Raw genomic sequence first — 72,089 nt, forward strand, 5'->3', positions numbered from 1 at the left:
CTTTTTTTTTTTTTTTTTACTTTATTACCTTGTCCCAGGTGGGACATCACTGTCCTGTGACAGATCGCTGATCTGTCACATCACAGATCACTGTGACAGATCAGCGATCTGTCACAGGCACTGCTGCAGACTTCCTCATGCCTGCGCTTTGCAGGCACTGAGGAAGCCAGCTTCCTCAGGCCCCCGAAGGCCCCCGTCGCCATCTTGGATTCGGGGGCCTGGAGGAAGGGAGTCCCCCGCAGCAGCGCTGCACATTGCGCTGCCGTGGGGGGCTCAGGGAAGCACGGAGGGAGCCCCCTCCCTGCCGATGCTTCCCTTTAACCCCCGGTACACCGCGATCGCGTTTGATCGCGGTGTGCAAGGGGTTAACGTGTCGGGGGCGGTCCGTGACCGCCCCTGACACATTGTGCCGGGTGTCAGCTATGATAATTAGCTGACACTCGGCTGCGATCAGCGGCGCTCACCACGTGGGCGCCGCTGATCGCGATGACGTAATATTCCGTCCATGGTAATTAGGTCCATGGTCACATGGACGGAATATTACGTCAATTGTAGGTAAGGGGTTAATGACCAGGCCAATTTTTACAATTCTGACCACTGTCCCTTTATGAGGCAATAACTCTGGAACGGTTCAACGGATCCGGCTGATTCTGAGATTTTTTTTAATGACATATTGTACTTCATGATAGTGGCAAAATTTCTTCAATATGACTTGCGTTTATTTAAGAAAAAAATGGAAATATGGTGAACATTTTTATAATTTTGCAATTTTCAAACTTTTAATATTTATGTCCTTAAATCAGAGGGATATGTCACACAAAATACTCAATAAATAACATTTCGCACATGTCTACTTTACATCAGCACAATTTTGGAAGCAAAATATTTTTTGTCAGGAACTTATAAAGGTTACATTTGACCAGGGATTTCTCATTTTTACAACAAAATTTACAAAACCATTTTTTATAGGGACCACATCACATTTAAAGTCACTTTGAGGAGTGTACATGACAGAAAATACCCAAAATTGACACCATTCTAATAACTGCATCCCTCAAGGTGCTCAAAATCACATTCAAGAAGTTTATTAACCCTTTATGTGCTTCACAGGAACTGAAGCAATGTGGAAGGAAAAAAATAACATTTAACTTTTTTAAAAAAACATTTTACTTCAGAACCAATGATTTTATTTTAACAAGTGTAAAAAGAGACAAAGAACCAAAAAATTTGTTGTGCAATTTCTCCTGCATACACCAATACCCCACATGTGTGGGTAAACCACTGTTTGGGTGCACGGCAGAGCTTGGAAGGGAAGGAGCACCGTTTGACTTTTTCAATGAATTGGCTGGAATTGAGAAAGAACTTACCAAGATGTGTGGTGAGCACTTTGAACCCCCAAGTGCTTCATAGAAGTTTTCAATGTAGAGTCGTGAAAATAAAAAATCATATTTTTCCCACAAAAATTTTCTTTTCACCCCCAAATTTTTATTTTCACAAGGGTAACAGGAGAAATTAGACCCAAAAGTTGTTGTCCAGTTTGTCCTGAGTATGCTGGTACCCCATATGTGGGGGGGGAACCACTGTTTGGGCACAAGTTGGGATCGGAAGGGAAGTAGTGACGTTTTGAAATGCAGACTTTAATGGAATGGTCTGCGAGAGTCATGTTGCATTTGCAGAGCCCCTGATGTCCCTGAACAGTAGAACCCCCCCACAAGTGACCCAATTTTGGAAACTAGACCACCCAAGAAGCTTATCTAGATGTGTGGTGAGCACTTTGAATCCCCAAATGCTTCACAGAAGTTTATAACACAGAGATGTGAAAATAAAAAATCATTTTTTTCCACAAAAATGATTTTTTAGCCCCCAATTTTTTATTTTCCCAAGTGTAACAGGAAAAATTAGACCCCAAAAGTTGTGGTGCAATTTGTCCTGAGTATGCTGATGCCCCATATGTGGGAGTAAACCACTGTTTGGGTGCACGGCAGAGCTCAGGAGGGAGGGAGCACCGCTTGACTTTTTTAAGACAAAATTGGCCGGAATCAATGGTGGCGCCATGTCACGCTTGGAGACCCCTTGATGTACCTATACAGTGGAAACCCCCCAATTTTTACTTGAACCCTAACCCCAACACACCCCTAACCCTAATCTCAACCCTAACCTTATCCCTAACCTTGACCCTATCTGTTATGATTGGGTGACCGAGGAGGAAAGCAAGACCAAGCTAAGTCACAGAAAACCAGAGAGGTTGGTAACTAAGTGGATTGCAGCCAGTATTTCCCATGGCGTCACCTCCTGACCCTGTATTGGTTAAAGGCAATGTGGAATATGAGGTAGAGAAAATATTGGATTCTCGTTTGGCTAGCCGGAGACTCCAGTACTTGGTCAAATAGAAGGGTTATGGCCAGGAGGATAATTCTTGGGTCTCTACTTCTGACATTCATGTCGATGGTTCATGCTTTTCACCGGGCCCATCCTGATCGGCCTGGTGGTGTGGATGAGGGTTCGATGAGACAAAATGAAAACACAAACGCAGGTAGGAAAATAGACTGAGAAAACGATGGGGCCCACACTAACTAGACAGGACAGGAAAGGAAAGACTCTGTCTGCAATCACGCAAAAAACCCTGCAAAAGATGCCCAACATGTCTGATAGAAAAATACTGAAGTCACTAGACTTCGCCCACTATATCAGCACTCTGGTATATTCTGAAGCAGAGCAAAAAGAGGCCAATCTAATAAGGGACAAAAACAAACTGGCACAAGCAGAAACATAAGGATGGAAATTCAGCACAGCCCCAGCCGGAGCTGGCTGACCACACAAAACTGAAATAGACAAAACCAGATCAAATGTGAACAATAGCAAAAGACCACTTAGCTGAGCATGCAGGGACTGAGCAGGAAACTAAGACCTCAGGAGGCAGGAAAAAAATCACCAGCAGGGATAGAGGGAGTCGGCTGTCTTAAATCCAGTCAGAAACTCCAGATCTCCAGACATCCTCCTCATTATCAGGTGGCAGGCCTCTGTTAATTAGATCAGCTCCATTACCTCCAGTAACCACCAGAGGGAGCCCAGAAAGAGAACTCGCGACCCCTCTGTCAATACAACCAGCTCCACTACCTTCACTAGTAATCAGAGGTAAGCCAGAAAGTGAATTCACAGCACCTATCCCCAACACACCCCTAACCCTAGTCTCAATCATAACCCTAACCACAACCCTAACCCTAATCCCTACCTTAACCATTACTCTAACCACAAGCCTAACCCCAACACACTCCTAACCCTAATCCCAATCCTAACCCTAATCCCAACCCTAACCCTAACCCTAATCCCAATCCTAATCCTAACTGTCATGGAACCGCTCCTCAGCACGTGACTTGGTTTTGTGCCTGCAAGAGTTAATCTATCTCCTCTCACTCAGTCCAGCATTCAACCACTGAGTTGGGGCTACGCCTGCAAGGGATTTTTCAAACCCCCGAAGGAAAGTATCTAAGTCCGTATCCTTCTTCATCACAGGGAAGTTTTCCAGACGTGGTTTCCTTGGATTTATGTCCTGGAAGGGGTTCAGCTGCGGACTGTTACTCCTTTCTATTTGAGCCATCTGAAGCTTGAAAGCTGTCTACTCCCGGCGTTCTGCAGCCTCTCTCTTGACACAGTCCTGGTGTTCTGTAGCGGCAGCCTCTCAATCGGCCTGGCATTCTGCAGCAGCAGCCTGTCGGTACTGTAGAATAAGCTGCATTCGCAGATTGGGATCACTTGTTTCCAGCTGTTGTAAGTCCATTTGCGCAGCTTGGGATCACTTGTTCTCAGCTGTTGTAAGTCCAATTGTAAAGTAACGTCCATAGGCTCCTCAGCACTGCCATTACTGGCACTTCCAGAAGGTGTCTCTGGTGCAAGAGCTGGCATCGCTGGGTCTCTCTGAGGTGGACTCTGTTTGCTCAGATGCATCAGTATTTTGCTCTATGTCCTGCACAACCAAGGAGCGTATCAGCAATTCCTTGGATTTGTCGGCTGTCTGTTTTCCTCTCTGCTCACAGAGGTTGGTCAGAGCCTCTTTGCTCTGCTTCTTGTACTGGGCTACTTGTACCTATCGATGAACAGCCCTTGACAAATAAAAGATAGAAAAGAAAAATGGGGAAGGGAAACTGTTTGCAAGTATGTCTAAGTAAGCACTGAGTTGAACCTTGTAGAACTGGTGCACTCCTCACAAGAATACCAATGCTTTAGTATAGGGTGTAATTGCTTACAAGAAAAAAATATATTTCCAGCTCACCCGCCAATGTATTTCATAAACCTCGGGAGCACAGATCCGCTGTGTCCAAGCGTGTATAGTCCATGAGAAGAAAGATGCCCAGCTCAACCGATTCCGTGAAGATAAAATTTCTTTATTCACAAAACTTGTAACATGGAGGATACAATCTTCAGCACAATACTAAATGGGTATGAATCTCAACACGTTTCTGGAGACTAAGCTCCCTTAATCATGATTTGGTATTGTACTGATGATTTTATCCTCCATGTTACAAGTTTTGTGAATAAAGAAATTTTATCTTCACGGAATCGGTTGAGCTGGACATCTTTCTTCTTATAGTAATTGCTTACACCATGCACTAATGCTCTAGTAGAAATAAATTCTATCCCACCGCTGCCACCAATTTGTCACGTACCTGCTTCTCAGCATGTGACTTGAAGTTGTGCCTGCAAGGGTTAATCTATCTCCTCTCACTCAGTCCAGCATTCAACCTCTGCCCTATACTGCAATGGGAGCATAAATCACACCCCGACACAGACCACGCAACCCGCTCATACACGCTACAACCACTCAATGAACACATAGGCGATGAATCCCAGAAATATTACTACTACTGTCAGCCAATCACCGGGATCACACACTTTAAGGCTATGGATTCTTTAGAGCATACAAGGTTCAAATTTATTAACGTTTGAAGCTTTAATAGAAAGGGTACAGTGCTTACAATAAAAGGATATAAAGATTTGGAAATAAAAAGTGACATACAAATATGCAAAAACAGTGATAAAATAAAAGGGAGAAAGCGTACAGAAATATCGAACTTTGCAGTCTGGTATTCTGTCCCTGATGGGGGGGGAAATATGAATTGGAACACACCTTGGCTGCCTTCACTGTGAACAGGTTTCTATGTGTAAAGGCCTAATTTATAGATTTAGCCTGAAATCAGATTTCTAGACTAGCCTCTCATGTTAATATTTTAATCATTGGTTTGTGACTGGATCCTGGCTATTTTACCAATGAATGCATTATTTTTCTCTGAACACTATTTGTGTGACCTTTCTCATAGTAAATAGTATCAGGCTGTAATTAGCGCCTCTCTTCAAAAGAGTCAAAAGGTGTGAAATGTTTTCAATTCTGTGTGCTCTCAGGATGCCCCCTGGAGAGACTGGAGACAGAAGACTACCTTTCTCAGAATAACATATTTTGTGACCTGTGTGAAGAGCTGCAGTCTAAAGCTCCCGTTACACACTGCGATATCGCTAGCAACATCGCTGTAAAGTCACCGATTTTGTGACGTTGCAGCGATATTGCTAGCGATATCGCTGCATGTGATACTTACCTCCGACCGGCTCCCCCGCTGGTTATCGCTGATTGCGCGAGAAGCTGCTGGACCATTTCTCGTCGTCTGCTTCCTGCGGCGCTTCCTGCTGTGATGACGAGTGACGCGTGGACGCGGGCGGGAGGACGCAGGATCACCGCGTCTGACAGGTAAGTAGCGATCCCCATACCCAGCGATGCCGCTGGTGAGATCTGCCTGAGTGGCAGCTCACTAGCGACCACCCAGCGATGCACCAGCGATCCTGACTGCGTCATATCGCTGGTCGGGATCGCTGGTGCATCGCTAGGTGTAACGGTACCCTAAGGACAGATGTTAATCCACTGCCGGTCATACTTCCATGCATATACATAATTCACTACACTAACCCTAATCCCAACCTTAACCCTAATCTTAAATCCTAACCTTAATCCTAACCCTAATCCTAACCCTAATCCTAATCCTAACCCTAACTTTAGTCCAACTCACTTTAGACTAACTCAAACCCTAATGGAAAAATGGAAATAATTTTTTTTTATTTAATTATTTTTCCCTAACTAAGGGGGTGATAAAAGGGGGGTTATTTACTATTTTTTTTATTTTGATCACTGTGATACGGTCTATCACAGTGACCAAAATGAACCAATAGGAAAAATCTTCCTATTGTTGCTGGGTTCCTGCAGATCTCGTGGGCGCACTGAGAAATGAAATGGCATGGCAGACTTTTTTTTACGGTCGCCAGTATACAGTTAATACCAGTGATCACAAAACAGGGGTCGGTAAAAACCGACCCGAATCATGTTCTCTGGGGTCTTGGCTACCCCCAGCAGCCAAGACCCCAGAGAAAATCCGACTCTGGGGGGCGCTATATACTTTTTGGTTAAAGTACCCTTAACTACCACCATTAAAAGGCGGTCATAAAGGGGTTAATGCTCTCCTCATTGTTTTCAATCCAAAAAAGTGCAGAGTATTTCAAGGCCTGCATACAGAGAGAACGTGGACAGCAGATTATTTCACTGGCTGTTTTCAGAGTACCCAAAACAACAAAAAAAAACACAAAATCAGTGTTGGCCAGTTGGCTACTTCCTCCTATACCATTTCCACCTACAGTTCCACCTCAATCTCCTCCTCCACTTGAGTCTCTGCCTCCTGGTTCTAGATTGTTGTTTTATTGTATTTTTGCCATTGCCTAGCATCGGTTTTAACACCTACTGCACGGTGGACCCCAGGTGGCGAACGCACTTTCTATTATTTAATATTTAGTGCGTTCCGCCGTCCCTAACACATGCCATACCGGACCATCAGTATGGCATCTGATTTTTAAGGATGCATTACAGTTCTGCAGCATAGAAAACTGCAAATGCTCCTGTAAAAGTTTAATAGCAGATGAGTAAAAAAAATAGATTGCATAAGGAAAACAATGAGAGAAATTCATTCCACTCTCATAGATGAGAATGGATGAGAATGGGACCCATTTTGTATAGGTACGCTAGTGTGAGCGAACTCTATAGGTGATGAAACACTTACATAGAACCTGTCAGCACTATTTTGTAATGTAAAGTGAAGACAAGTTTGTAATGGCGCTGTGATACCACTTTGTTGCTCTTCTTTAATCACCATTTGACATTTTTTTCTAATTGGATTGCAATGCACAGGGGCGGAGCAGTGCACTGGGTCTTCTCTTCCCTGTCTGTGATTCCCCGACCCTTCCGCATGCCTCTTTGAATAACAGGTCTTTGAATAGGAAGTCAATGCTTTTCCAGTGATCTGCCTCCTCTTAATTTCTCCCCATCAATCAGAGAAGTTAGGTAGAGGGGCGGGGAATTACAGACAGGGAGGAGAAGACCCAGTGTACAATCTGGCCCCCGAGGACCGGAATCTTATTAGCAGACAACTTCAAATGTTGTTTAAAGCAGAACAAGAAAGCAGATCTCTTTACCAAAGGTATTAATGTTGCCAGTATTACAGTGCCATTAAAGCCATGTCTTTACTTTATATTACAAATTAGTGCTGACAGGTTCTCTTTAAGAAAAGCTGAATTGAGTTAATTCAACTGACAGCGATTCCTATCAATCCACCATAAACATGTATGTCTCACCTGAATGCTTTTTTTTTAGCTACTGCAATCTTACCTTCCAAAGGATTAAATATTCAATTTCACCATGACCTATCCTTTTTTCTACAATTAAAAAAATTCCCCACATTGGAAGCTATCACCTATTCACAGAACAATGATGACTTGCTGAGTCCAAACTCTGGGATCCACCAATAATCCATAGATTGAGGTTCGAAAATTCTCCATGAAAGCTTATGTCTTGTCAATGGAACAGCTGGTAAAATCTAAGTGCTGTACTTAGGAATCTCTGGCAGTTCCACTGTCAATGAATAAAGCTGTGGTGCTCTTGTTCAGCCATCATGTGTCATTTCAGAGCCCCATTTTTAGGATTGATGGAGTAGTCTAGATTTTGGGAGTAACCCTACACTCAAGTGGGAAATACTACCATACATAGGTGAACAATCCTACAAATATAGTTATTTGGGTATATTTATCTAGGAGCCATTTTTCAGCAAGACAATACCAGGCCACATGTTACTTGTGCTACTATGAGCCACCTGCTTGGCCTAATTGTGCTACCATGGTGTGCAGCATCTCTGGACTTACAGTGATGTGAAAAAGTGTTTGTCTCCTTCCCAATTTCCTACTCTTTTGCATATTTGTCACAAAAAGATCATCAAACAAATTTAAATATTAGACAAAGATAACACAAGTAAACACAAAATGCAGTTTTTAAAGGGAACCTGTCACCTGCTTTGGCTGCTATAAGATGTGGCCACCGCCTTTCATGGCTTATCTACAGCATTGCTTCATGGTTCCCTGGCATCACGCTCCTGTACAGGCATACTTATCTGTCCTGTTGAGGGCAGCGCAAAGTACAGCATTGCGCAGGCGCTGGGCCTCTCTGACCTTTCTCGGCACCTGCGCACTGCAGTACTTTGCTCTGCCCTCAACAGGGCAGATAAGTAAGCCTGCATAGGAGCGTGATGCCAGGGAACCATGAAGCAAGCAGGAGGGCAGTGATCATAAGTAGATGGGAGGCGCCGGACCTGGACCTACGACACCCATCGGACCACACCACCCCCGGGTGAGTATAATAAAACTTATTTTTCTTATCTTGCAGGTCAGACTGGGGGCTTATATACAGCAATATAGAATGCTGTAGATAAGACCTGAAAGGCGGTGGCCGCATCTTATAGCTGCCAAAACAGGTGACAGGTTCCCTTTAAATTAAGGGGTTTTATTTTTAAGGAAAAAAGAAGTTCAAACCTACAAGGCCCTGTATGAAAAAGTGATTGACCCTCCACCCTCCCCAAAACAGAAATTAACAATCACATCTTTGGGAATCTGAGTTCAAATTCACTAGCCGCACCCAGGCCTGATTTACTACCACACCTGTTCTCAATCAAGAAATCACTTAAATAGAAATCAAGAAATCACTTAAATCCTGCCTGACAAAGTGAAGTAGACCAAAATATCCACATAAGCTAGACTTCATGTCATGATCCAAAGAAATTCAGTAACAAATGAGAAACAAAGTAATTGGTCTCTATTAGACTGATAAAGGTTATAAAACCATTTAAAAAACTTTGGGACTCCAGTGAACCATAGTGAGAGCCATCCACAAATGATGAAAACATGGAACAGTGTTGAACCTTCCCAGGAGTGGCTGATCGACCAAAATACCCCAAGAACACAATAACAACTCATCCAAGAGGTCACAAAAGACTCCACAACAACATCCAAAGAATTACAGGCCTCACTTGCCTCAGTTAAGGTCAGTGTTCATGACTGTACCATAAGAAAGAGACTGGGCAAAAATGGCCTGCATGGCAGAGTTCCAAGATGAAAACCACAGCTGAGTAATAAGAACATAAAAGCTTGCCTCAGTTTTGCCAGAAAACATCTTGATGAACTCCAAAACTTTTAGGAGAATACTCTGTGAACTGACAAGACAAGCATTGAACTTTTTGGAAGGTGTATGTCTCATTACATCGGTCATAGAAGTAACACAGCATTTCAGAAAAGCATCATCATACCAACAGTAAAATATGGTGGTGGTAGTGTGAGGGTCTGGGACTGTTTTGCTGATTCAGGATCTGGGGGACTTGGTGTGGTAAATGGAGCCATAAATTCTTCTGTCTAACAAAAAATCCTGAAGGAGAATGCCTGGCCATCTATTCATGACCTCAAGCTGAAGAAAGCGTGGGTTAGGCTGGTTTCACACTAGCGTTTTTTTGTGCTGCATTTTTGTGCATACATGCGCATGCGTCCTTTCCCCTATCTTTAACATGGGTGTGCATGGTCTAGCGTTTGCACGCGCTCTTACGCGTTTTACGTGCGCATGCGTTTTTTTGTAGTGTGCGCCGGACGCTACCTGTTGCATTTTTGGTCCGTCCGACCAGTCTCAAAAAATGCATGAGCAAGTAATGTGCAAAAAAACACATTACAGTCTACGGGAACACAGATATGTGCATGGACATGTGCACATCTGCGTTTAAAAATGCATGCGCTTTAAGAGTAAAAATGGCTAAAAAATGGTTAAAACACATGCGCAAAAAAGCAGCAAACGCATACAAAACGCATGAGGCATTTTTGTATGCGTTTGCACTGCGCAAAAACGCAGCGTAAAAAAACGCTAGTGTGAAACTAGCCTTATGCAGCAGGACAATGATCCAAAACACCCCAGCAAATCCACCTCTGTATGGCTTAAGGAAAACACAATTAAGACTTTTGCATGACCTAGTCAAAGTCTGCTGTGGCATGACCTTAAAAAGGCGGTTCATGCTCGGAAACCCTCCAATGTGGCTGAATTATAACAATTCCACAAAGATGAATGGAACAATATTCCTCAGAGCGTTGTAAATGACTCATTGCCAATTATCGAAATGTTTGATTGCAGTTGTTGCTGCTAAGGGTGACCCAACCAGTTATTACGTTTAGGGGCAATCACTTTTTCACACAGGGCCCTGAAGGCTTGGATTTATTTTTCCCCTAATCGTAATGGCCTTAATTTATAAACTGCATTTTATGTTTACTTGTGTTATCATTGTCTAACATATAAATTTGTTTGGTGATCTGAAACATTTAAGTGTGTCAAACATGCAAAAGAATAGGAAATCAGGAAGGGGCAAACCCTTTTTTACACCACTGCATCTACCATGAAACGCATCTGTGTCATCACTAGTCGCCACTGAAAAGGGAACTGCCAGCAGTGGATCTTGATGATTTGCCCAAATGCATTCAGAGTGGCAGAAAATTCCTCAGATATTCATTAATAACCCTGATGATAGCATGACAAGGTGTGGAAGTGTGGAGATTTCAGGGCATGGCGACACTGAATAAATTTAAATGTTTTGAAATCTTTGTTTCCAAATGTTTATCACTTATATATTATTAACATGTTTATTGATCCACAATTACATCTTTTATTGCAATTTCAATATTGAGGGGTGTATTTGCTAGAAGGAACTCTAGTGGCTCTGCCATATAACCTTCTAAGCCAAGAGATGATGCTCCTATCGGCAAAATAACTATTTAATAGAAAGTCATTTTGACTGAGTAAAATATGATTTCATTAATTATTTCACATTTGTATAAAAAATAGCAGACAAGAAAAAGTATAATACGCTACAGACAATAAAGAGATCTGTTGGAATTCTAGGATATAATATGGATTATATTCCTTATCCGGAAATGTATTCTGCTCACACATGATCATTATAGCACAATGTATGACAATTCCCTAGATACTTGTAACAAAGAAGAGAAAGATACATCCTAATCATTACCCATTCACAACGATGTTGTGTGAAAAAATGTAATCTGCTGGAAACACTTACTGCTTATCATATGGCGCACTCAACAGATTTAATTAACTAGCGGCAGATATACTTGACAGCATATGGTATGCTGCTGTCTGGATGTCAGATGTTAAAAAACACGGCTTGTGATCCAAGTTAATCTGTGAATCAGCTTTGTGTACGGCTCCTGCTGCTGTATGTTCAGGATACATGTGATCATCTCCGTAGTGCGGCTTGTTGTAGATCTTTTCTGCTTCGCAAATGGAGATGACAATGGAGAAGTGTCGGAGAATGGAGCAGCCAATTATTCTTCAAGCTGAGTGCTCCGTTAGAGTGACGTAAACATATTCAGTGCTCTGCTTGCAAGTGATAAGATAAGAATTTGAAGAAAGTTTTTTTTTTATTTTTATTTTTCTTCATTCTAATTTACCTCTTCCTGTAGAAAACTGACTCCATACCTTAGGCTGGTTTCACACTTGCATTTTTTTGCGCTGTATTTTAGCGCTATAAAACGCATGCGCTTTTTTCCCTATATTTTGCATGGGATGCGCTTATGTGCGCATACACATGCGTTTGTATGCGTTTTTACGCGCATGCGTTTTTTTGTGGTGTGCGCTCGGGCGCACAAAATGCATCCTGTTGCATTTTTTGGGCGTCCAACTTGCCTCAAAAGAACGCATGCGCGAGCAATGCGTTTTTTTTACAGCAAGACACCCATTATAAGTCTATGGGTGCGCATATGTGTGCATTGGCATGCTCATGTATGCGTTTTTTTGTGCATGCGTTTTTTTGTTGACCATTGGTTAGACAATGGAAATTAGGGGTTTGGGTTAGAGTTAGGGTTAGTTAAGGGGGTTTAGGGTTAAGGTTAGGGTTTGGGTTAGGGTTAGTATGGTTTGGTTAAGGGTTAGGGTTTAGGGTTAGTTAGGGTTAGGGTTAGGGTTTGGGTTAGGGTTAGTAGGGTTTGGTTAAGGGTTAGGGTTAGTATGGTTTGGTTAAGGGTTAATATGGTTTGGTTAAGGGTTAGGGTTAGGGTTAGTAAAGTCATGGTTTGGGTTAGTGTGAGGCCAACTAATGTTGGAAAAAACCGCAAACGCGGTAAAAACGCACTAAAACGCATACAAACGCATAAAAACGCTGCATTTTTTTCATGCATGCGCATAAAATTGCTTGAAAAAAATGCAGCATTTGTATGCGTTTGTATGCATTTTTTCCATGCGTTTTTTTGCGGGAAAAACGCGCTGCAAAAAAAAGCAAGTGTGAAAGTAGCCTTACTTAAGAAAAAAATAGAAGTGTTAAAAACCTTAAAGGCAACCAGCAACCCTGTCCATGAATTGGTAGGTTGTGAGTGGTTGTCTCATCTGTATTTTGTGCCTGTGTTGCCTCCATCGTTATTAAATGGGTTTAGTTTTACTGGTTTGCTGCTTTAATTTCTGTGACCTGGGCAGGTAAATACTATTGCTCTTTTTCGCTAAGCACAGACAAACATATAAAAAAAATATTCACCTGATTGACTCTTAAGGACAGATAGACCATGGACTTAGGACTTTAAAACAAACCTGTCACCAGATTTGGCCGATATAAGGAGCGGCCACGCTTTTCAGGGCTTATCTGCAGCATTCTATAATGCTGTAAAGTATATCTACCCCCTATCCGACCTGAAAGATAAGAAAAATAAGTTTTATTATACTCACCCGGGGGCAATACGGTCTGATGGGTGTCGCAGGTGTGGGTCCGGCACCTCCCATCTTCTTATGATTGCTGCCCTCCTGCTTGCTTCATGGTTCCCTGGCATTGGGTTCCTGCACAGGCGTACTTATCTGCCCTTTTTAGGGCAGCGCAAAGTACTGCAGTGCACAGGCGCTGGGCCTCTCTGACCTTTCTCGGCACCTGTACAATGCAGTACTTTGCTCTGCCCTCAACAGGGCAGATAAGTACACCTGTGCAGGAACCCAATGCCAGGGAACCATGAAGCAAGCAAGAGGGCAGCGATCATAAGAAGATGGGAGGCGCGGGACCCGGACCTACGACACCTATTGGACCAGACCATCCCTGGGTGAGTATAATAAAGATTATTTTTCTTATCTTTCAGGTCGGATTGGGGCTTATCTACAGCATTATAGAATGCTGTAGATAAGCCCTGAAAGGCGGTGGCCGTATCGTATATCGGCCAAACCTGGTGACAGGTTCGCTTTAAGTTTAAATCAAGACAGACATAATACATTTTTTCCCAGAAAACTATATTAGTTTATCTCCTTCTCTTCCATACCATGCTACGCAAAGGTAAGACTGTATGTACAATATAGCAGGTTCCTTTTAAAGAAATAAAGTGACATATTGGGAGATGTCCAACAATTTCAGCTGTTACCTTGCAAAACTAAGGATCTAAGTTTGAATCTGAGAAGAGGTCAATTCAGGATGGAGTTTCTATGTTCTAAGACTCCCAATGATTCTTAAAACTAAGAGGTAAGAAGTGCTCAGTTGAATGCTGCTCTCCAATAATTCATCATCAAAGGTTTTTCGACATTTTTCTGAACAGTCACAATTTTTGGCTGGTTCACACCATTCTCGCCCCAGCTCCAACAAATTGGGCAGATGTGGAAGGTGACAGGGCTGGGACAGGGCAACCTCCACTTTTCAAATTCATGCTATTGCTATTCCACAAATTTTACTGCACCAGGAGTGAGCCAACACACCACAATTAGGTAAGAGTGGTACACTCATGTCTACCTGACCTACACACTTCTTGGGGGTGTTTTTGAGCGATTTGTGGGGACTCAGGATCCAGAGCTCCAGTGATCTGTAGGCAATTTAAAGAGGGCCTACAACCAAGTCAATGTGGCCAGTTTTGCTTTTATTTTATTCTATCTGCCCATTGAGTAATCCATTGTGTGTTTGTTTTTTTGTTTAAGTCCCCAATTCAGTTCTAGCGATAGGGGCCTTTTTATTTAGCATTAATTTTTATAGTCATTTCCTAGGTGATGCTGCTCACAGAGTACTCTAGTGCCATGTCTTTAGGCCAGAGGTGTAGTTAAGGGTTCAGCTCAAGGGGGGTGAAACATCTGAGTGGGCCTCACAAATACAGAGGTGCACCATAACTGTGGGTAGAGGGTAGTGCTGTTACTCACTATACAAAGACCAACACTGATATTACTGTCATTTGGTAACCATATAGTGGTACAACATATAAGAGACCACAGTTATAAATGGTGACATACATTTGACATTCTTTCTGATAGATTTGCTCATTTTTCTGTCACCCCAATTCTGAGGCACTTCAGCCGTATGTATCCCTATTACTGCACTTGTTTAACACAATAACAGTGCTCCTCTTACTTCCCTGCATAATAATACCCACCACTGTGCCCTTACAAAGTAAAATGCCTCTTTTGTGCCCCCCTAGAGAATATTAAAGCCCTTTGCAAGTGCCCAGAAAATATTGCCCACATTTTGCCCCTAGAATGTAATAATGCCCCATGTGCACTTCTGATGGTCACAGTAACATGTACGCCCTTATAACAATGATACTTCTTAAATTCCAACTTAACATTTAATAAAATTAAAATCGTTTTATACTAGATGCCTCCCAGCTATTGTCTGGAAGATATCTAGCAGATGTTCACACTAAATGAACGCTCTCAGATGTCAGCTGGGGGGCATTTTACCATGCGCTCATTGCCCTTTTAAAAGCAGGGGAGCATGTGCACGCACATACTATTCATGTGTCGCCAAGAACTGCGGTGCCCACACAGACTAGGAAGTATGAAGCAGGAGCACGCCGAAGGCTGTTGCAGTTAGTAAGCCGGCGTCCCTGCATGGAAGAAGGAGGGGTCACCAAGGAGGGGTGCCGGCAGCAGCGCAACACCAATTACAGTTCTCCATTGAACTTTTGGAGCTCAAATTCTTATCTCAGTAATGGAAAAATCAGCCCTTGCTGAAGACCGATTTTACCTGTGAGTTTTTGAGAATGAAAGATCAGTTCAGGAGGAAAATCAAGCAGATTTATCAGATAAGATATGTTATAAAATTTCAGATTTTCACTTGTGCTATTGATTGTAAAAAAAAATGGTGGTTATTCTTTAATTCTAATGTGTTGATTTAAATATTTTAATCCACGTTCCAGCGCAATCACCGTAATTACTTGGGTATTGGGTATACCTGTACTGTAGGTCTGGGGCTGGAAATCTCAGACGGGAAGAACATGGATAACAGTATATCAGTAGACCTGTAGGACAGCGACTGGAAATCGGATCTCTCGGTGACAGAAGGCAGATCACACTCTATGGTGGTGATTTTTTTTTTGTAGTCGCCTGATAAACATGTGAACTGTTGCTATGTAACAGAACATGCAAATTATTTCAGATTGAGTATTATAAAAAAAAACACAGAAGAAACATTGTGATTTCGGGTTGATCCAAATCAGGATTCATTGTGTGTATATTGTTGGTTCTATTAAAAAAGTAAATTAATTTAATAATGAACATAATAATAATTTATTATATAAATATAAAAAAATCTATTTGGTTGAGTCCTTTGTTACTATTGAGCCCAGTGCGAGACTTCAGCTTCATATCCCATTGTGCTCAGCTGGCTCTGCATATAATTCAAGAATTATTAATAGGATCTATGTCATGTTTGACCAGGCATTGACCTGTGTCTGCACCTGCCCATCAACAAAGGGATTCTGGGAATTGTATCTAAATGTTGGCAACAGTAGTTAGACATTAGGTATTCATTATTCACTGGCGGAATAACTTGTAGCATAATGTAATATTATCCTATCACAATCATAGAAATGTGAAGAACATCAAGGGGGAGCAATGTCATTTCACCGGCTGTACAGTACTACAAGGTTTCAGGTTCTTTTCACATCAGAATCACCCTGACAGATTCATCCCTCTTAATAATAGAACCGCCAGGTGAAGAAAAGCCAGACAATCTCTGGTGGCCGAGTACGATGTGTGCAATGTGTTATGCAATGTGCTTCAACTCATGTGCTGCTGAGAGCGTCCCGTATATCTGAATGGAGCCTTCAAAAATTAATACACCTGCTGCAGAAATAACCCCAGCCAGATGCATGGAACAGATTCTTCAGTCATAAAAGTTTGCCGATTATGAACGTATCGAAAGGGTTCATATGAGTTTATTATATAGCTATGCTAATCTTTACAGAAAAAAAGTCCTTTTTTATCTCACTATATCCATCTTTAACCCATTCCCTTAAAAGGGCATCATGGGAAATGGTCCTCACATGTTGAGAGAGCTCAGGAGCTGAGCTCTCTCCACGCGCTGCAGATCAGATACCAACTAAATTATATTGCAGGTATCTGTCTGAAATAACCACAGCTGACCATGGCTGTTAACCATTTAATTGCTGCAGTCAATCTCTGACAGAGGCATTTAAATGAAATGATCTCCAGTGCTCACCCGTTTCGGCTACCATTGGCTCGATGTCAAGTGATTGTAAGGCCTGTTTCACACTTCAGTTTTTTCTGTCAGTATAAATCTGCCAAAATAGCGGAAAAAGGATCCGCAGGCGGACTGACAGAAACGGGGGACAGCCGATCGGCAGATGTACGGATCCACCGATGGTAAAAATTTAAAGGAACCGCGGTAGGAGAAAAAAAAAAAAAATACCGGTCATCTCGCGCGATGATGAGGCTGGAGATCGCGCGATGATGAGGCTGGTGATCGCGCGATGATGAGGCTGGTGATCGCGCAATGATGAGGCTGGTGATCACGCAATGATGAGGCTGGTGATCGCGCGAGTACTGGAGGTTGTGGGTAAGGAGAGAGAGAGAATGAATTTTCAACCAGCAGTGACTCTTGATTCAGGATTAAAAGGCAAAAATGCGGATCCGGGCTGCAAAAAAACATTGCATGGTCCGTTCGGTGATCTCTGCGGACACCAGAATTTTGGTGGATCCGCAAAAATACGGGTGCAACGGACAGTCATCAGTCAAAATCCGCCGATAATGAAAGTCAATGGGGAAAAAAACGGATCCGCAAGGAAAATTGTCGGATCCGTTTTTTTAACAAAACGGCGGATCTTGACTGATTGTGAAAAACTGATGTATGAAACAGGCCTAAGGGAGCTGTATTTTTGCATTCCGTGCAAGCCGGGGTGTGGCCTCCATCTCCTGAGCTGGAAATTGTATGTAAAAGGCTTCCCCAGACTGGTGTTCACTGGTTGAGACCCAGTTCTTTTGTGTGCCCTTATTCACACATTGAGGTCAACTCTGACACATGGTAAAATTTTTAATATTAGACATTATAGGACTGTCCCGATCAGAGTCACCTTGTCGACGGTAGTACGGCTTTTTTTGCTATTTTTGATCAAAAACAGTATTACCAAGAACTCTGTGTTATTTAAATGCATTATTGCTTTTTACTTATTTAGTTACAGCAGAGATTTTCCTCATTTTGTCTCTTGTAGGTTTTGTTTGCAAGGGGACTGATAGCAATGTCAGTTGTCACTGTCATCTCAGCCCTCCTCTGAAGCTCAGCTGTAGTATGAGCTCTATAGGAGATCAAGGTTTTCACTATTCTCTGTAACACTGTGATACTATAATATAAGTGAACAAGAGTTTTAAAAAATATATAAAAATATAAAATTCTAAAAATATAAAAAATATATAAAAAAATAAAAGCTACATATACAAAAATTTAGAAAGAGAAAACATATTTGACATTTCTGCATTTGGAAATATACGATCTATTAAAGTGAGGAATTAATTAACCCAATCAGTAAAAACTGTAAACAGAAGAGAAAACAAAACAGTCGATTTATGTTTTTTGGTCACCTCATCTTCCTAGAAAAACTAGTAATAAGCAATAAAAGTTTTGCATGTACAAATAACACTGCGCAACAAATTTCAGGGAAGTTCTTGTCCCCTGAGAAAATTTTGTTGTATCTTATAGATTTTGATATGCTGAATACGAATATGTGCTCCAAAAGTCTGTATCACGTAAGGTTTTTAACCCCTTCATGACCGGAGCATTTTTTCAATTTTTCATTTCCGTTTTTCGCTCCCTTTCTTTCCAGAGCTATAACTTTTTTAATTTTCTGTCAATATGGTCGAGTGAGGTCTTATTTTTTGCGGGAAGAGTTGTACTTTTGAAGGACACCATTGGTTTTACCATGTCATGTACTCGAAAATAGGAATACAATTCTAAGTGCGGTGAAATTGCAAAAAAAGTGCAATCCCACACTTGCTTTTTGCTTGGCTTTTTGCTAGGTTCACTAAATGCTAAAACTGACCTGCCATTATGATTCTCCAGGTCATTACGAGTTCATACACACCAAACATGTCTAGGTTCTCTTTTATCTAAGTGGTGAAAAAAAATTCCACAGTTTGCTAAAAAAAAAATTGTGCCATTTTCCGAGACCCGTAGTGTCTCCATCTTTCGTGATCTCGGGTTGGAGGTCTAATTTTTTGCGTGCTGAGCTGACGTTTTTAATTATACCACTTTTGTGCAGATACGTTCTTTTGATCGCCCATTATTGCATTTTAATGCAATTCGCTGTGATCAAAAAAACGTAATTCTGGTGTTTTGATTTTTTCTCGCTACGCCGTTTAGCGATCAGGTCAATCCTTTTTTTAATTGATAGATCAGGCGATTCTGAATGAGGCGATACCAAATATATGTATGTTTGATTTTTTTTATTGTTTTATTTTGAACTTTTATTTATTTTTATTTTTTTTATATTTTTAAATACTTTTTTTATACTTTTGGCATGCTTCAATAGCCTCCAGAGGTGGCTAGAAGCTGCCATAGCGCGATCGCCTCTGCTATATTGAGGTGATGCTCAGATAACCTCTATGCAGCAGAATTACAGGCTTGCTATGAGCACCGACCACCTGTAGATGCAATAGAAATGATGACGTTTTGGGGCCTGGTTCTTCACATGGGGCTAATGAAGAATCCAAAACTTCAGCAATATTGGAGTGTTGACCTTTTGTATAATACTCCAGTATTCCGAATGGCCATGACCTGTAAACATTTTGAGGCTATTCAAAAATTCTTGCATTGTAATGAAATTCATGGGGTGCTTCCTGAGGTGACCCCAACTTTGCCTTTTCTTTTCACAGTTCGGCCGGTCATTGAGCACTTCAGCAACAAGTTTGCTGAGGCGTACGTGCCCCAAAGGGACATCTGCATGGATGAGTCCCCAATACTTTTCAAAGGGATGCTCAAATTCCAGCAATACCTGCCCTGCAAGAGCACTAGGTATGGAATTAAGCTGTAAAAACTGTGTGATAATACCTCAGGGTACACCAACAAGTTTAGGGTTTATGAAGGAAAGAACTCCCAAAATGAACTCCCTGATTTCCCCCTGTCCTGAGAGTGAGCGTAAAAATTTTGTGCGATTTGGTGCACCCACTGCTGGTTCAAGGTTATCACCTCTGTGTAGATAACTTTTATACCACCATCCCACTGTTCAAGTCCCTCTCTGCCCGAGCTACCACAGCCTACGGTACTATCCGCAAAAGTCAGAGAGGCCTCCTGAAAACGCTAATTGGGTAACTGCTCAGAAAAGGTGAAAGTAGAGCCCACTGTAGCAACAACATGCTGGTGGTCAAGTACAAGGACAAGAGGGATGTACTTTGCTTTGACCACCACACATGGTGATGGCCGAACCCTCAGCACTGTACGAGGTAGCTCTACACAGGCCTGCAAACCAGACTGTTTGCAAAATATGGGGGAGTTGATCTTGCTGATCAAGTCCTCCAGCCATACAGTGCCATGGGAAAGGCCAAGGTGTGGTACATGAAGCTGGCCATGAACATTGTACAGATGGCAATGTACAATGCTTTTGTGCTATCATGCTGTGCAGGCAGACGGGTACATCATACCTTCAGTTCCAGGAGGTAGTGATCAAAGCGCTAATCTTTGGAAGTCATACTCTTCGGAAGTCATGAAGGTGCAAGTCCCAGAAAGTCCAGGACTGAAGGTGCTCATATCATACCAGGCCAAGATTTCCCCAGGAAGTTCCGTCAAAGCATAAAAAAGAAGGTCGTAAAAGAGGTGCCGAGTGGGTTACAGAAGTGGGATATGCAAGGACACCACCTATCAAAGAGACATCTGCCTCGATATACACAGTCTGTGTATGAAAGAATGCTTCTGGCTGTACCACACATCCATGGACAACTAAATTAATTTCTGATTGGCACAATTCATGTATGCCAACCTGATGTACACTACACAACTCACTTATGCCAACATGACCAACACTACACAACTCATGTATGCCAACCTGACGAACACTGCACAACTCACATATGCCAACCTGACAAAATCTAAAATACTCAAGTATACCAACCTTATGCTCTCTACCCAACTTACATATGCCAATATGGTGGTGTGTTATGTGGTGTATCCGCGTACTCAGGAAAAATTGCAAAGCAAATTTTGAGGTCCATTTTCTCCTGTTAACTTGTCAAAATAAAAATCTTGGTGCTAAAATAACATTTTCACAACTTAATGTTATAATTTTCTGTGAAGCACCTGAAGGTTAAAGGTGCTCACCACACATCTAGATAAATTCCTTGAGGGGTATAATTTCCTAAATGGGGTCACTTGTGGAAGGTTTCCACTGTTTAAGCATGTCAAGGGATCTGCAAGTGCGACATGACGCCCACACACCATGCCATCAAAGTCTGCATTCCAAAATGTCACTCCTTCCCTTCCGAGCCTCGACGTGTGCCCATACACACATACTCCCACATATGGGATATCAGCATACTCAGGAGAAATTGCACAACAACTTTTGCGCTCCAATTTCTCCTGTTACCCTTGTGAAAAAGAGCAATTTGGGGGTTAAAATATAATTTATGTGGAAAAAAATGTTTTTTTTTTATTCTAATGGCTCTACGTTATAAACTTCTGTGAAGCACGTAGGGGTTCTATGTGCTTACCACACATCTAAGTTCCTTTAGGGGTTTAGTTTCTAAAATGGGGTCACTTGTGGGGGGTTTCCACTATCCGCTGTCAATTCCAGCGAAGTTTGCATTGAAAAAGTCAAACAGTGCTCCTTCCCTTCCGAGCTCTGCCATATGCCTAAAGGGTGGGTTTCTCCTACATATGAGGTATCAGCATATCAAGTATTGAGGTACAATTTTTGTTTTGCTTTTACCCTTGTGAAAATAAAAAAAATGTGGCTAAAAGATAATTTTTGTGGAAAAAAATTGATTTGTTATTTTCACGGCTCTATGTTATAAACTTCTACGAAGCACTTTGCGGTTCACAGTGCTCACTGAACATCTAGATAAGTTCCTTGAGGGGTAAAGTTTCCAAAATGTGGTCACTTGTGAGGGGTTTCCATTGTTTAGGCACACCAGGGGCTGTCCAAACGTGACATGGTGTCCGCTAATTGCTAACCACTACAGCAAATTTTACATTCAAAAAGTCAAATGGCGCTCCTTCCCTTTCGAGCCTTGCTGTGAGCCAACAGTAGTTTTCCCCCATTTATGGGGTATATGTACAGTATGTTTAGAAGAAATTGCATGACAAATTTTGTCATTCATTTTTTCTTTATACCCTTGTGAAAATAATAAAAAATTGGGTCTAAAACTAACTTTTAGCGAAAAAAAGTTAAATGTTCATTTTTTTCTTTCACATTCCATTAATTACTGTAAAGCATCTGAAGGGTTAATAAACAATAAGGTTTTAAAATGGTGTCTCTTTTTGGCATTTTCTGTCATATAGACCCCCCAAAGTCACTCCAAATGTGATGTGGTCCCTAATAAAAATGATTTTGTAAATTGTCTATGAAAAATGAGAAATCGTTGGTTAACCTTTAACCCTTATAATATGAAGTAGACATGTGGGAAATGTTATTTATTGTCTATTTTGTGTGACATCTCTCCGATTTAAGGGCTAAGAATTAAAATTTGAAAATTACAAAATTTTTGCCAAATTTCCATTTTTTACACAAATAAAAGCTATATCTCAAAGAAGCAAAGCAGTTATATCAAATATATTTTTGCACTACCTTGAAGCACAATATGTCATGAAAAGCTGGTTGTATTTGTTTTTTCCTCCCTTTATTCTAAGAGCCATAACGTTTTTATTTTTTAGTCTATATACTGTGTAAGGGTTTGTTTTTTGCAGGATGAGTTGTGCTTTTGAATGACACCATCCATTTTATCTTATAATGTACTGGAAAGGAAAACAAAATAAATAGTGGCGAGATAGGAAAAAAAGTGCAATTCTGCAATAGTTTTTGTTTTGTATTTACAGTGTTGATTTTATGGTAAAACTGACCTGGTAATATGATTCTTCAGATTTGTACAACAGTACTAAACATGAAAAAAAATCTATTTAAGTGCTGAAAAAAATTCCGTTTTTTTTAAATTGCTTATATCTCCCCTTTCCGAGAGCCATAACAGCTTAAATTTGTGGGCTATAGGTCTGTGTAGGGGGTTGTTTTTTGTATCCCGACTCGAGACAATGTTTTCATTGATGCCATTTTTTGGTCTATACAACGGTTTGATCACCTATTATTACATATTCTTCTTTTGATGCAGTCACCAAAAATTTGGATTTCTGACGTTTTTAATTTTGTTGTTGTTACACCGTTTACTGATCGAATTAAGGCAACATATCGGCGCCCTGCGATCGCATTGTGGGAGCGCCGATGAGGGTATAAAAATCTTGCTCTCCTGCCAGGGCACATTAAATGCCACTGACATAGATTGAGGCAGATGATGGGCGAATAACACAGCCATCATCTGCTTGGCATGTGGTCCCGCAGCAAAGCCAGGCAGCTGACTTATGATAGACGTAGCCTGGCAGAAGTCATTAAGGGGTTAAAAAGGATAAATTGTAATATCTGAAAACTGTGACTAAGTTAAATTTTATTGCATAAAGCCATCAATTTATTTACATCACATATCAATAAAGGAAAAAACAAATCACTGTAGATGTAAGCAAAATGCTTGCAAGATCGTATCACGCAGTCTTAGCGTTTGCCATAAAAAAGCCCATCTTCTGCATAAAGACAGAATTCGGGGGCATGGCTATGCAGTGGAGGAGAGAGGACGCGTCCTGGCAGAGCTCCTATAATCCTGCCATTATCCTGCCTTCTAAATCCTCCTTAGCGCGGCATACTTACAAATACCAGGACCTTTCGAGCTCTGGGAAGCTTTTAGCCCCGTGGGAGAGTGACAAGGCGCTCTGGTGAGCCGGATGCTGTGGATTCCTGGACGGACGGCAGGGCTTGTGTGAGGTGGTGGCCATTATCTGAGGTGCACTCCAGCAGGAAGAAGCAACGCCGGAGCCCATCCTTAAAGTGCCGTCGGGCGGTGAGCATATACCTGGGGGACACTGAGGGGAGACGCGCGATGTGTGCTCTGAAAGACGAGCCCCGCACTCCCCCATTGATAATAAGCCAGACTCGTCGGTGCCACCACTATAAGAGTCCCTGGACCCTTACCGCTGTCTCTGTAGATGCTGTGGACCCTGTCTGCAGTGCAGGGTCCAGGCAATAATCCAGACCCTGTTATTATAATACGCAGAACTTCATACACCCCCTTTATTTAGAGTTATGTCAAGATATAAACACCGCACAATAGCCCTGCTGTGTTTGGGACTGGAAGAGAGGAACCCCCACATCTATAAGCTAAGTCATCCTGCTGTGCCACATTGTAGTCAACCATGAATCGTTCCAAGTGATCAGGAGCAGCCGACAAATTAAAAGAGTTTGCCAGATCTGATCCCTCTGATAGTGCACGGTCCCTCAGAAATAATCCCTCACAGATTGAGCACAAAAATAGCCTCTGTGATAATGAGGAGGGGAGTGAACAGGAAGAATTGACTCTTAAGGCCCCGTTACACACAATTATAATAATAATAATCTTTATTTTTATATAGCTCTAACATATTCGCAGCACTTTACCGTTTGCACACATTATCATCACTGTCCCTGATGGGGCTCACAATCAAAATTCCCTATTAGTATGTCTTTAAAATGTGGGACGAAACCGGAGTACCCGGAGGAAACCCCCGCAAACACGGGGAGAACATACAAACTCATTGCAGATGTTGTCCTTGGCTAACCACTGAGCCACCGTGCCGCCCAATGATATTGTGAACGATACAACGAAAGAACATCGTTGCGTGTGATATGTAGCAATGATCAACAATCAGTTGGCTGATCGTTAATCGTTGCCTAATGGTCTGGACCACAATTCTGTCATTGGTCTCCCGCTGGGCAGCACACATCACTGCGTGTGACAGCGAGAGACCAATGATCAGCGACGCTGGGAGCTGGTATCCAGGGTAAACAGCGGGTAACTAAGAGCCGTGCGGCTCTTAATTACCCACTGTTTACCTTGGATACCAGCGTGCACGCTGGTCCGGATCGCTGGTGAGTCTGTCTATGTGACAGCTCACCAGCGATCAGCTATGTCCCAGCGATCCCATCCACGTTGGATTGCTGGTGGGATCGCTGGGACATTGAAGCATGTAACGGGGCCCTTTAAACAGGCATCTGAATAGTTAATGCAAGCCATATCCTTGACCAGAACATCACTGACTGAGAAAATAGAGGATGTGTACGCTGAGGTGGGGCGTCGTCGGCTTGACATGCAGGCCATGAGGGGGCGTATTACAGAAGTTGAAACGAGAATGTCCCAGATAGAAGATACCATTACACCTATGGAGGCCAAGCTGACAAAAGCAGCTGGCTCCATAAACGCCTGGAAACAAAAAGTGGACAAGCTAGAAAATAGACTACGTCGGAATAACATCCGAATCATTGGTCTGCCGGAGCGCTCAGAAGGTCAGCAGCCCAAGCAATTTCTAGAAGGCTGGCTTAAAGCTTCTCTGGGGGATGAATTCTCTCCTATGTTCTCCATGGAAAGGGCTCATAGGGTCCCTACAAAACCCCTTCCTCCGGATGCTCCACCTAGACCTTTTCTGGCACGACTCCTTAATTGCAAGGATAGGGATGTTATTCTACGTTTGGCACAGCAGAAAAGTCCCTCCATCAGGAACAATGAATCTGACAGGCGCAGCTCTTCTATCATTTCTCCCTTCTCACCAGATTTTCAGGAAACCCCCTCCCTCTAGATAGTCTCCTGGCTCTAGCTGCTGTGTGAAACCTGATACCACAGTTGGTCTACAGAGCTTCAGGAAGGAAGATATAGCTGTGCTGGCTTCTCAGGCTCATTGGTCCCGAACACATCACACTTTATAAGGATGGTATGTAATGTTTTTAGTCATTACTATTGTTTATTTAGCTTGTTTTATGAATGGATAGAGAAAGGTTTGTGGATATTTCATATAAATAAGGCAGATTTTCTTACAAATGAAAATGTACTTCTCAGGAGTTTTGAAATTTGTGTATATCAAAGTTATTGCTTTTATGTTGAGTAAATGGGTTTGTTTTGCACCTGATAATGTGTAGTCTCTTTTATTACATCCCTATGAAGGTCTCTGATCACTTTTAGATCACTGAAATTGAGAAAATTAGATATTCTAGGCATTTTTCTAGCCTGCGCTTGACAGGCACATTGTTCCATTACGAGTTAGTGCGAATATTGTTCCTGATGGAGGGTTAAGTTCAATAATGCTATAATTTCGATTTTTCTGGATTTCTCTATGGAGCTCCAGAAACAGCAGGCACAGTTCATGGAAATTAAGAAGCGACTTAGAGAAAAGAATATTATATACTCAATGACTTATCCAGCTCGACTCTGAATTGTCTACGAAGGTTCCTCCATATTTTTTATGGATCCAGTGGAGGCTGCTGGGTGGCTAGAGACCCATGGGGGGTCTTGTGAGAAGAAATCCTAATATGCTTACAGTCAAGCAGAACTCTACTAACGATGATATAATCGGAGCTCTCTTCACAGGCATCCAGGTTAACAACAATACCGGACACTGAATTCAGTGAGGGTATCCCCTTGCTTACTTTATGATAGGAACACAGGACTTTGCTCCTACACAATTTGGTTTTTGCCCTGTTTTTTCTTTTACATTGGTTTTATTTGTTATGTATGTAGAAGTCACCACCAACAGTATTTTTCATGTGATGATTCCAAATTTTATTTGCGTAATAGTGTATGCCATATTTGGCTAAGAAAGTATGGGGTCTGAAATAATATGTATGACCTGGAATGTGAGGGGTATTAAATCCTCCGAAAGAAGATTAAGGTTTTCTTGTTGATCATACGCTACAATCCTCACATTGTGTCTTTGGTGGAAACACACTTGACTAGGGATACAGCTCGGTGCATACAGAAACCATGGGTACAATGGTTCATTCACGTGTTCCACACTAGTTATTCGAGAGGGGTTTCACTATTGATATATAGGGATGTTAGGTGGGAGGCCAAGGAGACTCGGAGAGATCCTGAAGGTCATTTTGTTTTTGTATATGCACTGGTGAACTCAAGAAAATACGTTATATTGTGTGTTTATAACCCCCCGGGCTAGTACGAAAATTATTCAGATGGCGATGAGTTTCACCTTAAATTATCCGGATGCAGACATCATTTGCATGGGTGATTTTAATTTAGTAATGAATAACCGTCTTGATAGATTGAGACTGTGTGATGGGATGTCTGGGGAGATCCCCTCTCCGGGTTCATCCCAGTTGGCATTACAGTATTTATGGAGGGTTGTGGATGGTTGGATTTGTGGAGGGTGCGTCACCCGGAGGTGAAGGAATATACTTGTCACTGATTTACCAGGCACTCTCTATCAAGCATAGATTATATATTCGGATCCAGTGGTCTGGCAATGTGGGTGGATAGCATAGAACATGGTAATCAAGGGATTTCGGATCACAGACCAGTTGTACTTAAACTTAAATATGGGCAAATGAACAATGGCATAGTCTGGAAGCTGAACCCTATTTGGCTGAAATTGATGGGATCTAATGATAGAACGATTGATCAGTTGAATTGCTTCATCTCGTCCCACCCAGAACCCCAGAATGTCAATTTATTCTGGGAAGCCCTTAAGGTATATTTGAGAGGATGTTTATTCGGAAGCTGTGTACATATCTGATCAGACTACCGGCAACAGAATTAAGTGGCTAACTGCTCAAATGTTATATACCCAGTACACAGACACTAAATCTAAACTTAAATTGTCCTTTACCCGTCAGTCCTATTTTGAACTGGGAAACTAGGCAAGTAAATTTTTGGCCATCCTGGTGCGCCAACACAACACATCTAACACTATACTTCAGATACGCACATCAGGTGGTTCGTTGGTGGCCTCGACTGAAGAAGATAAACTCTATTGTTTTCATGATTATTATAAATTATTATACAAATCTAAGAGCGATTCTGATATTTTGGACTGTCTAAATTATCTGTCAGATATAACATTCCCTACAATGAGTCCTGCCCAGCGGGCCTTTATGGACGCTGAGTTTACCCTAGAAGAGATAGAGGATGTGATAGCGAACACGGCTTTTGGGAAAGCTCCTGGGCCAGACGGATTCCCCATTGAACTGTACAGGAAATATCGGGATATACTGGCATCACTTCTGTTGAGAGTGTTTCGAGGGATTTAGGGAGGAAGGTCTTTGCCCAAATCCTTTTAAGAGGCAAATATTATTGTACTTAAGAAGGAGGGGAAGGACGCTTTGGAATGTGGATCCTACCACCCCATATCGTTAGTAAATGTAGACTATAAAATCTTCCCTAAGGTCCTAGCCACTAGATTGAACTCGATCATATTGGACCTCATACATCCAGACCAGACTTGCTTTATGCTTGGTAACAGTACTTCTATTAATATTTGGCGACTTCAGTCGGTGGTTCAATATAGTTCTTTGATACCAGATAACACTTGGCCATTGGCAGCGCTGGACGCAGCCAAGACCTTTGACTCTCTTCACTGGCCTTTCCTGTGTGCATGTTTACAGAGATATGGCTTCGGTGATTAGTTTATAAAGTGGATTGGCATACTGTATATGAAACCCAGAGCTCATATAATTGTGAATACCGCATATACTCGTGTATAAGCCGACCCGTGTATAAGCCGACCCCCCTAATTTTGCCGCAAAAAACTGGGAAAACTTATTGACTCGTGTATAAGCCTAGGGTGGAAAATGCAGCAGCTACTGGTAAATTTCAAAAATAAAAATAGATACCAATAAAAGTAAAATTAATTGAGACATCAGTAGGTTAAATGTTTTTGAATATCCATATTGAATAAAGGAGCCCCATATAATGCTCCATACAAAATACACCCCATATAATGCTGCACAAAGGTAAAATGCTCCATAGATTATGCCCCCATAAGATGCTCCATAGATTATGCCCCCATAAAATGCCCCATAGAATATGCCCCCATATGCTGCTCCATAGATTATGCCCCCATATGCTGTTCCATGGAATATGCCCCCATATGCTGCTCCATAGATTATGCCCCCATATGCTGCCCCATAGAAGATGCCCCCCATATGCTGCCCCATAGAATATGACCCCATATTCTGCTCCATGGAATATGCCCCCATATGCTGCTCCATAGAATATGCCCCCATATGCTGCTCCATAGAATATGCCCAATATGCTGCCCCATATCTTATGCCCCCATATGCTGCTGCTGCTGCAAAAAAAATGCCATACTGACCTCTCCTGCTCAGGACCCGGCACCTGTGATATTCACCTGTCCGGGGTCCATCGCTGCTCACCACTGTCTGCGCGTCCTCTGTCAGTGACTGTTTAGCCAGCAGAGGGCGTGGCACGCACTAACCACGTCACCGTGCTTCACAGAAGTTTATAACGCCCGGACTTTGATGGAATGGTCTGTGGGTGTCATGTTGCTTTTGGAGAGCCCCTGAAGTACCTAAACAGTGGAAACCCCCAACAAGTGACCCCATTTTGGAAACTAGACCCCTAAGGAACTTATCTAGATGTGTGGTGAGCACTTTGAACCCCCCAGTGAAAATAAAAAAAATCGTATTTTTTCAACAAACATGATCTTTAGGTCCCCATTTTTTTTTATTTTCCCAAAGGTAACAGGAGAAATTGGACCCCAAAAGTTGTTTTCCAATTTGTCCAGAGTACGCTGATACCTCATATCTGGGAGAAAACTACTGTATGGGCACACGTCGGGGCTCGGAAAGGAAGTAGTGATGTTTTGGAATGCAGACTTTGATGGAATGGTCTGCGGGTGTCATGTGTGTTTGGAGAGACCCTGATGTACCTAAACTATTGAAATTCCCCACAAGTGACCCCATTTTGGAAACTAGACCCCCCACAGAATGTATCTAGATGTGTGGTGAGCACTTTGAACCTCCAAGTGCTTCACAGAAGTTTATAACGCCAGAGCGTGAAAATTAAAAAATCATTTTTTTCCACAAAAATGATATTTTTGCCCCCAATTTTTTATTTTCCTAAGGGTAACAGGAGAAATTGGACCACAAAAGTTGTTTTGCAATTTGTCCTGAGTAGGCTGATACCCCATATGTGGGGGTAAAACACTGTTTGGGCGCATGGCAGAGCTTGGAAGGGAAGGAGTGCCGTTTGACTTTTTCAGCGCAGAATTGGCTGGAATTAAGATCAGATGTCATGATGCGTTTGGAGAGCACCTGATGTGCCCAAACAGGGGAAACCCCCCCAATTATAGCTCCAACCCTAACCCCAACACACCCCTAACCCTAATCTCAGCCCTAACTTTAGCTCTAATCCTAGCCCTAACCCTAGCCCTAGCCCAAGCCCTAGCCCTAACCCTAGCCCTAATGGGAAAATGGAAATTACTTTTCCCTAACTAAGGGGGTGATAATGGGGGGTTTGATTTACTATTTATAGCAAGTTTTTATTTTTGGCAGCTGTTGCACGCTAAAAGACGCATTTTATTGTAAAAATAGTTTTTGCATCACCACATATTGAGAGCTATAATTTTTCCATATTTTGACCCGAGTCATGTGGGGTCTTATTTTTTGCGGGAAGAGTTGACATTTTTATCGGTATCATTTTCAGGCACGTGACATCTTTTGATCGCTTTTTATTCCGATTTTTGGGACGCACAATGAACAAAAACCAGCGTTTCATGAATTTCTTTTGGGGGGTGCTTTTACACCGTTCCGCCTGCTGTAAAATTGATAAAGCGCTTTTATTCTTCGGGTCAGTACGGTTACAGCGATACCTCATGTAGGTCTTTTTTTACATTTTGGTGCTTTTATGCAATGAAAACTATTTTATATAAAAAATAATTATTTTTGCATCCCTTTATTCTGCGAGCTATAACTTTTATATTTTTTCGCTAATGATGCTGTATGGCGGCTCGTTTTTTGCAGGACAAGATGACATTTTCAGCAGTACCATGTATATTTATATGCATCTTTTTGATCGCGCGTTATTGCACTTTTTGTTTGGCGGTGTGATAATAAATCATTATTTTTTGCTTAGTTTTTTATTTTAATTTTTTAAGGGGTTCGCTAAAGGGGTTAACTAGTGGGACAGTTTTATAGGGCGGGTCGTTACGGACACGGCAATACCAAATATGTCTACTTTTATTAAAAATGAATTTATTAGGGAATATTTTTTTTTTTTAATTTATTTAGCGATTTTTTTAAAATTATTTTTACACCTTTTTTTTTTTAACTTTATTACATTGTCCCAGGGGGGACATCACTGTCCTGTGACAGATCGCTAATCTGTCACATCACAGATCACTGTGACAGATCGGCGATCTGTCACAGGCACTGCACTTGGCTTCCTCGTGCCTGCGCTTTGCAGGCACTGAGGAAGCCAGCTCCCTGTAGGCCCCCGAAGGTCCCCGTCACCATCTTGGATTCGGGGACCTGCAGGGATGGAGCCCCCCGCAGCAGCGCTGTACATTGCGCTGCTGTGGGGGGCTCAGGGAAGCACAGAGGGAGCCCCCTCCCTGTCAATGCTTCCCTTTAACCCCTGGTACACCGTGATCGTGTTTGATCGCGGTGTGCAAGGGGTTAAGATGTCGGGGGCGGTCCGCGACCACCCCTGACACATTGTGCTGGGTGTCAGCTGTGATAATCAGCTGACACCCGTCCACGATCAGCGGCGCTCACCACGTGGGCGCCGCTGATTGCTGTGACGTACTTTCCCGTCCCTGGGAATTATGTCCCAGGGCACATGGATGGGATAGTACATCACATGACAGAAAGGGGTTAATGAGTGGTACCACGTGACCGCTGAAGGCAAGAAGGGAGACAGTGGAGAAGCGAGGGGGCTGCAGAGAGTGCCAGGATGGGTGAGTGTGATATGTGACACCCCCGCCCCCCTCCCCCGCTGACCCCCAGGTATATGACTCGTGCATAAGCCGAGAGGGGGACTTTCAGCCCAAAAAAATGGTCTGAAAATCATGGCTTCTACACGAGTATATACGGTAATTCTATATCAGAATCACTTTTATTATATAGGAGAACCCGTCAAGGGTGCCCCCTCTCCCCGGCCCTCTTTGCTCTTGCAATTGAGGCACTGGCAATACGCATAAGGTCTTCCCCTGATATCAGAGGTATAGATATAGGGGGCATTTAGACACCATTGGTTTATACGCTGATGACATGGTGGTATTTATGGATAGGGTGGAGGAGACGCTGACACAAGTGATTGCCACTATAGATAAATTTAGTAAATATTCAGGCTTATATATAAACTGGGAGAAGTCTGCTTTATTACTTCTCTCCCATAGCCGGATGTCCCATTTTGAGACCCTCTCCTCGTTGCCTGTTGTATCTAATTTCAAATATTTAGGCATTAACATATCTAAAGGCAGTAAACTCGACCTACAACTAAGGGCCCCGTCACACATAGCGACGCACCAGCGATCCCGATAATGATACGACCTTGTCAGGATCGCTGGTGTGTCGCTACATGATCGCTGGTGAGCTGCCAAACAGGTAGCTTCACCAGCGATCAGCACCAGTGACACGTGGGTACAAGCGACGCACGTCGCTTACTTACCTTCTGTGTACCTTAGTTACCAGCACCAGCTCGCTGATCGCTGGTCTCCCGCTTGCGTGCTGGTCAACGGGAGACCAGCGATCAAAAAAATGTCCTGGCCATTCCAGGACGATCAGCGATACCCGGCAGGGAGGGTGGTCGCTGGTAAGTGTGACACACAGCGATCTCGCTGGTGAGATCGCTGTTGCGTCACAAAACTTGTGACTCAGCAGCGATCTCGCTAGCAAGAATGCTGTGTGTGACGGGGGTTTTAATATCTGCCCGCTGCTGGAACTAATCAAGACTAAATTTGAAACTTGGAGTAAACTCCCACTATCTGTAGCCAGTCGTATTAATCTGAACAAGATGATATTGCTTCCTAAACTTAACTATTCTCTTCAACATAGTGCTGTATTGATACTAAGGCCTTCTTGGCAAATTTAAATTCCCAAACTACATCTTTTATATGGGGGAAAACTAGGCCTAAACTCAGGCTGTTTACCCTGCGGAGACCTAAACAGGGGGGTGGGGCGGCATTACCGGATTTTTTTCTATATTATCCAGCCAGGAAGGTTAAGGCACTGAGTAAATGGATGCCTGATAACTATTTACCCAACTTTGAGAGTCATTTACTTCATGCTGCATGGAGTGACTGCCCCCTGGGTTTCCTGGATTCAGATAAAATTAATGTCCCTTGTCTATTGTCCCTACTCCAACTAGCACGATCAGTCTGGAGACAAATTAAAGAAGTTATCAGATTTGAGGACATCATAGCCGAAATGCCCTTGTAGAGCAATAATTATTTCCCAGTGCTGTTGAACCACCCATCTACTGACTTCTGAATTTTACATGATGTCTCCTCGATGGGCGATTTATATGATCACGGAACCGTAATGTCCTTTGAGCAAATGCAGGCTAAATATGATGTACTGAGGTCCCAATTTTTCCATTACCTCCAACTGAGATCGGCTTTTCAGTCACATATACGTTATATAGGTGTGGGCCGTGCTATCTCGTCTCTCCCTTTGATAGGAATTCTTAACTCACAAGGTCCTCAGGGCTTTTCTCCTCTGTATATACATGTTATCAGTGGGAGCTGAATCTGCTATGAGTTCTATTAAGACAAATTGGAAAGGGCTCATCCCCGATGTGCAGGAAGAGGAATGGGAAGACATTGTGGGGTCTCCAATCAGGATGTTCCCATCTATCAATAATAGAATGACCCAATTGTACATAATATACCAATCATACTTAACTCCGACGTGACTCTTCAGGATAGGTCGATTCCAACCATCATAATGTCTGCGATGTCACTCATCAGATGCAGATTTTATACATATGATGTGGGTATGCCCTGTTACCCTTCTCTGCTGGAAAGAGGTGACATCATTGCTGACATCCCTGGTACAAACTCCTGTTCCTCTTGAACCGCTGGTCTTTTTATTTGGGGTATGGGATGAGGACACTTTTTATGGTACGGAAGGTAGTGGCTTTACGTTGGATGGGAGGCTCACGTCCCTCCCTCAGAGCCTGGATCGAATTGGTGAACTTGGTTATTCCATATGAGCGCACACTATATCAAAATATGGGGTGTCTGGGAAAATTTGATAAAATTTGGGATAGGTGGAACTCTTCCCACCTTACCCTATTAATGCGTAATGGCTCAACATTATTGTAAAAAGTTAAGACTTTCTTATTTTGGGACATCACATTGAGGACAATACAATGTAAAATATTAGGCGGTGTGATAGTAGTTATTGTAGTTGTAGTTTAGGGACTTTGTATGAAGCTCACAGTATTTTTCCGAACATGAGAAAGATTGAATGATATTCGATGTTCCTTTATTTGTTAATAAGCTCACTACTCTTGTAATAATATAAGGGCTTGCATAATCTACAAGGTACAAATGATTTAATATGCACAACTTATCGTCCTTTTGCAAATGTTCCGTGGGTCACACGTGTCATTTTGGATGTAGATGAGAATGCGCATGTTTAATAATATATATAATATATATGAGTGTGTACATTCCATTTTGTGTATTAATAATATATATAAGTATGTACATTCTATCTTGTTGTGAATAAACGAATTAAAAAAAAATAAAGGCAAAATTCAATTTCCTAACTTTTTGTTTCAGGATACCATCCTCTAGTGCAGTGATTAGTGAATACCAGATGAGCGATGTGTTGTCGCCTCACAGTTATAGAAGCTGATGTTCAGAGACTCGCAGTAGTCTGTCTACTGTGTTCTCTCTACAGTATGGATCCCCAGGCACAGCTGTCGTCTGTAAATATGTAGTTGCAGTTTCTTTTCCCATTTCAATTCCATGTTAAATAAAGTGTTCTCAAGACAATTAATGTTACTGAGTTATCTAAATATTAGTAATCCCTTCATATTGTTATATTTGTCTATCAGCTTGAATTAAAATTATCCATAAGGTACAACAACTCATTTGTTTTATAAGCATACAATATAATTTGATTATTAATATATAACACAAACTTTTTCAATGAATAACTGCATTTCTCACTTCACAACATTCCAGCAGACTGAAATACATTATTGTCATATATTTACTATAGATTATCAGTAGTTTAGCTCTTATCCACCACTCAGTCTGGTCTATGTTTTGGAAGTAAATTCCATACTCATATAATTTGCTATTATACAGTATGTTAATTTTGTTCTTCAGTCTAGATCCTGGCAGCTTGTCTCCTTCGTTTCTTCAGTTCTATTGAGGCCGCTAACACCAATAAGAAATTATTCACAAGAGTTATTTAACAGTTATAGTGGCGGAACCACTGTGCCGTGGACCAAGGAGACACTGGAGGGGCATAACTAGGTAAACACCTAACTCTTCACTGGAGCCCCTGAAGGTGTGGTTGGATTTGGCTCCAGATAGACACCAGGTGCTATTTCAAGACAGACCTTGAACACATGGTAGCCAGCCCCCCAAGAGGCAAGAAGCTGGAACCATCAGGAATGGGTATACTTGCTTAGTACAGGCAGACATGGCAGGTATACTAGAAGACAAGGCAGGTGTAGGCGAGTATGACTGATATATAGACTGGAACGGCAGGTGCTGGCAGTAACGGTTGGTATACAGACTGGCACAGCAAGTGGAGACAGATACGACTGGTATTCAGACTGGCATGGCAGATGCTGGCAGGTACGGCTGTTATACAGAGTGGCACGGCAGATGCTGGCAGGTATGGCTGGTATTCAGACTTGCACAGCAGGTGCAGGTGGGTAAGACTGGTATGCAGACTGGCACAATAGGTGCTGGCAGGTACAGCTGGTATACAGACTGAAATGACAGGTGCAGGCAGGTATGGCTGGTATACAGACTGGCACGGCAGGTAAACAGGACAGGTACACTGAGATATGAGCATTGAGGACCTGAGAATTAGCGAGCATGAAGACAACTGGCAAACACTTTTCTCTGGCGCCTCACAACAGGTGGAGTTACTTTGAATAGCAAGTGTCTCCAAGCCATTGGCTGAGAACACTTTAGGAAGTCACGCACTGTCTCTTTAAGAGAAGGAGCGCATGCGCATGCCCTAGATGCAGTGCCAGGGGATCTGACAGGCATGCACATACCATAGGAGGCAGCAACAGGAAGATGATGTGTGTACTGAGGGCTGGGGTGGTGAGTTGGCACCCCTGCCGAAGGATCACAGGTATAAAGTTTACCTCCGGTCACTGGCATCAGAAGCGGAGTTTGCCACGCTGTCATGCAGATGACAGCGTGACAAACACCCGTTGTTCAAGCAGCTGAACCTGAACTGTAACAGGGACCTCCTGATGATGTCCGTGTTCGGTATCCATGCCCAAACAGTAGGTGTTTGGTATAGACGCCAAACTTTACTTTTCAGGTTCAGCCATCTCTATTGGTGACTGAACCCTCGCCAAAGCCATCCCTACAACTGAAGCCCAAATGCTGCTTAGCGGAATAAAGTTAATTTCCTCCTCTATACAAGGCTCCCAGTGCTGGTGCAATGCAGGTGCAGAACGTTAAATAACTGCAGGTGAAACCCATATCTAATGTGTTTTAAGTGTAGGGTGTGAAAAATAAAAATATACTTACCTCACCACTCACATTTCCGGTGACTCTTGCTGCTACCTGCCAGTTGTCTTGTCCTTTGCGCTTCCATTGTCACACCCAGTGATCACTTTAGGCCAAGGCTTCCAACCATGAGTAGGCCTCAAAGTTTACATCACATGCACATTGACTTTCAGGAGCTGCCACCAGAAATCACAGACTGGTGTTCACACTATGCCAAGATTTTAGGTCTGGAGCATTTGGACTGAATACTAGAGTGTTAGACTGCTAGAATGACCACTGGCTTGGAGATGCAACATGACAGAGGCGCCAAGGACAGGACAGTGGCCAGACAGCACTGGGGCAACTGAAGAGTTGAGAAGTGAGATTTTTTTTTCTTTTTCCTGGTTTGCCAACCCTCTAATCATTACAAAGACAGCATCCGCAGCTGGCTGACATTTTGCAGAAATAAAAAAACGTAATAAAAAAATCCATATTTTCCAGATTGCAGATTGTAGTAAAATTCTAGAATTGTCCATTTCCACCATAAATTCTCCCATCTCTATTTAGCAGTAATCACTATTGGTGGCTTGTGGTGGGTCCATGAGAGTCCCATGATGTAAAACATGGAAACAGATATCAGCAGGGGAAATTGTAAATTCATTAGGTGAAGGCTTTCACTTACTAGTTATGCTTTCCTTTTTAAGGGAAGTTGTGATGCCATAATTACATAAGGAGATGGCATTAAGAACATTTCTAAAAATTTATTTCATGTGTCTCCAAATAAAAAGGTGCGTATTAAAAGCTAGAGTTGCTGGACAGGAAGCCACCAAAAATGGCACCATTATATTCCCTGCACTACATTCATGTGCTGCATATTGACTATATCAGAGGTAACCTAATTCATAGTCCTACATAAACATAGTAACAGAGTAATTATCCTTGCTGCAGGCCAGCACCAGGTCTCCCCAGTGCTTACTTAAAACTAATTTTACATTTATTCATGTCATCAGCTCTGCAATATATTCTGAATAATGGTTGTAGTCAATAAATGTAATGGGTTAATTTTATTCTGGACACAAGCATAGCAATCAATTGACTCCAAATGCGAGCTGCCTATTCTTCCCATATAGTTAGTTAATTATATAGATGGTGGCTTGTATTCAAATAGATTGCTTTTTTTTAAGAAAGTCTGTCAGCCCAAACAAAATAAACTAAGCACATAACCTTGTAGGGGATACGGCCCCAGGGCACTCAGGGGGTGCATTATTTTTAAGGGGGCACTCAGGAGTAATTATTACTTTTAAAAGGCACCCATGGAAACTGAGGTTGGCACCCTACGTAAAGGTGGTAGTCAGGAAAAATGTTAATATAAGGGGGCATGTAAAGGGACACTAATCAAACATGGACTTCCAGCATTTTTCAGATTATAAGATGCAGTTATTTTCCTCCAAATTTGGAAGGAAAATGGAGGTGCATTTTATAATCTGAATATAGCTTACCAGGCGGTGTTGCGGGAGTGGAGTAAGGTCATAAGTAGCAGGGTTGCTGCTGCAGGAAGGCGGTGCGAGGATGTGGGACCTAGACTTCAAGAAAATGTTGGCAGTGAGCAGAGACAGACTGAGGCTGAAATTCAGCCCTGGCATGTGAATTCACAAAGGCCCATGTTGTCACCATCCCCAAGCACCAGATGGAGATATATTACTAATATTACCCTGGATGGAGGAAAAGAAGATTTACTACAAAACCAATATTTCTAATGATACCCGTGGCCTGCTGGGGTAAGTGACGGAGGCAGCAACTTTCTGCTCCATCACAACTCTTAACAGTATGGGTGTCATGAGAACACAGATTTTGTCAACAACGTAGCAGACAAGGCAGCCCATGACCAGACAGGCCCTTCTGGCATATGCTAGAGTTGCCAGATGGCCAGTCCGGCCCTGGCAGTGAGGCAGGAGCGGAGTCCCCACTCTTTACATTGATTTCCCTATGGTGGATTTCAGGAAAATGGCCAACATCATTGAGCTGAGATCAGATTTTTGCTTTTGGCCATGGTGGAGAGGTTGGAGCATGATTGAGTGTGTGGATAGGTTTCTTTTATATGTACAGGTAAAGAGCTCAAACAAGTGTGGGGAGGTTGAGCTTGGTACGGTTCTGTCTGTGATAGGAGACAGAGAGATTGACAGCAGGTGTCTTGTGGCAGTCTGCCCATCAGAGGTCACTGGAGAGCACCGATGGCAGTGATTATGTAACTGTCATTTGAGTGTTACATAACTGCCAGAGGTCAAGGTGAATCTGATTGGGCAGAGGTGACTGTCAGCTGACAGGGGGTGGGGCTACCTGGTAAGTCTGAATAAATACTGAGGTAAGCTTCCAGAAGCTGGAGTCAGCCAGGGGAGCTCACAGGTTAGGAGAGTCTGTCACACAAAGGAGACCCCTCAGAGACTTTTGACAGTGGAAATAGTCACGGGGGGGTGACCCTATTGGACATTGGTCACAGGCAGAGATGGCCTGTGAGGACCTGGATTATTGGTGGACTTTGTAAGGTGAAACGCCGTGGTGGATTGGCCTAGGGCAGCCACGGCGGATAGAGCCACGAAGTACGCCTGATGGAGAAAGTTGCAAGTGAAGGTACCCGGGCCTGTCTGCAGGAGGATAACAGTGTGAAACATCTGTCGTGTTTTGTTCTGGTCGTCGTGAGGGTGGCCAATAAAAGCAAACCTGTTGAATACAATTCCTGCCTCTGTCTCGTGCCTGTCGACGCCAAGAAGCGGGTCACCCCCCATTCCTGTGAGTACAGCACACCTCCGCCGCCTACCAGCCACACCTCCTAAATACCACAGCATGCTACCCTCCACCCCAGCCTGCCACCAGTACCCTACACAAGTGCAATTAATACAGGTAATGAGTGCAGAGTAGGAGGGCTTCTTAAAGAAAAACTAATGGGTCTGTGAGAGCCAGAATTCTTGCTGGCTGGTAGGTGATCAAATACGTATGTCATGCAACAAAATCCAACTTAATTATGTAGAAATCATGATTTTTTTTTGTAATTTTGTTTTTAGATTCTCTCTCACAGTTGAAGTGTATCTAGTATAAAAATTACAGACCTCTCCATTCTTTGTAGGCGGGAAAACTTGGAAAATTGGCAGTGTATCAAATACTTATTTTCCCCACTATATATATAAATCTTCCACACCCCTGGAAAAAGCTGGACGAAACATGTATCAAGGTGGGGGATCACAGCACCGATGGTCTAATTCAGTGACTGACTGTTTTTAATAAGCTATTACTTCCCTACATCTGTAAGCATAGCATCATACGTAGTTTCCCTGCCTTTGCTGCGGGCTCCCACACTGAACCCACATCTTTCCTTGCACATGACTGCTGATTTAATTCAGGCACATAAGAAAGGGCTGACGGGGCTGACAGTATGGACGCCCATTCACAATCCAAGGAACCCACTTGGAAAATCATCAACTTTCAGAGTAAAATGAGAACAGTGTCCAGACCCAGGTGACAGATTCCAAAAAGTTTTATTCCGCCATAGAAATATGCAATGTTTCGACCTATAACAGGTCTTTGTCAAGTAAACAGGATATCACAAATCCCATTTGGGATACTAGTGATTTTCTTAGAGAAAATTAATGACATTGAGGTAACGGAATCTACCATTTTGGCCTCGTTTGATGTTGTCTCATATAATACATATGTATGACTTAAAGCTTTGTTAAAGAACACAATGTATGTTCAAACACGTAGCTGTATCTACGCTCATGATGGAATCTACAGTATTAATATGATTTAATCTAATAATTTTTTAAAGCTTGGAAGCTGGATCATTTCCTCTCTTCATTTCTACAAGTGGTTCCTTGCAGATCTGTGATTCCTGGGACACCAAGCTGGGGTGAGCTGGTTAAGCCTTTTCTCTTTGTCAAGTGTACAGGATATCACAAAGGGCTGGTTTATACAGAGACCCAATATATACCAATCACCATAGAAGCTAAACCTGTAAACATAAATTACACAACCTAAATACAAACTCAAAGGAAATGCACATTCATTATCTCTCAACATCATAAGTCATACATATGCATTATACAATGAGACGACATTCAACGAGGCCAAAATGGTAGATTCCATTACTTCAGTGCTATTAATATTCTCTAGAAAATCACTAGTATCCCAAAAGTGACGTGTAAAATCCTGTTTACTTGATGAAGACCTGTTATAGGTCAAAACGTATATTTCTATGGTGGACGTACAACCGTGAGACATGCAGCCCTGGGGATTCAAACATATTTTTTGAGCATGCCAAAGACACTCGATTATCCCAGAGCATGTTCGCTCGTCACTAAATACTGTACAAATAATAATATATTTTTAGAAGGTAGACACCTGATATTTATGACAAAAATTTTGAAAATGCCACTCAGCAATTTAGTACTTATGGATGATTTCATGCAATTTTGCGTCAAGGTGTAGCGTTCTGTAAAAATACAAAAAATATAAGTCATGCCTATAGATGAAAGTCTGACTGAGCAGAACTGAGATTTATAGCATCAGACGCAAAACTACACAAATTCACCAAAACTGAAGAAAACAAAAATCACTGCGCTGCAGATGTCAGTAGACATGCAAGTCAACTAGATGTGTAACTGCTCATTTTCTAATTTCTTAGTAAACACAAAGATCCTCATTATCCGACATGTAATCAGAATGGCCCATACCCCTCTTATTGAAAATAGAGGTTATGACTTAGGGTCCAGTTACACATAGCAACGCTCCAGCAATCCCGACAATGATACGACCTGGTAAGGATCGCTGGTACGTTGCTACATGGTTGCTAGTAAGCTGTCAACGACACAGCAACGATACGGCGATCCATGTAACGACCTCGGTGGTCATTGGGACCTTGTCACACAGCAGCTATTTTGACAACTCACGCCTGCGTCCCTGAGTTCTGAGTCGCCAACGAGGTCACTCGTCATTGTTATAGGGCGTCAAACACAGCGAAGCATGCTGGCCAGCGGGACACCAACGATCAAAAAATGGCCTAGGACATTCGAGCACGATCAGCGATATCGCAGTGGGGGGCCGGTCACCGCTATGTGTCACATGTAGCGAGATGGCTGGCGAGGTCGCTGTTGCGTCACAAAACCTGTGACGTTTCAGCAATCTTGCTAACGATCTTGCTATGTGTGAAGTACCCTTTAGGCCAGGATCAGACTTGTGAGTGTGATCCGAGAAACTCGCGCGGGTCTCTCACATCAATACCCGGCGCTCCCACCAGCCCTCAGGACTGGAGTGTGAGGCTGCATAGAAATACATGCAGCTGCACACTCCAGTCCCGAGTGCGGCAGTGATGGATATTGTTGCGAGAGACTCGCACAAGTTTCTCGCATCACACTCCCAAGTGTGACCCCGGCCTTGTTTGACCCCCTGGGTCACTTTGGGTTATACATGTGCAGAGGTGACAATGTTGAGTATTTAGTGCGAAATTTCTGCACCATTCCTGTATCTCTTGGAAGGAAAAATGCAGTGGCAAAAACGAGCATTTTTGCAGGATTTTGTACTTTTGGTGCAGATTTTTCCCCACTCATTAGCATGGGTGAAATCGGCAGCAAAAACATTGCCAGATTTAAATCTTCAAGTCACAAATAAGCAACATGTGCATGAGACTTTAAGATTCTCTTCCACTTGGCTAGCATCAAGAAAGCCTTTAGGCTATGTTCAGACTGGGCGTTTTTGCAGTTTTTTTGCTGCATTTATTTATGCAAATTTTCAGCTGCTTTTGACAGTACCAGCTGTGTCTATGAGATATCAGAAATCTCATGCTCACAGCTTGTTTTTTTTGCCATCAGTATTTTATGCATTGCATGGTTTTTTGGACATAGAGAATGTCACTTCTTTCAGCTTTTTTCACCCCGGTAAAAATACGTATAAAAAAAAATCGCCAAAAACCACACCATCAACACAGTAAAAAATGGCATTGCAAGAGTACATCTTTTAATTTGATACACAAACAGATTATAAAAAAATGCATAGCATGACCCCAATACCATGCAGCTCATGATTCCACTCCATCAGGGCATCATACCGTTAATTATAAAAGTGCAGAATTTCTACAGGTGAGACTGGACATATTTTCACAGTGATATATTCGGCTGTTTGGAAGATAGATGTAGTTAGCTGCACTTGTCTACCGGTCAATTGTGTAATGTTATTTAAGGCATCATGAAATGTGCAGAATTCATGAATGTGCAGTAAAAATGCTTCACTTTAATGGAGATCTATTAGTGTAATGGACTGACGGTAAACACCAAGTCTGCAGAGTTTCATAAGGATCGAATGCCAGCCTTGTGATGTGTTGTACCCATATTACATGATACCAAAATATGTTTCTATGTACAGCAGCATAATGAATGCAATATACTAAATACACATTATTACACTATAAATAGGTAAACTCAGAAATCAGAGACAAGGCCACACAAGAATACTGACAGCAATATGCTGCCAGGCATAGTACACGGCAATACTAAAGTATTGCAGGTTATTATTATATGACTGATCAAAAAATGGGACTAAAAAACAAAGCAGAAAAATAAAATGTTTAATAAAGTGTTTCAAAATAGTAGAAAGATAAACCTAAATTTTTCTTTGTTAAAAATGCATATTTTAGAAATTAAAAAGTACACAAAGTTGGTATTGCTAAGTCCGTAATCACCAGATCTATAAAATCATAACATTTTAGAACTCATAAGGTAAATGCATTGAAAAAACAATGACAGATTTATAGTTTTTCTAAGGAACACCCATAGTATTTTGCCACACTGTATAAATTGGCAGTCTACTGTCTTTAGCAATTTTTTTCCTCCCAAAAAAAGTTTATAAGACATATACTGGAGAGATAAAGGGAATCTGTCACCTATTTTTTCACATATAAGCTGTGGCTATCGCCATCAAGGGCTTATCTACAGCATTCTGTAATGCTGTAGATAAGCCCCCGATGTAACCTGAAAGATAAGAAAAACGAGTTAGATTATACTCACCCAGGGGCGGTCCGGGCCGGGGCCTCCCATCTTGTAGCGATGACATCCTCTTTTTTGCTTCCCGTCACGGCTCCGGCGCAGGCGTACTGCTCTGCCCTGTTGAGGGCAGAGCTGAGTACTGCAGTGCGCAGGCACCGGGAAAGGTCAGAGAGGTCCGGCGCCTGCACAGTGCAGTACTCTGCTCTGCCCTCAACAGGGCAGAGCAGTACGCCTGCGCCGGAGCTGCAATGGAAAGCAAAGAGGATGTCATCGCTAGAAGATGGGAGGTGCCGGACCGGACCGTGACACCCATCGGACCCGGACCGCCCCTGGGTGAGTATAATATAACTCATTTTTCTTCTCTTTCAGGTTACATTGGGGGCTTATCTACAGCATTACATAATGCTGTAGATAAGCCCCTGATGGTGGTGACCGCATCTTATATATGAAAAAATAGGTGACAGATTCCCTTTAATATATATAATTTTTTTGATGTTTCGTATTTAAAACGCCAAAAATGCCAAATTATTGATCAGTGTTAGGGTAGGTTCAGACTACTGTATGTTCTCCGGCTGAGAAAATCACTCTGACCACGCGAATCACAGTGTGATCAGAGTTTGATCAGGGGGAATCCATTTATCTCAGATGTGGAGAATTAAAAAAAAAGTTTCTCCATCTTCTCCATTTAGTCTGTCTGTGAAAATCTGACTAAACTCAGATGTCATCCCGATGTGATTTAATGCTTCCTACTGACCTGTATACCTGAATAGGTGAGTGCAATCCAACTATCAGAGACAAATCGCGCATGCTACAACTTTGTTCCTCGTACCATTCGGTCTGAAAAAAATAATCGGACATGTGCACTGTCTCATTGAATAACATTCATCCACGTGTGTGTCTGCACAAGTCCTTACAAAGAAAAGAAGTTAATCAGTTCACCAATTCAAGGTAACAGTAGCTTCTTGGATGTGGTGCACAGAGAAAGGTATGGACCAGTTCTCAGGATGTGAATAAGGTAAAGCTGATAATTTTTAGAATCCGCAATTAAATGAAAATACAAAATCATATTTATTTGACTACTCTAAAATGTCGATGACAAAAAAAATACAAATTAAAATAAACACTTGGTCAAAAGCTCATAGGACATTTAATGAAGAGTTGCTATATTATTGTTTGTGTCCCTAATGCCAAAATGCTAACATATTGATCAGTGTTGCAAAAAGATTACTATCACTCACATTCATTTTAACCCCTTTACCCCCAAGGGTGGTTTGCACGTTAATGACCAGGCCAATTTTAACAATTCTGACCACTGTCCCTTTATAAGGTAAAAACTCTGGGACGCTTCCATGGATTCCAGTGATTCTGACATTGTTTTCTCGTGACATATTGTACTTCATGCTAGTGGTAAAATTTCATTGATATGGAAAAAAAAATGGAAATTTGGCGAAAATTTTGAATATTTTGCAATTTTCCAACTTTGAATTTTTATGCTCTTAAAGCACAGAGATACGGCACACAAAAAACTTAATAAGTAACATTTCCCACATGTTTACTTTACATCAGCACAATTTGGGAACCAAAATTTTTTTTGTTAGGAAGTTATAAGGGTTGAAAGTTGACCAGCGATTTCTCATGTTTACAACACCACCGCCTGAGCTGCCACCTCCTCAAAACCACCACAGCTGCTGCACCCCCGACCTTCTGTCTCTTCCCCACTATCCCGTAGAATGTAAGTCCGCAAGGACATCGTCCTCTCCCCTCTGTACCAGTCTGTCATTGTAAATTTGTTTACTGTTAATGATATCTATAACTTTGTATGTAACCCCCCTTCTCATGTACAGCACCATGGAATTAATGGCGCTACATAAATAAATAATAATAATAATAATAACATTGCTGTTCAACCCATATAATCATTTTTCTTACCTCTTACAGTAGATGACCAAGAAATGTAAATGCATATTAGAGGAAAGTCAGAAACTGCAACCATAAAGTGTGTAAGGTAGACATACTTGACATCTCTCAACAGGAAAAGGAGACTAAGATTGGGCTGATTAAAAATATTATTGAAATTCTCAACAATTTTGGGAACAAAATAGAATATATAGTAAATAACATTTTTTTCTGTATCAAATTTTCTTATCTTCTTTGTGCCACCTTAACAAGAGAGAAAAATCAAACAATTCATAGAGATTTGAAAAAAAGTAGGTGAACATGCAAATCCCCTTAAAAAGCATACAATTTATTACAATAATTTGTTAAAAAACACCTTTCCAGTGCAAAAAACTGGCGAATGCCAAAATAGAAAAAAGACCTGGTCTAAAGTGCTGCACAGCCCTATACTAAGGCTTAACTGATACCGTCCTAGCCGTGGAGGTTGGCACCCTAGCAGTACGATATTGGCGTAACTTATCATGCCTATGGAGAACCCTTGTAGGGTTCGAGCAGGCTCACAGGATGCAGTGACGAGACACGAGACTGAATCTGGGGTGAAATAAACTTTTATAAGTTTTAAAGCCGCAAGGGCTAAAACTGCTTAAATCAGACAAAAGGGAAAACACTTATTTGTCCTCGCAGGGACTCGTAAAACAACATTAAAAAAACAAAAAGGGTCCTTATTTTCTCTATAATACACTTAGCCTTCCGGGCGTCGCTCGAGTTCACGACCACTCAGGGGTTGCAGATGTGGCTGCCTTGTAATCCACGACTTCCCGGAAGGACTTGTGCTTGTCCAGCCCCGAAGAGACCAGAACGATGGGGCGCAGCAGGCCCTTAAGAAACTGGACGGTGGGGCGCAACGGGCCCTGTAGTAACCGGAACGATGGGGCACAACAGGCCCTGAAGAAACCGGAACGATGGGGCGCAACAGGCCCTGAAGAAACTGGACGGTGGGGCGCAACGGGCCCTGAAGAAATGGGGTCGGTGGGGCACAACGTGCCCTGAAGAAGCTGGCACGGTGGGGCACAACAGGCCCTGAAGAAATGGGGTCGGTGGGGCACAACGGGCCCTGAAGAAGCTGGCACGGTGGGGCACAACAGGCCCTGAAGAAATGGGGTCGGTGGGGCACAACGGGCCCTGAAGAGACTGTTCAGGGGGTCAATCTCCCAGGCGTCCGTTTAGAGGCGCTCGTTCCCCAGCCAGGTCATGACGCAGTTTCAAAAAAGACATAAACGTTAACAAATTCTGCTCAGTGTCCCCTCAGTAACCGGGACGGGCTCTGCGGCCGCCTATAGCGAGGTGACGTCCCCTGAGGTCGGTGATGACGGGGCCGCAGCTGTGGGAGAAGACAGGGGGCAGTGTCCTGGCCACTGTACCGGATTGCTGTGCCGTCGCAGCGGTCGCCTGAGATCCCGGTCCTGTCACACCACGGAGGAAATCAGCGGCCGTCACTTTATCTGAATTTTTGCGGAGGGAAACTTCCGGGGAGAGTCTCTTACGCGTCAACCTTCGGTCAGTCTCAAATTTCCCTTTTTCAGTCTCCTGCCTGTCTCTCTTTTCCACACCGTCAGTTGCCACAGTCCTCTCTCTGCCGCATGGCTCTCTCCTTCCTGTCAGGCTCTCCTTCAACTGCCACCTCAGCGCGTCCCCTGCTCCTTTTACCCTCGCCCCGCCCCCTGTTGCCCTGACAACTTCAGTCGCATGTCTCCCTTTGTCATCCCCCTGATGTGGTTTCTTCAACAACCCTGATGGCGGTCCCCCTGGTTCCAGCCCAATCACTGTATGGGGGTCCTCCTCCCCACATTCCCCCACCCTGTAAGCTCGCCAGTCCTCGGGCGAGGGTGTTAGTCTATTGAGATTGGTCTGTAAAGGTGTCAATATTTGTTGCCATACGAACTGGTCTTGTTCATACCGTTCGGGGGGTTTGCCGGCTGTTGTCCGCTCGGAGCGTCTAAGTTCGACTGGGGTGGAATCTTCTGGGGTGGTGGACGTCGGTGAGCTGCAAGATGCCGGTGGGTTAATTGTGTCAACTGGCTCATTATTGGGTGGAGGGCCCTTGGGAACTGGAGGGAAATCCTCGTCGTCTGAGTCCCAGCATATGGACTCCGGTTCGGATGCCTTCGGGACGGGTTCCAGTTGCTTCGGGTCGGAAGAAATACACAGGCGTAACATATTACGATGCACAATGCGAGTGGGCAGTGTTTCATCCTGCTCGGGCTGTATTTCGTACACAGGTCCTTCTGAATGGATACGGCGTAGTACCCGATAAAGACTCTCTTCCCAACGTGACTCCAGTTTATTCTGGGGACGTTGATCTAGTACAAGCACACGGTCCCCGCTTTGGAGATGGGGAGGGGAGGTTGTATTCTTCCCGGGGTGTTCCCAGTCTTGAAGTTTGGTATGTACAATTCGGTGAAGAGTTTGCAACCTGTGGCGATGATTTCGGACCCAAGACGACACTCCGGTCCAGGGCCGAGGCTCTTCGGGGTCCAACTCTACCTCCGTGATCCCTTTACCCTCTCGTCCGAACAGCAGGAAATAAGGAGTATAGCCCGTTACTCGATGTACCCGATTATTATAAACCCACACTAATTCAGAAACATATTCAGGCCAACGAGCTTTCTTGTCACTCTCCAGAGTGCGTAGCATTTGAATCAATGTCCGATTAAATCGCTCACAAGCCCCATTCCCTTGCGGGTGATATGGTGTGGTCCGGGATTTATCAATCCCATAAAGATGATGTAGTTCCTCCATAACTTTCCCCAAAAAACATGCTCCCTGGTCGGAATGTATGCGTTGAGGACAGCCGTACACTTGTATAAAATTTCTGCAAATTGCGGAGGCGGCTGACTCCGCGGTCTGGTCTCGAGTAGGGGTGACCACAGCGAATTTAGTGAAATGATCCACCATGACGAGGCAGTGTTCGTATCCCTGGAATGCGGGACCAATGTGCAGATAATCCACCGTCAGGAGCTCCAAGGGTTCTGAAGTCACAATCGTCTGTGTTGCGGCCCTCTGAGCAGGCGGTTTGGCCAATTCACATAAGCGGCAAGTACGGCAAACTTCGTCCACAACAGCCGACAAGCGTGGGTGATAAACTTTCTGTTGTAACCATTGCAAAGTCTTTTTGACTCCAAAGTGGGCCCCTTTTTCGTGAGCCTCTCGAGCCAGTTCGTGTAGTTGAGCTCCGGGCGTAACCACCTGCCAAACAGTCGTTGAGGTTGTTTGCGAAGTGATCTTACGGTACAGTAATCCCCTTCGGATAATCAGTCTCTCCCATTGTCGCAGCATCAGCGACAGGTCTTGGGTCAAAGCTTGTCGTTGAGTATCAGTGGGTAATTGACCAGCGGCGACCCATGTCCGGAGAAGTCCAACTTCTTCATCTTCTTGTTGCTGTTGTATCCACTTATTACGAGATTGTTCCAGGATGCCCCTGTGGGCCTCTGGGGAAGATACTTTTGCATCAACATTGGTGAGCACGGCAGCGGTAAGAGCGAACGGTATTTCCTCTCCTTCTAATTCTTCGTCTCGATTCTGTCCAGGAGTTGTATGTCGAATCCTAGAGAGAGCATCTGCATGAACATTCTCGGCCCCTCTTTTGTAAATAATCTTGTAGTTGTACTTCGCCATTCGGGCCACCCATCGCTGCTCCAAAGCCCCCAACTTGGCGTTTTCCAAATGAGCCAGTGGGTTATTGTCAGTTCGCACTACCACCTCGGAGCCCGCTAGGTACTCTGCGAATCTCTCCGTCATAGCCCACACCACTGCGAGGAGCTCAAGCTTAAAAGAACTGTAATTGTCAGGGTTACGCTCGGAGTCATGGAGTGAACGGCTTCCATATGCGATCACCCTTTCCCGGCCATCCTGAACTTGTGACAACACAGCTCCTAGCCCGTGAAGACTCCCGTCAGTGTGCAGGATGAACGGCTGAGAAAAATCCGCATAAGCCAACACTGGGGCATCTGAGAGTGCAGCCTTGAGATCTCGGAAGGCCTCTTCCTGAGGGTGTTGCCACTGGATTTTTTGCCCATTGGCCCCAGCGGGAGCCCCCTTCAGCAGGTCATGCAGGGCTCGAGCTCGACATGCAAAATTCTTTACGAAACGACGGTAATATCCAGCTAACCCCAGAAAAGCCCGCACGTCTTTCACCGTCTTGGGGGTAGGCCATTCCTGGATAGCAGCAATCTTCTCCCGGGATGGCCTCACACCTTCTGCCGAAACGACATGACCCAGATACTCAATCTGGGAGCGAAATAGGTGACATTTCTGAGGCTTCACCTTCAACCCGTACTTTTGCAGCCGGCTGAGTACCTGTCCCAACCGCTTCAGGTGGTCCTCGAAGGAGGCGGCATAGATGATAATGTCGTCCAGGTAGATCAACGTGGCCTCAAAATTGAGATCCCCTAGACATCGCTCCATCAATCGCTGAAATGTCCCGGGGGCGTTGGCCAGCCCGAATGGCATTCGATTAAACTCAAACAGTCCCATGGGCACTATGAACGCCGTCTTAGCTCTGTCCTCTTCTGACATAGGCACCTGCCAGTACCCACTGGCCAAGTCCAGGGTCGAAAAATATGTTGCTTTACCCAATGCAGACAGAGATTCTTCTATGCGGGGCAGTGGGTATGAGTCTTTAATAGTGCAAGCATTCAATTTACGATAATCCACACAGAATCGTAGTATACCATCTTTCTTCCGGACCAACACGATGGGGGCCGCCCAAGGGCTTTGACTTTCCCGTATCACCCCTTTTTGTAGCATCTGAGCCAGCAAAGTTTTCACCTCCTGATAGAGTTGTGGCGGGATCTGTCGATATCGTTCTCGGATAGGGGCCGCTCCTGCTGTGGGGATCTCATGAGTGATGGCGGTGGTACACCCAAAGTCGTCCTCATGACTAGCAAATACTTTATGGTACTGTCCCAGCAATGCTTTTACTTGTGAAAGTTGGGCCGCAGTTAGTCCAGAAAGCTCGGCCCGCATCTGCTCCAAAATATTTCGGCCCTTCTCTTGTGTCGAGACTTCGTGGGCCTGTAGGGTTCGTATTGTTACCTCCCCAGGATCCTCGGGGTGTACTCGTAATTGAACCGCAGCAGCGGGCAGCACTTCTTCTAGAGGCTTTACTAGTTTGGCCAGTACAGTCCGTGCTTTCAGAATGATATCTCGGTCTTCAAGGTTAACGCAGCGGACCAGGGCGGTTCCTTTTCGCACCGTAGTGAGGGAACGGGCCACCAGTATGCCAGGAGGTAAGTGCTCTGAGTGACACGGCTCCACCTGCACCTCTACGCCTTCCAAAGGTATCGGGGCCCGAATTGGCAGGGCCACCACTGTCTGTCCAGGAGGCAGCACAAGCAGGGGTGCCGCTGTCGCGATGACCTTGCCCAGAGCCTCACCCTCCTGGCAGTCCCGATGCACCCGCGCACCTCGCACCAGCTGCTGGAATACCTGTCCCTGAGCTGTGCGAGAACCCCACTGCTTCAGTGTCCTTTGTGTGGGATCATTAAGCAACAGGTTACCAAACTCTTTTAAAATATTCATGCCTAGGGTGACGGGGTGTCGTTGATCAGCTTCTCCTTGAGTCAGCACCACCCCTCTGCGGCCGAGGGGTTTACCGCACAACGTCACCTGCACCCACACTACCCCGGCAACCGGAACCGGCAGTTGGTTGGCGGCTACTAGTCTAATCATGGGCCCCCACTGAGGCCTTGCTGCCTCTGGAAAGTTTTGTTGAAAGTACGCTGCGGGCATAGTGGTTACTTGTGACCCCGTGTCCACCAGACACCGGACGGCCCGGCCCTCTACTTCTGCCCAAACTTCAGGACACTTTGCTACCAAATCTTCGGGACTTCCACCACCCCTAATTGTGGTTTTTGGCTCCGAGCGGCGTCCCCCCAGCCCGGAGCCCTTTAGTTTAATGGCCGCCGGGGTGGGTATCTCCCACGCCGCGGACACTCTCGGGCGAAGTGGCCTGGTTCTCCACACTCATAACACCGGGCCGGTAGAGATTGACCACCTTGCGGAGAGCGTGACCCCCAGGGACCGGGATTAGCACTGGGTCGTCCAGTCTCCGGTTCGGTTCTTCTCTTTACTTCAGCCAACTCGCTCTTTATATTTTTCAATTCACGCTTCATCTCCTCCACCCATTGAGGTTCCTCAACTGTGTTCGAGGAGGCCTCCACACCTCGGACCTTCCCCACGGGGACCGCCATCCCCTGCTCTTGCTCCTGAACCCGTGCCTGACTTCCCACTTCTGAAAAGTCGATTTGGGGATTCATTCTGATCCGTTCCCTTAAAGCCTGCTTTATCAGTGGATCTCGCAGTCCAGTCACCAGTAGGTCACGTAGGGTTATGTCAACAGGTCCTACCCCTACCCCATCTTTTCTTTCAATAGCCGTATGCAACTCTTGGAGTACATTCATATACTGAGTAATCGTCTCCCCCTCTGCCTGCATCCGGCTAAACAGTCGGGTCCTTAACTCTCCCACATTAGTGGGATCCCCGTGGGTCTGTTCCACTATCTGCAACACCTTTTCAAAGGTGTTGCGGTGCCCCGGAGGTTTCAACATCACTGACCTCCGCACCTCCCCGTCTAGGGCCATGAGTGCCACTTCAGCTTCCAGGTCAGGGGTCATTGGGTGCATCCGAAAAAGCCCCCTCATCCGCTCTGTCCAGCTCCATAGCATAGTATTTGAGCCAGAGAATCTAGGCAGGTTGTTCAACATGGCCCCCAATGAAATGCTGGTACGGGGACCCTCATTATTTACAGAGCTTACAGCTCCCCCATGTTCGGGGCCACCACTGTCCGCGCTCGGAGACTGCATCCTGCCAACTACGCCAAGTGTAGGGTTCGAGCAGGCTCACAGGATGCAGTGACGAGACACGAGACTGAATCTGGGGTGAAATAAACTTTTATAAGTTTTAAAGCTGCAAGGGCTAAAACTGCTTAAATCAGACAAAAGGGAAAACACTTATTTGTCCTCGCAGGGACTCGTAAAACAACATTAAAAAAACAAAAAGGGTCCTTATTTTCTCTATAATACACTTAGCCTTCCGGGCGTCGCTCGAGTTCACGACCACTCAGGGGTTGCAGATGTGGCTGCCTTGTAATCCACGACTTCCCGGAAGGACTTGTGCTTGTCCAGCCCCGAAGAGACCAGAACGATGGGGCGCAGCAGGCCCTTAAGAAACTGGACGGTGGGGCGCAACGGACCCTGTAGTAACCGGAACGATGGGGCACAACAGGCCCTGAAGAAACCGGAACGATGGGGCGCAACAGGCCCTGAAGAAACTGGACGGTGGGGCGCAACGGGCCCTGAAGAAATGGGGTCGGTGGGGCACAACGGGCCCTGAAGAAGCTGGCACGGTGGAGCACAACAGGCCCTGAAGAAATGGGGTCGGTGGGGCACAACGGGCCCTGAAGAAGCTGGCACGGTGGGGCACAACAGGCCCTGAAGAAATGGGGTCGGTGGGGCACAACGGGCCCTGAAGAGACTGTTCAGGGGGTCAATCTCCCAGGCGTCCGTTTAGAGGCGCTCGTTCCCCAGCCAGGTCATGACGCAGTTTCAAAAAAGACATAAACGTTAACAAATTCTGCTCAGTGTCCCCTCAGTAACCGGGACGGGCTCTGCGGCCGCCTATAGCGAGGTGACGTCCCCTGAGGTCGGTGATGACGGGGCCGCAGCTGTGGGAGAAGACAGGGGGGCAGTGTCCTGGCCACTGTACCGGATTGCTGTGCCGTCGCAGCGGTCGCCTGAGATCCCGGTCCTGTCACACCACGGAGGAAATCAGCGGCCGTCACTTTATCTGAATTTTTGCGGAGGGAAACTTCCGGGGAGAGTCTCTTACGCGTCAACCTTCGGTCAGTCTCAAATTTCCCTTTTTCAGTCTCCTGCCTGTCTCTCTTTTCCACACCGTCAGTTGCCACAGTCCTCTCTCTGCCGCATGGCTCTCTCCTTCCTGTCAGGCTCTCCTTCAACTGCCACCTCAGCGCGTCCCCTGCTCCTTTTACCCTCGCCCCGCCCCCTGTTGCCCTGACAACTTCAGTCGCATGTCTCCCTTTGTAATCCCCCTGATGTGGTTTCTTCAACAACCCTGATGGCGGTCCCCCTGGTTCCAGCCCAATCACTGTATGGGGGTCCTCCTCCCCACACCCTCACTCATGGGGATATAAGCAATCAGATATACTGTCAAAATCGGTCACTTATCATGTCTATGGAGAACCCTCAAAGCGTTTCCCCGCCGTGGCGGTTCATCAGGAGGTATAACCAATGCTTTCACCGATATTGTTGCTGCTCCATGCCTGATATCATGATGGCCTCCATGATCGTGATATCATGCATGGAGCAGCAACAATATCGGTGAAAGCATTGGTTATACCTCCTGATGAACCGCCACGGCGGGGAAACGCGTTGAGGGTTCTCCATAGGCATGATAAGTTACCAATTTTTACAGTATATCTGATCATTTATATCCCCCTGAGTGGGAGTAACCATGTATCTTACCATGTGAGGATATTTTGTGTCACATGATATCATGATATGGGTATATGTATTTTCATCATGAGGGTTCTCCATAGACATGATAAGTGACCAATTTTTGTAGTATATCTGATTGCCTATATCCCCCCTGAGTGGGAGTAACTATGTACCTTGCCATGTGAGGATATTTATATCACATGATATCATGATGTGGGTATATGTATTTTTATCATTATACTTTGGTCTGCACTAGTCCTAGGGCATTCTATTTTTTTAATCTCTGCACTATTTGGAAATTGTTTTCCTTTCTGCGATATCAGGGACTATTAGGGAAGTGAGGGATAGTCCTCGTTGAGTGGGGGCGCCAATATCGTACTGCTAGGGTGCCAACCTCCACGGCTAGGAAGGTATCAGTTAGGCCTTAGTATAGGGCTGTGCAGCACTTTAGACCAGGTCTTTTTTCTATTTTGGCATTCGCCAGTTTTTTGCACTGCCACCTTAACAGGACAATAATAAGGGGTAAAAAACGAACTGCCAGTGTAATTATCGCCAAATAAGTCATAAGCAGGCATATAGACAAGACTTCAAATTGCTTCTTTTCTTAGCTACCTGGTCCCCCTCTCGTTACAATCTTCCGTTACTTCCATTAGCTCATTCTGCTGGCATCACTTTTATAAGATACAAACGATAGCACTTTGCTTCATCATTTTGAAACATACAGATATAATTTGCTATTTATGACCTCAAAATATATAATCTTACATTAAAAGAAATTTAAGGACTGCAACAGAATGATTTCCAAAGATTCAAAAACCAAAGTAAACCCAATAAAAAGAAATCAAGAAAAAACCCCGCAATGTAATCTACCTTTCTCATTCAGTTATCTGCCCATTTCAAAGACCCTCTCAAGCATTAACATATGGATACATTGTGTTTTATATGAAAGTAAATTCTTCAAGTTTAAAAGATACACTATGAATAATTCTGGTGTCTTAATGGTTTGGACATAATGCAGTACTCAACTTAAACCATAAGGGAATAGGGCACTTAAGTGGCGTGTCACATTTCAAGGTAATAAATAGCAGATTGATTCAACCTCCAAGTTGATCCTAAAGTTTACTTCTATACAAGATGGAAAATACTGAAGACACAGTGATTTACTTGATAGAAATAAGACACTGTGTATTAGCTTAAATGGATGCAAAAGTCCAGTATTGAACATTTACTGCATTCTTTGTCAAAACACCATATAGATCAAGTTGCATTTTCTCTTCCCACACAATTTACTTTGTCTCATTTTCAAAAGGATGGCATGTCTTTCACTTCTTAAAGGCTAGATTTTCCCGAATTTGTAACCTTAAAATATATATTTTTAAACCTTCATAAAATACGATGACTCTCTTGCATTACATGTCACATTTTTATGCTTCATAAACTGAACAATTATTCACTCTTTAATCTATTGTATCTTTTCTTGCAGAAAATAACTTGATGAAATCTCTGTTTCTCAAACATATGCAAATTGTCTCTTCAGAGAGAAAGAGGACTAGAACTCTAGTGCCACCTATAGGAAGTAGCAATCCTAAAAAGTCAATGTTGACCCTTTATCGAGCCTTGTCACATGACTTTGCATAAAATCCAAAGCCAGAATCTCAATTTGCAGACATTGTGTTTCAGGGTACTGCCACTCATCAGTGCAAAGTGTGAGATCTGTTTGGGCTTGGTGAGAGGCGTCTGACTGAGATCCATGGGGTAACATTTCCCCTTGCGGAGAGTGACATGTCAAGCATGCCGAGATGAGGAGACTTTTACAGTTAAGGAAGAGAGACCCAGCTAACCTTAAGAGTTTTAACGTTATAGAAGAGAAAGAGTTGAAAGACCTCACAGATCATAAGAGCTTACACTCTACAGGAGAGAGAGATTTCCCCATTGACCCTAAGAGCCTTCACTCTACAGGAGAGAGACCATGCTGACCATAAGAGCTTACACTCTACAGGAGAGAAAGAGAGAGGACCCCACTGACCATAAGAGCTTACACTCTACAAAAGAGAGAGGACCCCACTGACCATAAGAGCTTACACTCTACAGGAGAAAGAGATGCACACTTACCTGCAGAAGATATAATAATCAGTAAGATTTCATAGCTTTAGGGCATTCTTGGGAAGCCTACTTGCCAATGCAAAATAGCATGGCCCTGTTTTCTAATGATCCAGCAGTGTGGGAAATTGTGTCAGAGAAGTTTTTTGTGGTTTTTTTTGAAGAGTAAATTACATCTCAAAATATGTGAATTCACATGAAATTGTGACTTTCAGGAATTTCGACTCAAGCTCTTACCTCTGAGAATGGATACCCTCCTATCTAGTAAATGCAGTATTTGTATGCAACTTTCAAGGTTTATTACAACAGCAAATTAGAGCTGCCAATCAACATAAAGCTGACTTTTGGCTGGATATTTTCTATTACTGTCCTGTCCATCAATTGTAACCCATTAACCTACAGTCATGGTCAAAAGTTTTGAGTCTGACGCCAATTTTGACACTTACAAAGTTTACTACTTTCAAGTTTTTAGATCTTCTAGTCAGATGTTTCTATGTTACCGAAGTACAATTATCAGGATTTCATAAGGTTTTAAATTTTCATTGACAAATACATCAAGTTTATGCAAAGACTTAATATTTCCAGTGTAGACCCTTATTTTTCAAGACTTTTGAAAATCATCCTTGCTTTCTGGATATCAGCTTCTGGGCAAAATCCTGACTGATGGCAACACATACTTGCCCGATCAATGCTTAAATGTATCACAGTTTCTTTGTTCTGTATGCACTTCTGCTCTTTTGAGGATTGACCACAAGTTATCAATAGGATCGAGATTTGGTAAGTTTCCTGGCAATTGACATAAAATTTCAATGTTTCGTTCATCATGCCACTTGTTCTTTATTTTTGCCTTGTGAAATGGTTTAAATTATGCTGGAAAAAGACTTGATGAACACCAAATTGCTCTTGGGTCATTTAAACAATTTGCTCCATGAAGATATTTAGATACTGGCATGACACAGGATTTAAGGTAGTGCTCAACTTTTCTCAATCATTCTTCCAGATGTTCCTAAGATTTTTAAGTCCAAACACACAGTAATCTCAAGCGATCTCAGGCAGGAAGATAGTTATAAAAAATATTCCTTTATTTCTTTTCTTTAAAAGAGCATGTTACAGGTAGTGGATACCCCAGTGGATGGTAAAAAATCCGACGCGTTTCAACTCCATGGAGTCTTAATGATGAATCCAAGAAATTGCTGCTGCATCTATTTAATGGCCTAATGAAAAAGTGGTTTACCACTGAGCTGAAAATTAAGGTAAAAGTTTAGTAATACTTTACTTCAGAAATAATTCACAATAATTTCCTCCCCAGTGTTGCCTAAGGGGAAATGTCTCTCCTTGTAGAGAGTGAAATGCCTGTGTTAGGAGACTTAAGGCCCCGTCACACTAAACAATGTCCCAGCGATCCCACCAATGATCCGACATGATGGGATCGCTGGGACATTGTTAGGCTGATCGCTGGTGAGCTGTCACATAGACAGCCCCAGCGATCAGGACCAGCAACGCTGGATGCTGGCTTCTAATGTAAACGTCGGGTAGCCAGGAGCCGCGCAACTCCTGGTTACCCGATGTTTACCTTGGAAACCAGCGTGTACGTCAGTTTCCAAGGTAAACAGCGGGTATTCAGGAGCCGCAGCTCCTGGATACCCGACGTTTACATTAGAAACCAGCATCCAGCGTCGCTGATCACTGGTCTCTCGCTGTCACACGCAGTGATGCGCGCTGGGCAGCAGGAGACCACCTATCAAAAAATGGCCCAGGCCACTCGAGCACAATCAGCGATAACCGGCAGGGGGGCCGGTTGCTGATCCCCGTCACACACAGCGACCTCGCTGGCAAGATCGCTGATGTGTCACAAAATCAGCGATAACGCTAGAGAGATCACTTAGTGTGAGGGGGCCTTTAGAGGCCATGCACTGTTCCTCTGGGAAGTTAAATATTTAAATTGCCTCATCAGAAAGGAAGAGGATTAGAACTCTAGTGCCATCTATTGGAAGGTATTGACTTTTAGGATAGCTACTTCCAAGAGGTGAAACTAGAGCTCAAGTCGTCTTTTTCTCCATAGAGGCAATTCACACAATTAACTCCCCAGTGTAAAAAAGCATTAAACTTATTACAATGAAGTAACCTATGAAAGTTATTTTTATTCCTGGAAAACCTAAATTGTCAGGATTAGGAGCAATGTATGACTCAGTGATTGCTGTGTCCCAAATTTTGTTATGTGGGTTAAAAGTAATGTTACCAGTACTTTGGTGTTAATAATGTTATGGCATTTGCTTTATTTATAACAATTTGACCACAGATTGCAGTTTATTAATTAATGCTCTTTGTTCAGGATTTTGTCATTTCGTAATTTTTAATGAAAGTATAAACATTTCTTATTTAATATTATTTTTTAATTATTTTATTTATACTCTATTCGTTCTTCATGCTTGCAAATTAAAACAATTAGCTCATTTTATTATGTCAATAATAAGTAATAAATAAAATAAATATGATTTGATGTGAATATAAATGTATAAAAATGTATTTCACTATTATGATAATGGATTTACATGATGGGAACACATGCTGCACATTTACTGCCAAGTCAATGTGGATAGGTGTTGATAGTGTGTGTATGTTGCTGTGACCGTCGGTGATGTGATGTGATCACCTAATTTGATCTTTGGCAATCTGACTCAATACACCTTCCCTTTTGCACTCTGTTATCATGCCGGAAGTGCACTTGATAGTGCTGGGTGGATCCTCCTTTGCACAGCAGAAAAATGCACTGTTGAGCTTTTGTATATTTCTCTCCTGATGAAGTCTTAGTGGGATGGTGAAACATTTGTCAAGAAAGTTAATATAATCGTTCAAAACCAACAGAGGATGATATACATTGTTGACAATCCAACACAATGGGCAGCACTTTGAATTACATTTTATAAGTGGTCATAAACTTGTAAATAACTCATGAAAGAATAAAGTTACGTTAAAACCAAGCACACCATTGTTTTTCTTGTGAAATTCTCAATACGTTTGATGTGTCACATGACCCTCTTCCCATTGGAAAAATAAAGTTGTATCCAAAAGTTCTTACCTCTTTAGAACTGAGTCCTGTTTTTATCTCGGATGCAGTAATGTTTGGAGATTGGCCTCAGACAACCACAATGACAGCATACCAAAGATTGAAAGTGTATGTATTCATGCATGCAACTCCTACTCAATACTTAATAAAGTGAGATATTTTTAAATTTATTTCCCATGTATGCATCATTTACATACTATTAACATGTCTATTATTACAATTATTTTCATAATTCCACAACTTTTCCAATTGATGTTGCAGTTTCAATTTTTAGGAACTTAAATATATCTACACAAATCTAATTTATTTTTTGTAGCAATGTTCAAATGAATAATCACCTTTCTGCAATAGCTTGACCTTGATGAAATATATTACCTCTGTATTGAAAATTCAGTCATCTCTTATGAAGCCTTGGATGTAGCCCGTGTGACTATAATTCCATTCCAATGGAGTACTTCAGAGTCCTGTTCTGATTGGTGATGGTCTGATCTTGTGGATATGCATTTTTATTTTTGCAATGTTAATGTTACCAATTTCCGTTCCTTGTGAACTTACTGAGTATTTTAAGAATTACAAAAATAATATTCATTGTTTCAGAATGCTCACATAATTATCTCTAGTAAAGTTGTGAGTTTTCTTTTAACATTTGTGACACAGTTTAAGTAGTTGGGCCACAATTAGTTAATCTGATTCTCCATGTGGGCAAATCAAGCAAAATTCAAATTTGCCTGTTCTCATGAATTTTCTTAGGACTTTTGATTCACAGAGAATTCATTTTCTGTGAATTGAATGTCCTTTCTTATGCTTTGTGGTCTAGATAGATCCTAGGCCATAATAAAAGTAAGGGTCCCGTTTCACTTAGCGATGCACCAGCGATTCCGACAATGATACGACCTGGTAGGGATCGCTGGTGCGTCGCTAGAGGATCGCTAGTAAGCTGCCAAACAGGCAGATCTCTTCAGCGACGCAGCAATGATCCAGCGATCAAACAGCGATGCATGCTGGCCAGCGGGACGCCAATGATGAAAAAATGGGCGAGGACATTCCTGCACGATCAGCGATATCCAGAAGGGGGGCCGGTCGCTGCTGCATGTCACATGTAGTGAGATCGCAGGCGAGATCGCTGTTGCGTCACAAAATCGGTGATGCATTAGCGATCTTGCTATGTGAGACGGGGCCTTAAGATGTAAAAACATAAAAAAATCCTTATACTCACCTCTCCAGACCCTCTTCTCCTTATCGTCACATCAGTCATCGTCTCATCTTCTTATCACCAACGTGAGCACTGAATTACCAGGCCTCTGAACACCAGGCTGGGACTTTCAGCTTTGATAAGCCTGGGACAGGTTTGTTCAAGTGCACATAAAGTCATAAAGTTACAATGTGCACTGTGACTTGCACAGAACCATCTAAAACCTTATCAAAGCATTAATTTCTGGCCTAGTTTGAAAAGTCTCAGAATTCAGCACTCGGTGGAATGATGAAAAGATGCCATGAGTGGTGACGGTGAAGAGCTGGAGGGCCAGAGAGATGAGTGGTAAGGTGAGTACAAATTGTTTTTAACCTTTTGATGAACCTTTACAGCTCAGTAAAATGAATCTATGTAAGTGAATTGCTAAAAAAAATGCATTTTGGCGTTTTCATAATTTTTTAATATTCAAGTAGAATTCAATACCACTTTAATATATTCTCCCATCTCTAGTTTAGATCATAAAGAATATAGAGGGAAAATCAGCTCGCCTAAAGAAGTCAGGGCAAATGTATATAGAGTCTGAGATATGATGCTCAGATGAGAAAAAAGAGGAAATCCAACACGATGAGGAATGAAAAAAATATTAAAAATCCAGTTTATTTAACTACACTAAAACACTACAAAATTCAATAAAAAGTAAAAAAAACGATAAGAGGGGATTCTAAATGAACCACCTTACGTGTTTTGGACATCCATGTCTTTACTCATAGGCATACTGAGCGAAACATCCCAAAAGATTTATACACATATAATTCCCACGGAAACTTATCAACAAGAAGGGTCACACTCCTTAATTAAATATGCATGAATACACATACAAATGACTATAATTGATAATCAAAAATTGAAAAAATCTGAAAAAAAAACAATTAATAAGTACACATGAATTTTCATCCTAGAAAAAATACACTACATCAGAGCGGTAATTTAGGCGCACAGGAAAGTGTGCTGTAACAATTATGAAGGTGCTATGGAATCTGATTGCGTGGGATAAAACAAATCTGAGACCAAAGTTGAGACAAATAAACTGTATTTAACAAAGCAAGGAGTATAACAAACTAACAGAGACAATCCTGAAATTAGAGCGAAGTGCACAGCACAAAAAGGAAATGTCCAGCAACTATGATAGCGGGGCACGACCGCTAATACAACCTAAAGAAATATGATGTTATTGGAATCACTGAAACTTGGTGGGACAATACACATGATTGGAATACAAGACTAGAAGGATACAACTTATTTGCAAGAAACAGACTTGATAAACGAGGAGGGGGTGTCGCATTGTATGTTAGAAACAAGTATATCTGCACAGAGATTGAAGCTTCAGAGACTGGGAGTTCTGTGGAAACTGTTTGGGTAAGAATACAAGGACATAACAATGGAAAGGACACCATTGCAGGCATTTACTACAGGCCGCCTGTGCAAGCTGAAGATATGGATGAACTCTTTATGCATCAAATGGCCAAGTTCTCCAAAAAATATGACATAGTTATCATGGGAGATTTCAACTATCCAGACATTTGTTGGGAATCTCTCTCAGGCAAAACTAACAGGTCAAGGAAATTCTTATCCTCTCTTGCTGACAACTTTATCTTCCAAAAGGTAAGGGAGAAAACAAGGGGAACTGCTACCTTGGATCTAATCCTTATAAACAGGGAGGAAATGGTTGAGGAGGTAAAAGTGGCTGGGACCCTAGGAGGTAGCGACCATGCTATTTTAGAATTTTGGATAACTAGAGGCGGAAGACCTGTGAAGACTCAGACGTCAAGGTTAGATTTCAGAAAGGCAGATTTTAAGGGATTCAGAAAGAGAATTGGAGGGATCCAATGGCTGGATATCCTAAAAGACAAAAATGTCCAGGAGGGATGGGAAATCTTGAAAAATGAAATTCTCAAAGCACAGTTGTTAACAATTCCGAAAAGAGGGAAGAATAGGAAGCATTTAAGGAAACCAGGATGGATGAACACAGAACTTAAGCACATGCTAAAAAGGAAGAAAAAAATGTTTATAAAATGGAAAGAGGGAGGCATATCTAAAGAAGAATATAATGCTGTCTGCAGAACCTGCAGGGCACAAATCAGATTATCTAAAGCTGAAAATGAATTGAGGCTTGCAAGAGATGTCAAAAGCAATAATAAAGGATTTTGGGGATATGTCAAAAGTAAAAGGAAAGTAAAAGATGCTATAGGATTTTTACAGGATGAAAATGATGAAATGGTAAGACAGGATGTTGAGAAGGCTGAACTTTTAAATTCCTATTTTGCATCTGTTTTCTCTCAGAAAGGAAATGTAACATCAACTGTTATTCACTGTCCTATTAAGGGAATAGAAGAATCCAGGATATCTATAAACAGAAAGATAGTGAGGAAACACTTAGCTAACCTAAATGAATTCAAGTCTCCAGGTCCAGATGAATTACACCCCAGAGTACTGAAGGAGATAGCAGAAGAAATTTTTGAACCCCTCTCCATAATCTTTGAAAATTCTTGGAGAACAGGAGAAGTGCCAGAAGACTGGAGAAGAGCAAATGTTGTTCCTATCTTCAAAAAGGGGAAGAAGGTGGACCCAGGCAACTATAGGCCGGTGAGTCTGACTTCTATACCAGGAAAGATCTTTGAACAAATTATTAAACAACATGTATGTCAATACCTGGATAAGAATGAAGTGATTAAACAGAGTCAGCATGGGTTTGTAACTAATAAGTCATGTCAGACTAACTTAATTTCCTTCTATGACGGTATCACTGATTGGGTGGATCAAGGAAATGCTGTAGATATAGTATATCTTGACTTCAGCAAAGCATTTGACAAAGTCTCTCATACAATTCTTATTGAAAAAATGACTAAGTATGGAATGGACAAGGCAACTGTTAGGTGGATTCATAACTGGCTTAGTGATCGGACCCAAAGAGTGGTCGTAAATGGCTGCACATCCAGTTGGAAGAATGTCTCAAGTGGGGTACCACAGGGCTCTGTCCTGGGCCCTGTATTGTTCAACATCTTTATCAATGATTTAGATGAAGGAATTGAGGGTAAACTGATTAAATTTGCTGATGACACAAAGCTAGGAGGGATAGCTAATACTAGAGAAGAGAGAGAGAGGATTCAAAAAGATTTAAATAAACTGGAGAAGTGGGCAGCAACTAACAGAATGGTTTTTAACAGGGAGAAATGCAAAGTACTACATCTGGGCAATAAAAATGAAAAAAGCATATATAGAATGGGAGGAATAGGGCTAAGTGACAGCACATGTGAAAAAGACTTGGGTATACTAATAGATCACAGATTGAATATGAGTCAACAGTGTGATGCAGCAGCAAAAAAGGCAAATGCAATTCTAGGATGTATTAACAGAAGCATACAGTCTAGATCACGTGAAGTCATTATTTCCCTCTACTCCTCTTTGGTCAGACCTCATCTGGAATATTGTGTCCAGTTTTGGGCACCACATTTTAAAAAAGACATCAACAAACTGGAGCAAGTTCAGAAAAGAGCGACCAGAATGGTGACCGGTCTGCAAACCCTGTCTTATGAGGAAAGGTTGCAGGATTTGGGAATGTTTAGTTTGCAAAAGAGAAGACTGAGAGGAGACTTAATAGCTGTCTACAAATATCTAAAGGGCTGTCACATTGTAGAAGGATCAACTTTATTCTCATTTGCACAAGGAAAGACTAGAAGCAATGGGATGAAACTGAATGGGAGGAGACACAGATTAGATATTAGAAAAAACTTTTTGACAGTTAGAGTGATCAATGAGTGGAACAGGCTGCCATGAGAAGTGGTGAGTTCTCCTTCAATGGAAGTCTTCAAACAGAGGCTGGACAGACATCTGACTGGGATGATTTAGCGAATCCTGCTTTGAGCAGGGGGTTGGACCAGATGGCCCAGGAGGTCCCTTCCAACTCTACGATTCTATGATTCTATGATTCTATGATTCTAGTCCAACAGTTATATCAAACAAGAGTGCAACCGGTACTTTTACGTGGTGGTTCAGAAATATGCAGATAGTGGAGCCGACACCTTACATGGAAGTCCAGAAATACACAGGTGGAGTACAACAAGGAGAAGGTTTTTCAGTGTACTTCTTTTTGAGCAGAAAAGTCCCACTCCAGTCCAGCACCGCAGTCCGCACAGAACAGTTCAAGAATTAATACTCAGATAACAGAAATGTCAGGAATTCTTACAGACCATAGCAGTACCAGAAATGTATACCTCCTCTCTTTAGGAGTTTGGACAAAGGGTAACCACCACCACGATCAGGAAGCAGTACAGAGGACTGAAGACAGCTGGAAGTGATGAGGCAGAGCACCGAGTAAATGAGCAGCCGCAGGAACCCCAGAAGCAAGCCAGGAGGAAGCTCAGAAGCCAACAGCAACAAAATACTCAGGCAAGGAGTGTTTCCGGACCCAGGCTTAAATAACAGAACTGACAGGAAGTTCAGGAAAAGGGCAAAGTACCAGACTCCATCTTGGACAAGGGCAAAATAGGCTCCATGGAGTATCCAGAAACCTTACATGTGCATTTTGTTTTTTTCCTTTTTGAATTATCTATTGTAGTCATTAGCATGTGTATTCATGCGTAATTAAGCATTTAATTAAGGGGTGTTATCCTTCTTTTTGATTAATTTCCGGGGAACCAAAAGTATATGAATCTATGTAGAACATTCATTCACTATGCCTATGATTAAGGACCTGGAAGTCCGAAACGCGTAAGGTGATTCATTTAGAATCCCCTCTATTCCCCTTTTTTCTATTTTATAAATGCACTTTGTTGTTTTTTAATGGATTTAAATAAATTTAATTTTTAACAAATTGTTTTCAATCCTTATGGTGCCGTTTTTCCTCCTTTTTTAATATTATAAAGCCAAGGTAAAGGTACAGTTGTAGCTATTGGAAATGTCTTATCCTAGGTGAAAAGAGGTGCGATGTTCTAAACAATTGGGCTATGATCTGATTGTTAATTAATTTGCAGATAAACATTGAAACATGAAGTATCACCATTTTTTTAAATTCATTTTCTTGTATTATTATTATTTTAGAAGCCATTATTGTCTGTCAGATAAAATCTCCAAACACTATATGTTACAAGTTGCAAGTGAAACTGTAAGCTCCTTTCACGTTGGGCCTTAAGAAAATTCTCATTTGCCCCCTTATCAAATGACTCACTTATGGTTACTCACAAATACAGCATGAAGCCCGAACCCTATAATTAGGCAGAAATTAAAAATTAAATGTATCTAATTTGTGCAGCTATTATGTCCAGTTAAATATCTGGTTAACTGCAAATGAGCCACTCATTCCAAATCAAGTCAATATCCTCTACGCCTCTGCACTGCAAATTGTGTAAAAGATACTTGTAAATTATATTATATAGTATAAGACATTCCTATGCCAATGGATTTCTCTGTCATAAATACTCTGATTAAAATGTAAATTCAGCCTCCCTATCAGGTTCCCATTAAGACAGCTCTTTAAACCTCACATTAATCAGCAGAGATATGGAAAAAAAAACAGAGGCGCTCAGCTCATCCATTCTAACTGCTTATGACAGATAACAAACCTCTATATTTACCCCAAACATGTTCTGATCTATCAATTATGCCACAGTTCACCCTTGCGCTAATTGTGCATTTTCTCCTCTAATGCATTTGTGCTGTTATCTCATAGGATAATGAAAGCCAGGAAATCGATAAATATAAATTATACATGCAAAGGAGGACTGCTGCGAACATAAAGTTTGTAATTAATTGCACTTGATTAATTTATATCCTTTAATTATCCTGCTAAGCCACAGACAGCATAAATATCGAAACAATCTGCGTATTGCTATGTCAGTCATAAAAAAGAGCAGACGTAGTAGATCGCTGGATCCTCGCAAACTGCCGAGCCGGTATGCACAAAACGGCAGAGTCATAGCGTGTAATTATCCCAGGGCTTTGAAGACAAGTTGTAATAATGTATCTGTGACAGAGAAAATATGGCATGCAACTCTTTGACTTAAGTTAAAACAATGATTTAATTGCGGGTTGCACGAAGAGAAACGAGATTGTAACTTAGATATGATCAGAAAATTGTTACTGTAATATTAATATCATTATTATGTTTCGCATGGTATTATCTTTCTGTAAAACAAAAGTTGAAAAGAGTATGTGTAAAGAACATCGTGCACTGTTCTTATGAAGCTTTCTGTATTGTAAAGTCAAGCTTTGTTTTATAGAAACTGTGGAAAATTGGTAGAAAAATATATTACGTTTATTTCATAAGATATACTGTATGCAAATATTTAGTAAAACCTAAAGATGAGCAAATCTGGCGAGATTCAAATCCGATATCTTTTTCATTTTGCGCACAGCAAATTACAAAAGTTTGCATTGTGGAGAATACAGATTTTTTGGTAAAATTGGAAAAAAAATACCAGTGGAAGATAGAAAGTGAGGAAAGTGGAACTCACCACCAACAATTCAGTAAAAGGCACTTTCACATGATTGCAAAAAAAGACGTCAATGAACTGAACATCAGCTGTAGAGTACCATGAGTACCTGCTTCTTCCAGCTCTGACACAAGAGCCAGAAGAAGCGTGTACTTAGGTGGAACAGATGTTGCTTTATTTCATTTATATCTTTGTTTGCAATCCTGCAACCAAAATAATGTGCTTTTTACTGAACTGTCGGTGGTGAGTTCCACTTTCCTCATTTTCTATACTCCATTGGCATTTTCTTGCTCTATATCAACCTGAGCACCACAAGATATGGCTATTTTTTATCTCAATGTTTTTTGCTTGACCTTATTATTTCTTGTTCAAGGTGAGTATGGTGGTAGTTGGAAGTTTCGGCATTTTTCTTTTGCTTCCTGAAAAGCTCCAAAAGAGCAAAAAGGTTTACCCGTACAGGCCTCCAGACAAATGCACTATCAGGATGCAGTGGACCCATATAATTAAGATGACAACACAGGTGCAAGAATACCGATAAAACAACCGCTCGCAGCCTACCAATACATGGAGGGGGCGGTTGCCTGGTATGTTAATGCACAACAAAACACTTGTATGCGGCGCTGTTCACACTATGGCCATGCACTGCATCCAGGCCAGCCTAGTAGTGACACCCTTCTATTAGCTCAGGTGGGCTGGTCCAGCGCCATCAAAATGCATGCCATGTGAACAGACACTGCAGTTTACAAGACCAAATGGGCCCATCTGCACCCTGAATAAAAAAAATGTGGAGTATTAGCTGATATTTTGGCCAAAATACATGAGCCCGTAACCTACGTCAAAGATCTCCACGTTCACGGGTACCTAACACTAAATCCTAACACTGATACAGCACAGAAAGAGGACTTGAAAGTCCACCAATAATATAAAACAGCAAAAGAGCAGAAAAACCTTTACATTCTGTACATTCGACCAGAAGAAGAGGTCACTGAATGGACCTCGAAACGCGTTGTCTCTGTATGTACCATAAATAAAGTACTGATATTGGAACCAATTTCTACAATCTACTGGATTTCCTCTATTTGATGGTTGAAATATAGCAGCACGGGAATCTGGTGTTTTTTTCCCTCTTGGGATCTCCTCTTTGAGTAATTCTGACCAGTGTCACTTTATGCGGAAATAACTTTGGAATGCTTCAAAGAATCACACTGATATTCTTGACATACTGTATTCATTATATTCATTATGGTGGAAAAATTTCTTCAATATGAGTTGCTTTATTTGTGAAGAAAATGGAAATTTGGTGAAAATGATAAAAATGTTGCAATTTTCAAACTTTTAATTTTTAAACCCTTAAATCAGAGAGTTATGTCGCACAAAATAATTAATAAATAACATTTAACACATGTCTACTTTACATCAGCACAATTGTTGAAACATAATTTTTTTTGGCTGGGACGTTGAAAGTGATAAGGGTTAAAAGTTGACCAGCGATTTCTCATTTTCCAACAAAATTTACAAAACCCTTTTTTAGGGACAAAATTGCATTTGAAGTGACTTTGAAAGGCCTATATGACAGAAATTACCCAAAAGTGATACCATTCCAAAAACTGAATCCCTCAAGATGCTCAAAAAACATTCAAGAAGTACATTTACCTTTCAGGGTTTTCATAGTAATTTTTGGAATGTTGCAGAAAAAAAATAACAATTAACTTGTTTTCACAACAATTTTACTTTAGATCCAATTTTGTTATTTTTGGGTACCAGGAACAAATGGACCCCTATATTTGCTGTGCAATTTATCCTAAGTAGAGATGGGGGAACCCGAATAGTAAACACCTACTGTTCGGGCACGGACACTGAACATGGACTTCACCAGAAAGTCTGTGTTACTGTTTGGGTTCGGCTGCCCGAACACTGGGTGTTTGTCATGCTGTCATGTGCATGACAGTGTGGCAAACACCGCTTCTGATCGGAGGTGAAATCATCTTCTCCGGTCAGAGAGCCGCAGTTCCCATGTTGTCAAAGGAAAGTGTGAGCTCTCCGCTGTGAAGCAGCTGGGGAGACAATGTTCTCTCACGGTACTAGCGGGGATGTTACCGAGGTCATCACAGTTCAGCCCGGCTGGGAATGGAGCCTAAGTGACCGGACATAACCTCAATGATGTCACCACCTGTGTCTGAGGCTGTGCTCACAGCCGTTCATTCACCAGTGGTTCTCAGCCTGAACGATGCATCTTGGCACTGTCTGGGTTGAAAACCATTTATCCTCCCAGACATGTATTATGGCTTGGGACAGAATGACGGACAGGTATGATATATTGTTGTTTTTTTATTTTACTTTTATTTTAGGAGATTGGGGGCTTCACTGGGATTAGGAGTTTAAATAAAAATGGAAAACTATGTTTAGTCTTATCTATATATAAAACTGAGTGTATGCATGTGTGTGTATGTATCAAGCCACGCCCACTCCATATAGCCACACTTACTCCACATGCAGCCTTGCAGCGCTGGGGTCCTGGGTGCAAATTCCACCAGGGACAACATCTGCAAGGAGTATGTCTGTTCTCCCCATGTTTGCATGGGTTTCCTCCAGGTACTCTGGTTTCCTCCCACATTCCAAAGGCATACTGATAGGGAATTGAGATTGTGAGCCCCATCGGGGACAGTGCCAATAATGTCTATAAAGCACCATGGAATTAATGGCTCTATATTAATGAGTAAAATAAATAAAAATAAATAAATGGGCACATATTCTTGACCACAACAGGTTACACTGCCTGTGTTGCCCATAGCCACCAATCACTAAGCATCTTTCATTTCACCAGAGCTGTTTAAAAGATGAAAGCTGAGCTGTGATTGGTTGCTATGAGCAACAGTTTTCTTGATGGACAGTTGTAACTGAGGCCTATTATTCTTATCATTTCTATGGTGTTATCATCCTTCTGTAAAGCTGGAAATGTTGAAGCAGAGGCTCAGCAGAGATGCTCTTTAATTCCAAACACTCGCCTTGATATTGTCACTAACTTGCAGCAGTTTCTTCACTTAAATAATTTATTTGTTCAACTTTTCAAGACTGTACTCAAATGCATGCCCAGTGACAGTTACAAAGTTGTAATCAGAGCTGACAAAACACCACAAGGTGAGCATCAGCGGCATTTCAGTGCCCCCACATATGATGAAGTAGCTATTTTGATGTCCTATGATGCACTGCAATATCCAATTATCTTTTGTCGGGGACACGATGGCTATCACTTTGAAATACCTCAGACAAATCCTGCAAGTCTCTCATACAATCCTTATTGAAAAAATGACTAAGTATGGAATGGACAAGGCAACTGTTAGGTGGATTCATAACTGGCTTAGTGATCGGACCCAAAGAGTGGTCGTAAATGGCTGCACATCCAGTTGGAAGAATGTCTCAAGTGGGGTACCACAGGGCTCTGTCCTGGGCCCTGTATTGTTCAACATCTTTATCAACGATTTAGATGAAGGAATTGAGGGTAAACTGATTAAATTTGCTGATGACACAAAGCTAGGAGGGATAGCTAATACTAGAGAAGAGAGAGAGAGGATTCAAAAAGATTTAAATAAACTGGAGAAGTGGGCAGCAACTAACAGAATGGTTTTTAACAGGGAGAAATGCAAAGTACTACATCTGGGCAATAAAAATGAAAAAAGCATATATAGAATGGGAGGAATAGGGCTAAGTGACAGCACATGTGAAAAAGACTTGGGTATACTAATAGATCACAGACTGAATATGAGTCAACAGTGTGATGCAGCAGCAAAAAAGGCAAATGCAATTCTAGGATGTATTAACAGAAGCATACAGTCTAGATCACGTGAAGTCATTATTTCCCTCTACTCCTCTTTGGTCAGACCTCATCTGGAATATTGTGTCCAGTTTTGGGCACCACATTTTAAAAAAGACATCAACAAACTGGAGCAAGTTCAGAAAAGAGCGACCAGAATGGTGACCGGTCTGCAAACCCTGTCTTATGAGGAAAGGTTGCAGGATTTGGGAATGTTTAGTTTGCAAAAGAGAAGACTGAGAGGAGACTTAATAGCTGTCTACAAATATCTAAAGGGCTGTCACATTGTAGAAGGATCAACTTTATTCTCATTTGCACAAGGAAAGACTAGAAGCAATGGGATGAAACTGAATGGGAGGAGACACAGATTAGATATTAGAAAAAACTTTTTGACAGTTAGAGTGATCAATGAGTGGAACAGGCTGCCACGAGAAGTGGTGAGTTCTCCTTCAATGGAAGTCTTCAAACAGAGGCTGGACAGACATCTGACTGGGATGATTTAGCGAATCCTGCTTTGAGCAGGGGGTTGGACCAGATGGCCCAGGAGGTCCCTTCCAACTCTACGATTCTATGATTCTATGATTCTATGATAATAGGCAACCCTTCAGGGAAAAAAGTGTCAGCCATGGACATCTATGCCTACAGGATCATGACAAGAGTTGGTGAGGAAAATCACATCCTCAAATGCAGACATCTCTTCCACCAATTCATCATTGACATGTATGCAAAAATTGAGAATGAATGTCTTCTGTATATCCGTCATGGATCATGGATAACAATCCTAAGTGCAATGAAGAGATATAAAGGGACAATTACCTCATATAAGCAGGTGTCTGTGGCCCCCGGAAGAAGCGATTGCGAAACGCGCGTTGGGGTTGGGGAGGTCACGTCACGCACTGTCACAGACATTTGCTTATATGAGGTAATTGTCCCTTTATATCTCTTCATTGCACTTAGGATTGTTATCCATGATGACGTTAGTTATGTTGATGGGACTGGAATTTAGGGTCTAGGTTTATACATAATCAGCACTACAGCTATTATTGTGTTGGCACCATTTGTGTACTATAGTATCTAGGTTTACTTGCAATTAGCATACAGCTAATATTGTGTCTGTACCTTCAGCTGCTAATTTATGCTTATTTGCCTAGGATATATGGAATCATGTATAGGATTGCCTAGATATTGAAAATTTTTTGCGTTTTGGATGTTTAATTCCTCCTGCTGAGTATTTTGTCTTTTTTTAAATAATTTTAAACTATTTCAATAAACGTTGAGTTTTTATTATTGCTGGGTCTCTTCAGTTCGGCAATATGAGTATATAAGTCCGACATTTTTTGTATTCTTATGCATAAATACACGCAGGATGCAATGACTTACATAAAAAAGTTTGGCTGTCCAGATCTTTTCATTACCTTTACTTGCAATCCTAATTGGGAAGAAATCAGAGAGCACCTGTTACCAGGCCAGAAAACTGTCCATCGCCGTGACATGATTACACGAGTTTTGTAAAGAAAACTTGCAAAAATTGTTCATCTGATTACAAAAGCACACGTTTTTGGTGAGACAGAGTGCTGGATGTATTCAGTAGAATGGAAAAAAAAGAGGCCTTCCTCATGCCCATAT

The sequence above is a fragment of the Dendrobates tinctorius genome, unplaced genomic scaffold (genome assembly GCF_039654945.1).
Source record: "Dendrobates tinctorius isolate UK_male_01 unplaced genomic scaffold, ASM3965494v1 ptg000047l, whole genome shotgun sequence".
Classification (NCBI taxonomy): Eukaryota; Metazoa; Chordata; class Amphibia; order Anura; family Dendrobatidae; genus Dendrobates; species Dendrobates tinctorius.